The sequence below is a fragment of the Oryza sativa genome, chromosome 1 (genome assembly GCF_034140825.1).
Source record: "Oryza sativa Japonica Group chromosome 1, ASM3414082v1".
NCBI classification, from domain to species: domain Eukaryota; kingdom Viridiplantae; phylum Streptophyta; class Magnoliopsida; order Poales; family Poaceae; genus Oryza; species Oryza sativa.
Genome location: NC_089035.1, coordinates 22,858,010 through 22,923,871, shown reverse-complemented (window position 1 = coordinate 22,923,871; position 65,862 = coordinate 22,858,010). Strand labels below are relative to the sequence as shown.

Here is a 65,862-nt window from a genome sequence, read left to right as displayed (position 1 = left end):
AAATGCAATGACGAGCAAAGTACTATGCTAATCGAGCGATCGCCAAATCATCATGTTTCCCGTGTGGAACCACGTAAATAGAAGTCAATAAAAAGGACCGTGTAATGTTCACATTGAAGCCAAACCACACCCTTTTTCTCAGTTCGTTTTTGGGGTAAAGCATGCCGTGCATCCAGCTCGATCACTGGTATGGCAATTGTTGTACTGCTAGCATGATGCATTGATGCTCTCCTATTATCCAGTAGGAATCTCATCATCTCCCAAAAGAGAGAGAGAGAGAAGAAAAGGGCACAGGATCTCATCATTGTCTTGCTACCGTGAATGAGTACTGCCATGGCCTCACTGAATTTGCTGAAGATTTTCAGTATGGTCAGGTCAGCCAGTAGGGTACTGCCACTGCCATGGCATCACTGAATTTACTGATGATTTTCAGTGTTGGTCAGCCACTAGGTATCATCCCAAAGGAGCGGTCAAACCGGCAATGCTCAGTAAAACGGTCAGGCATTGAGTTTTTTTTTTTACAGCATCATCTACTGGTAGAATTCCTAGGTAGGCATGCAGTCAGGTTGACTCTAGATAATCGGGTCATCTCGAGTTCTTGGACTCCTTGGAATTGGTACAACAGGAGATGATTCAGAGATTAAGAGTCCAAAAAAAAAAAAAGAAGGATGGAATACAGCATGGATGCCGACTCCCCATATGCGATGTGTGTGTGCAACTTTTGAGCTAGCAAAGGTGAAACTTTGGACGAGGGGGGAGCAAAAGCTGTTGTTGTGGTTTGCCAAAGCAGACGACGCATGTCATGGGTCGCATTGCAAAGTCGTTTTTTCCTTCTCGGAAATTTGCTATGCATACGAATCCAACTGTCCGATTCATGTACGATTGAATTTGATTAACGGTTATAAACAGCCGCAGCGCATATAAACATGTTCTCCTTTAATTAATCTATAGTTGTCTATCTCAAGTTATATATGAGTTGTATAATTGAATCGTATGTGTAGCAGTACTCCTTTGTTCCCCTCTCTATCTTCACGAGAGCATGGATGTGTAGCAGATGGCTAGCTGCAAGCAAAATGGCTGCGCCCGGCAGGGCATTGCTGCTACTGCTGGTAGTGGTGGTGGTCCAGTTCTTGATGACAATATACCCCAGGAATATTTTTGCGACCAAAAGGAAAACTCGTCAGATAGTATGTTCACTGATCCATTCGGAACAGATGGATTTCTTGATCAATAGTGAAACATTACAAAGTTCAGAGCAAGCAGTAGAATTTCCTCAAAGGGCTCCTTTAGAAAACAAAGGGTTTCTCAAGGAATTTGGGGGTAATTCAATCCTTTGGGAAATTTTCCTATGTGATCTTTTCGATCAAAGGAATATCCATCAAAAATCCTATAAAATTTCTTTGGATTGGCTCCAAACATAGAAATTTTGAAGGAATTTTAATATGAGATCTAACCTCTTAAAAAAAGGTATTTGTGTCTATCTCTTTTTTGATTCATGTGGTTTTCCTTTGCTTTATCCAAACCGCTATTCTTGTAGCTTTCATGCATATTTTTTTTCAATCCATATGTTTTATGGCCAGGACACTGAAATTGTGTGTTTTTAAGTTATTCCTGTATTTTGGGAATCTTGTGTTCCAAAGCAGCCACAAAATTTTAAGCAGGGCTATATTATTATTATTATTATTATTATTATTATTATTATTATTATTATTATTATTATTATTATTATTATTATTATTATTATTATTATTATTATTATTATTATTATTATTATTATTATTATTATTATTATTTGAAAGTAGAATTACCTAGACACACAATTCTTGCTTACTTTTTTCAACAAATTAATTGTACTCAAGTAGCGTTTATGTTCCAGATGTACAAGAAATCCTTCCGCTTTGTTTCTGTCAGTAACAGATGAATTTGATGAGCAATGTAAAGTTTACAATAGTATTCTCTCCGTCAAATTATAGGACGTCCTTACTTTTAGAAAAATCAAATTGAATAACTTTTTGACTAATAATCATACTAAATATATTTATGCTAAGTATATGCATGTTATATCATTGTATTCATATTCTGAAATCTTTTCATATGATGCTAATTTCATATTCGTTGGAAAACATAACGTGCAATAAATTTAATGGTCAAAATATATCATTCAAAACCGTGTAAAGAGATATAAACCTCTTATAATTTAGACGGAGGAAGTAAATTGGAAAAAAAATGTCATTTTTGAAACATCATCTGTACTGTGTAAACTAAAGGGTCATGAGATGTGAGGTTAATTATGCAAGATTGGTCATGACATAATTTAGGCCCATCTCCACTAAACACCGGAGGAGGGTAGGTGGCTTTGTGGTACTACCGTACCATATATGAACGGTCCCGGATCATATGGCATGGAGAATGAATAAAGACGACACAAATGGCCTTAAATTTTGTTCATACTTGTTCGTCGACTACGGCTTGTTCTCTTCCCTCTGTTTACCTGCACAAGTATATACTATATAATTGTATGTTAATTACTGGTTGTTGAGTTACCGATAATACACCGGCAAAGTTCGTAGGAAGTAATTAATATGTAGTTACAACAAAAGAACAGGGATGATCGATAAACGGTGGGCTTGGATTTCAGTGGTTTGTTTGCATGCCACTTAGAAAAATTAACCTACTCCATCCAACAACAGATCGAGATGATAATTAAGAATTTAATTACACGCCAAAAGAATGAGATGAGTAGTGTGGTTGTAGATTTAACTCCAGCAGATACAAGCTGTGATTGATGATACGTGCAGTGAGATTGTCATCATGACGAGAACTGCCGCGCGCCGATTGGTTTGGTCAAATACGGATAATAAGTAAAAAAAATAAGTAACAATTTGTGAGTAACTTTTTATATACGCGTGCGTTCTGAGCGAGAGTAAGTCAATGCTAAAAAAAATAAACCTCGATAAAAAAAACTTTAAACAATTAAGTTTTGAAATTCAAATTTTCAACAGCGGTTGATGCTGTATGGACGAAAAGATGGGAACTTTCGCTTGTTCGTTTTCTCCTCTTGTTGTCCGCTCGCTCGCTCGTCTTTTTTCTCCGCTGATGCCTGATAGTACTGCATATGGCAGGTCTAGCAATAATACAGAGGAGTTCACTAGATAGATCAAAATTATGCACATCATTCATGTACATGATCGTTGTGAAAGATGTTTTTTTTTAATTTTTTGGTGCAAGCCACGCATTGTCACGCCAAATATTGAATGTGTCATAGTTTATTAGCGTTTGGTTGGCTGTTATAATTGTGGCAAGTCATACTTTATTGTTCTACACATAATTCCTGGCTAAACATTACCACATTTTGAGCTTTTCTTTTCTTTAAACGGTGGAATGGTTGAATAGTTAGATGATTTTGTTATCACTAATCGAGGGAAAAGTCAATAAATTAACTAACTTATTATGAAGTTGAAAAATCTATTAGTAATAGTTTTTCTCAAGAAATTCATATATAGAGAGTTTTTTTCTTAAGAAAATCATGATGCATGTTTATAATCTCGAGAAACATGTCGCATTAATCAATATTCTCCATTTCTCAAAAAAAAATGTTTTAAGCCAGACCGATAACAAATTGAGTTGTGGCTATGACCAAACATGCACACTCAATAATACGTAACTACACCTGACAGCTGGCTCTCCCAATACCATGCTCGTCCACAAAACACCACATCGAGCGTGATTGATTAGAATCCACTTCCCACTTTACTGGTACTACATTAGATAGGTTACTGTGAAGTGATCGTAGATCAACCTTTTAGATTTCTTGTGATGTTACAAACTCACCCGGTTTAAATTTTAGATCACAGATGCTTGTATTTATAACTAATTATTCTTTTAGCTGTAGGCGACGTACCCGTCGACAACGAGTCATCCGTGGTGATTTCATCAATCTCAAGATATATGTATGCCTAGTTTTTCGAATGTGTTTGTAGGGATAAGGTGTGCGTGTATGCGTTTATAAAGGTGAGTATGCATGTGCTATACGCGTCTACGTTTGTAATATGTTTTAAGAAAAGAAAGTAGATATGTCACTCTACATACAGTACTGGTGGTATTCATCTTTTGTCAATCTAGGCTGTGTTTAGTTCACACCAAAATTGGAAGTTTGGTTGAAATTGGAACAATGTGATGGAAAAGTTGGAAGTTTATGTGTGTAGAAAAGTTTTGATGTGATGGAATAGTTGGAAGTTTGAAGAAATATTTTGGAACTAAACACGGCGCTAATCAAGTTATCAAGCCAAGTATTAATTGTCACCCATCCTACGGTGTACTCCCACATAACCTAGGATTTCGCGGGCTCCCTGCATTTTCCTCCACGTACGTCTCAGCAGGGAAATCGATCGTCACGTAGCAAGGTACACAAAATGCCAATGCTCTAGCTACTCTACCTCACAAGGTGACAACACTGTTGCAATAATGTTCTTGAGCAATACTATTATTGGAGAGAAAAAGAGAGAGAAGGTGTTTTGTAAGTTTGAGACCAATTTCCTCGACATGTTGGAGTGCATCGCTGTCAATTAATTTCAACGTGGAAATAAGTGACACTGGGATTTTTTTAACAAAAGTTATTATCTAAAAATATAAATGTTGAAAAAAATGTGACCTCCTTCCATTGTTGGATGGAGCATAGCTTATATAAAGAGTAAATACACGCGAACGAAACAAAATGAAAAATAATTACTTGATAAAATAAATTATACTTCTATTTCTTGCCATCCCAAAATTAAGCTATTGATGGTTGACGTACGAAAACAGCGAAAAAACATTTAAAATAATGTCAAAATCAAGTTCTGAAATTTAAAATTAATTAGTTACAGTTTATAAACTGAATATGAAACATGTAGATCAGCAATAAATAGTAAATAAGCTCGAGATTAATTATATTAGGACCGAAATACAACGTTTCCCACTTCATTGTGTCACGATTAGCGAGTGGGCTACTACACAAATGAATTTTATTAGCGTCAATTATGCCAATTAAGTACGGAGATGGCAATTTGTTTTGACTCTTGGGCAGAGATGCACAGTAGACCAACGTGTGCCTAACAAACAGGTCAGAGGTTTGAAACTCTACACACAATCTCACGTGCAAATATTCTCCTAAATCACAATAATGCTGTTCAGACAAACAAAAATTAGGCAGTTTGTGGCATCAAGTTTCCGATCGAATCTCCGTTGACAAAATGCAAGTATACTGAACTCTACTTTCGTGGCTTTAAGCAACTTTCATTGGAAGTTGCAGTTATCAATTGGCAACTCAAATCTCTCTCTCTCCCTCTCTAAAACGAAGGTTCTGAGGGATCAGGCTATCGATGCCTCATTCGAATAGAGGAATTTTACAAGAATTTAAATAAAACAATCAAATTCCTATAAAAAAAAACTACCCCCTTAGCCCTAAAATATTGTAGAGAAATTACAAACTCTAGTATTATTTTGAGACGAAAGGGAGTATGTAAAACTATCATGTTCAAAAGTAGCCCTAAATTGTGATTGTTTCTGTGTCAAAAGATGATTTTGAAGACCATCCACTGGAAATCTTTAGCAGTTTGCACAATTTTATTATATATATAATTATTCTTCTTTGCATTTTAATTCATCTAAAAGTAGAATAGTCTATTCGTACCAATTTTCTAACATAGTGGAATCAAAGTCAGGCCAGCTTGTTAAATATAATAGCAAATAATATAGAATTGCTAATCTTCTACCGACAGAAAATCCATTCCCAAAGATTACACATTTTGGATCACTGGATGTACTACGGCGACCTTTTCGGCAAGCTAGCGAGGCTAGGTGGGGACACGCTAGGGCAATATCGTCATATGTATTTAGGGTTTCTGTATGAACCTTAAAGCAATCTAATAGTGTCTAGAAAATGTAAAAAAATTTAGGGTGTTTTTTTTGTTGAATGTGTAATAGATAGCTCCTATAAATACTAACATAGTAGTGGAATTAAGCAGAGCGGTAGTATAGAAGTACTACTGAACGTGAAATCGACATTCTGGATTATATAGTTAAGTTAAAGTACACTGTGCCACTCAGCTTAAAAACGAGTGTGATTTACTTGAAGTTAGAAACTAGAACAGTAATTATTCAACTAGAATTACTGTTATAAATCATAATTCCACTTCAGCTAGCTAGTTTCTCACCGACAAGAGATGCCAAACAGGTAGCCTCAATGGTATTACTAATTTACCTAGATAACCAAACGCCAATCGTAAAGGAACTCTTCCCTAAGTATGCAGTACGAACCTTTATTTTGTCTCTAAATGAGATTGATCCCTTCTATCACCGTCGCAGTAGCACGTAGGTAATCTGTCTCGCCAAATTAACAAAACTGACAAACTGTCAACTGAAACTACCAGGGCAGATCATGAGATCAATCCAATCCTCTGAGAGCTATAGTTAATTAATTAAGTAACCATGCCATTCCACGTGATCCCGTCTTCTACTTTGGTAATTAATCAATCAATCCAGGGGCTAGGCAGGCAATTAAGAAGAGAAAAAGCTGGAGAAGCAAGCAAAGTGGAAGCATATGGCTTAGAGCATCTGGTTCCCGGACATAGACTAGAGAGGCTTAATTTAATTTGTTACTGTCCAAAGCAACTTAACGCCAGGTGAGCAACAGCTATCTCAATGTGAGATCACTTCCAACCTGGCTTAATTGTTGTGCTGCTGATCAGGTCCAGACGGAAACTTACCCTAAGTGATAAAAACGTACTCACTGATCAGTCCAACATAACTTCATATTTCACCTTGTTATTTATCCCAAAATAAACATTATCATTTTAAGTACTCATTCTGTTACCATACGACGGAGTTTGCGAAAGTAGAGATAAATACGTTGAAACTAAATAAATGAGAAATAATAATACTAGGATTTGATAAAATAAATGGTATTTTAGTTTTTTTAGTTTTATATCGATATAAGTGAAATATATAAAAAATAAAGTTATTTTAGAACGGAAGGAGCGAGTACGGAGACCATCTGATCGGGGGCATGGACCTAGCTCGCTCTACGGCCAGGTAGTACCGGCCAAATCACAAGTGACTATTTTATCTATGTGGCATTATGGCACCTTAAATTTTTGAAACAATAAACTGATCCTTTAAAGATGTACTAGTACTAGTACATATAGTAATTGACGCAAGACGAAAATAAATGCTAAACCCAGAGTCATTATGTTACATCAGAACAAAACTTTGGTTCTTTCTAAAATTTGCTCAGCTAGACAATAACACGAACAATATACATCGATTTCAACTAACCATTAATAATTTTTAAATGATTAAGGTATGATCAATATACTAAATCTTAATGATTATGTTTAGGATGCAACATATCCTTTTAAGGATTTTATTTTTTATTTTAAAAAAAGAGCAATCGTAGTTTAAATATAAATAGTATCTGTCAGGGTTATGGATACCACATACCTAATAGTAGTTGCCTAAATCTCGGCAGGACCCACCACATACCATGTCCTATACGGAAACAACCTGCGGATATAGGAGAAGTTCCGGATAAGGAAAGACAACCAGAGTTCTACATAGAAACGACAAGGACTACTCGGATTGTATCCATATTGGTTTCTCTAGTTCTACTTGGACAAGGGGACACTTATGAGTATAAATACAAGGCCCCCTAGGAGGAGAGGGGACAACATAGACGAAACAACAGAAGACACAACATACAAGCCAACATACGCCAAGACAAGACGCCGGATATCGACTTCAGAGATAGGCACGGCTAGTCCCCTACGGTATCTCCGGATACCGATAGGAGAGACATTGCGCTGTCTCTAATCTCGCCGGGCACGGATTCGAGGAGGAAGACTACCCTGTTGTCGATTACGAGTCAGACCTTCAGACCACCATGTCGACAACAGTTAGATAGGCTACCCCAAATATTGTACTGGTGTGATTATGATGAATAAGAGCAACAACCGGCTTCGGCCAACATGATGTAGCGTTATTACCTGACAACTCAGGGGCCCGAACCTGTATAAAAATCCTCGTCCCCATCTCTTTTACCTCAGTCTCGCACATATCCTAGTACCAATGATCCCCATACTATTCAAATACTGGAATCGCGACATCAAACGTCGACAGTATCTGATACACCCTGATCAGTCCGTATATATTAGCATTCTTTTTTTCTTGAGAAGATATATTAGCATTCCTGGTATCTAAATTTTGTACATAAAAGTATTTATGGAGTAGTTTGAACCACCCATTATTAAATTAGGCAAAATTTACACATGACACTGCACATATTATTTTATGATTTCATGTTATTTGCGAGAGAATTTTTATAAAATGACAACTTGCCCCTAGAACCAAACTTATTTCCCACGGGGTAGCTTGTTTGACCCTATGCGAGTGTGGGCCGAAGAAGGCGACGATACTAACAAGATGGAGAAGTTGATGCGTGGTGTTCACTGGTGATGGGTGATCCCCAACCATGGGCAGAGTTGATGATGACTCAGTCGGGCTTCTTGCTGAAAGGATTTGGTCCTCACTCCTTGTCCAACTACCCAGACTCTGGCAGCGAGAAAGGCAGTGAAGGACATAGTGAGGCATAGTGAGGCTGTCGAACACCTTCTTAAGGAGGTCAACCTTCTCCGATAGGACGTTTACCGTCGACTCGGTGCCCTCCGATAGGCCATGGACCACCGGCAACGGCAGTGAGAAGATGCGGATGTAGGCGGACTTTGAGAACATCACAAAGTGGAGACGAGGAGTAGCAGATCCAGCGTCATTACTAGTGCTACCGCCAGTGGGTAACGACAAAAGGGGGGGGCGCTTTGCTACCACCACTGCTGCTTCAGCTCTGTGCGCCGCCTGATGACCCTCCACCACAAGCGGAGGGCCGAGTAGCTCCGCGGATACAACCCGTTGAGGAGGAAAATAGGGAGAAGAATATTAGGGTAAAATGGTTATTTGACGTGGTTTTTCTCTTCCCAACTAAGTGAATATTGTATTTTACTGTTCACGATGTCATGTGGCAAATTACTATTTTTTTTAATGTCCTTATATAAATTCAAGTGTCTGCTAGCAAAAACCATATATTTTTTATTGTTCTGTAGTAGGGGTGTAAGTGGGTCAGCCGCGAACCCACTTATAGGTCCAAATAAACGGGTTCGCGGGTTATTTTAGCCTATAAATGGGTTTCGTGGGTTAGCCGCTTACACCCCTATTCTGTAGCCAATTTTCACAAGTAATAATAATCGGTGGAAATTGCAGGGAAGCGTTTTGGCATGTAGTGAGCCCCCTTGAACAACCGGTGCACTATCATGTCACATTATGTTGCTGGTGTGCCTCGAAGTTATATTATATGGATGAAGTATTTTCCAGTTGTATCGATCGATCGTAATAAATCCTGGTACTATACTACTACAGTTATTTGGGAACAGATCAAAGGCCAAGTCGTGATTAGCGCGAGGGGGCGTACGTGTACGTGTGTGCTACCCCTCTTGCCGTACGTACGTCGTCTCCGCGCATACGTTGGCCGTCCAGCCGGCCGCAGCATTGTGACATTCCTAGGTAAGTGGAGTACGTGCACGTACGTGGTACAGCGTCGTCAGGTGCGAAACGAGAGAGGCAGGACGAGTATGTTTAGGCTCCTATCGGATAGCCTAAACAGTCAAAGAATAAATCAAAATTTAAATTTTTAAACTTAATTTTGAGATATTTTTAATGTAGTTTCTTTTTCAGCATTGTCTTTTAAGTCACTAAGAACACACATATAAAAGTTTTATGTACAAATTTATTTTTATTCCCTAATAAGTCAGGGAAAAAGCCAAACTAGGAAGTCCTTAGTACCTGGTACGAATTTTATTATACAATCTATTTTACAGTATTTAAAGACATACCATGAGGTACCACTTTTTCTATTGTAAATTTGATACCTCTTGGTACCTAGGTATTACGAGGTACCAAATTTTACACTAAACTTTTTGTACCTCATGGTATCTCCTCAAGAACCGTAAAATTGCTCTTATTATACCAGAATATGTCTTATTTAATTCTATTTCATATTTTAATATCCTAAGATCAAAGGAATAGTAAATAGTTAAATCGGTGAATATGAAATATTCTTTTTCCGATTATTAGTTTTAAGGGCAGTCCCAACCCATAACATTAGACATGGTTTCCATAAACTCCACATCATCGAGAGACTAGTACTAGACACTAATCTTCCAATGCAAACACTACTATTCCATACTTCAATTTAATGCTACTTATCTCACATGATGTCTTGGATGTTGTGTAGTGCAAGACATGGTTTCCTCCTCTTTCCTCATTTATTCATTTACCACATTATTTTTTTTCTAGGTGGCAACTTATTTAATGCTATGAACACCATCCTAATCATTGGGTTATGAATGCCCTAATAAGCTAATGTAAAAAGCACATTGTAAGATTACATCGAACGCTTTTTTTTATATAATTAAAACCTTCATTCTAAAATACTACTCTTTACTGTATATAGTATGATTTAACTCATCCCAGCAACGAAGGAAGTACTGAACTACTCCCTACGTCTCATAATATAACAACTTAGAATTGAACGAATCAGGGACGGAGCTAGTATATGTTAGGGGGTGCCCAGGAACCCGGTCAAAAATTTTTTTAAGCTATACATCATCTATTTTCACTATGTATGCACCACCTCAATACAAAGTTAGGCATCCGTATCAGTTTAAACTCGATCTAAAGCCTCGATACAAACTTAGGCACCCGTATCAGCTTAAACTCGATCTATAGAGTAAATTAAGTAGGTGGTACCACCTCTGTTATAAAATATTATGTTCAGATTATTATATTATTATATGATGGGACGGAGAGAGAGAGAGAGAGCAGTGTCGTTGAGTCGAGGGTGCCCTACTGTATGAGTATGACTGACATCGTGCATTATCGTTCGTGCGTATCTCTACGGTTTATGCACCGTATCGGCCGGTTTGGCAGTCGCAGGTAGTACTACACCACTAGTACCATCATCGCACCCCACACCAACTGACACGTGGGCCCCACCCCCCGACCGCCTCTCTCGGGTGCCATCCACGTTATTACTCCTCCCCCCACTACTACTACACTCTGACGCATCCACTCTCTCCTCGAACGCCTCACCCCGCCCACGCCTGCACGCTCTTGTCTCCCTCCAATGGCGGCATCTCGCCTCGTCGCGGCCGCGGCCATTGTCGTCGTCGTCCTCGTCCTGGCCGGCGCGGGCGCGGCGGGCGCGGCGGGCGCGGGGGAGGTGCGGGCGCTGCTGGACCTGGCGGCGGGGCTGGACCCCACGGGGAGGCTGCTGCCGTCGTGGGCGCCGGGGAGGGACCCGTGCGGGCGCGAAGGTGGCGGCGGGTTCGAGGGCGTGGCGTGCGACGGCGCCACGGGGGCCGTCGCCAACGTCTCGCTGCAGGGGAAAGGGCTCGCCGGGACGCTCCCGCCCGCCGTCGCCGGGCTCACGGCGCTCACGGGGCTGTACCTCCACTACAACCGCCTCACCGGCGCGCTCCCCCGCGAGCTCGCCGCCCTCTCCCGCCTCACCGACCTCTACCTCAACGTCAACAACTTCTCCGGGCCCATCCCGCCCGAGATCGCCGCCATGCCCTCCCTGCAAGGTCAGTTTACCCTCTCCTCTTCTTCTCCTTCCTGCCATGCCGGCCAATGCCAACATGGGTGCGTTCTTTGGCTGCGCTATCTCTTTCTTGGAAGCTTCTTCCTCGCGTCGCCGCCTCGCCATGTGCGGAGTCCAGGATCGGGCGGATTGTTGCATCGGTTGGACAGATTAGACTTCTTCGTTTTTGTTTATTTTGGTCTTCTTGGCGTTTGTCCACTCCAAAATGGTTACCTACCAAAATATGGGATTTTCTTGGCAGGATTTTGTCGCGCCAATAATACATCGACGCAGCCCCAGCTCGCCTCTTCCCGATTGCAACGTTTTCTTGGCCGATACCTATCATTTGCGTTCGGATTTGGCGCTTGAGCTTTGCTTCACTCACTCGCCGCATTCTGTGTCTGTTTGTCCCTCTTCCGGGACACTGTTCTTGCGCCGCCATGACCGTCCTGTGTAGCTGTGATACCTTAGAACAGCTGCTACTTCAATGGAGCACTGAATAATTAGTATAGTAGTAGTTGCAGCTGAATAATTTGTGAGACTGAGACATGAATCAATGCTGATGGTGGTGGTGGTGTGCAGTGGTGCAGCTCTGCTACAACCAGCTCACCGGGGGAGTCCCCACGCAGCTGGGGCTCTTGAAGAGGCTCACCGTGCTGGAGCTGCAGTCCAACCACCTCAGCGGCGCCATCCCGGCGAGCCTCGGCGACCTGCCCCAGCTGGTGCGCCTGGACTTGAGCTTCAACAACCTCTTCGGCTCCATCCCGGTCAGGCTGGCCCTGCTGCCCCGCCTCCTCGCCCTCGACGTCAGGAACAACACCCTCACCGGCAGCGTGCCCTCCGGTAATCCATCAACTAACTCGAGCGCGATTGGTGTCAGCTTCAGCTCTGGCTAGCTAATTGGGGGTTTGATTGATTGATTTGTGTGTTGCTTCACCAAGAACTGGCGAAGCTGCAGGGTGGATTCCAGTATGCAAACAACACCGATCTGTGCGGCACCGGCCTGCCCGCGCTGCGGCCGTGCACTCCGGCCGACCTCATCAGCCCCGACATGCCCCAGCCGTTCAGCGCCGGCATATCGCCGCAGATCACACCGGGGTCCTCCTCCGATGGCCATGGCCATTGCACTGGAACTCACTGCCCGCCATCGACGAAGGCGCTCGCGGCTGTCGTTGTCGTGGCCGTAATTCTTCTCGCGGTGACCGGGGCTGGCATGTTCGCGTTATCGTGGTACCGGTGGCGCAAGCAACGGGTTGTTGCAGGCTCGCCGGCGGCTGTTGGTGGCCGGTGTAGTACAGACGCTGCTGGTAAGGACTCGTTTCGCAAGAGCGCCTCATCCACGCTTGTGAGCCTCGAGTACTCGAATGGTTGGGATCCATTGGCCGATGGGAGGGGCGGCATTGGGTTCTCCCAAGAGGTGGCTCAGAGCTTCAGGTTCAACATGGAGGATGTGGAGTCGGCGACGCAGTACTTCTCGGAGCTGAACATTTTGGGGAAGAACGGCAACTTCGCGGCCACGTACAGGGGCACATTGCGAGATGGGACATCCGTCGTCGTCAAGCGGCTAGGCAAGACCTGCTGCAAGCAAGAGGAGGCCGAGTTCCTCAAGGGGCTGAAGCTGCTCGCAGAGCTGCAGCACGAGAACATTGTTGGCCTGAGGGGATTCTGCTGCTCCAGAGCGAGGGGCGAGTGCTTCCTCGTCTACGACTTCGTGCCGAACGGGAGCTTGTCGCAGTTCTTGGACATCGACGCCGACGATGTCGCTCGCAGCAATGGCCGCGTTCTTGAATGGTCCACGAGGATTTCCATCATCAGGGGCATTGCTAAAGGTATAGTGGAGCTGTATCCCCTGTCTCTGTCTAATTATCAGTTATCACTGCTGTAGTGGATGGTGCTAATGACCAACTCCTTTTGCATTCACACTGTCCATAAAAGAGAAATGCACGAAATGATGCTTCTAGGTTCTTGGTGCTAGCTAGTTGTCACTTTGTCTAAAAACAACATGGTATGTGTGCAACATTATGGTTCATCTTGCAACATTTTCCTAGTGTGTACTACATGTGATGCATGCCCCTGCAAGAAAAGTCCAATTTATTGATGCTTGTACTGTGTCTGTGCTGGTTACCTGGTTCTTCACGTGTTTTGCCGAAACCTGTGATGTGCACCACTGGTTACATTTTCTCTGAGCTGTCTATGCTCTGAAAGGGTTCTGCCTGCTGTAGATAGTGCCATGTCTAAATTTGTGGAAACTTGACAATTTTATCTCAGATTCTGTCGCAATTGTAATTTTTTCGTCACGGAAATTTTAACAACTTGCAATAAACTGATGGTCAATAATGTTTTTTTGTGCAATAAACTGATGGTCAAATTTCTTTTTTCAGGAATCGAGTATTTGCACAGCACTAGAGCAAACAAGCCCCCTCTTGTTCACCAGAACATATCGGCAGACAAAGTTCTGGTGGACTACACCTACAGGCCTCTAATATCTGGTTCTGGCCTGCACAAGCTCCTTGTCGATGACCTGGTTTTCTCGACCCTCAAAGCGAGCGCTGCCATGGGATACCTCGCCCCAGAGTACACTACCACCGGCCGGTTCTCGGAGAAGAGTGATGTTTATGCATTTGGGGTAATCGTATTTCAGATACTGACCGGTAAAAGCAAGATTATGCAGCTGCCCCTTGAGTCCAGCAACGACGAGGATCTCATCGACGGTAACCTAAGAGGATGTTACTCGGCAGCTGAAGCAGCTAAGCTGGCGAAGATCGCATCAGCCTGCACCAGTGAAAATCCAGATCATAGACCTACAATGGAAGAGTTGATCCAAGAACTGTGCACCTTCTGATCATGGGCCTCATCCACCTGTAACTGTTCCCACGAGTCACATGCCTTGACAGTGCCATGAGAATTTGTAACCTACCTACCTAGGATCACTAATCACTGATCTTAGAAGCACATCCGATCGAGGTGCCAACGAATTAATGACCTACCTAGGATCCTGAACATCTTGTATCATGCTAATGTTGTATTGGTATTACTGCATCGATTAGGTTGGATGTTTCTCCTCCATGTTAGGTGAATGCAGCCATTTGTAGCTTCAGCTCTTGTGACTCCTCCCAAGGTGTGTACCATCAGTACTGTGTAGCAGCTTTGGATGGGATCCTGTGATGGTTCCATCCATGGAGGAAGAGCCAAGAGCCCCTGGAGTGCATGTGAGGTAGTACTAGTAGTGTAGATTGTTGTGTTGTTTTGTTTGTTTGCTCATCAGCTCATGCTTTGGTACAGCACTAGAGCCTTGTGATCCACACATGTGTACAGGCTGATGAAATCTCACTCAGGCCACCAGAAAAGTACAAGGTGGTCCTGGGCTTTTTTTGTGCTAGCTGCTAAGATTATGAGTTGTGTATGTGCTAGCAGTGAAGAACTGCATCTCCAGAAGAGTGAAAACCCAAGGTGAGACTGTACATTGTTATATGTGTGCGTGTGATCTGATTGCGCTTCTTTTCCTGTAAAACTAGCATCGGTTGTTTGGAAACTGGCCTGTATTGGGAGTTTAGAAGTGAAAATCCTAGGAAATATATGACCTCAGGTAGTCAATGATAGTCAATGATTTGAAACGTTCAGTGGATATTTGTGGACTGTAAAAGATGGTACAATAAATCTTAATTAGCCATTGGTTCTTCATCCCCCTTGTCCCCCTAATGCTAGTAATGTATATGCTGCATTTTTCTGTTTTTATCCAGGTGAATTTTCTGTTTTTAATGCGAGAGTGGAGGACGGACAACTCCACTTTAAAGTAGTAAAGGAAAAAAACATTCAAACACCTTTTTTGCACACAAATACTGAATCCCAAACTTAATCACGCATGCAATAAATTAAGAGCTACTACCTCCATGTTTTAATGTAGGCAAAATTTGCTACAGGACACTTAAAAAACGTGTAACTAGCTGTGAGACACTAAAAAACGAGACACGGCTGATGGACACTATAAAAATTATGTAATTGGCTATAGGACACCGGAGACAATATTTTATAATATCTGGATCAAAAGAGGCAAGAATTTTTTTGAAATGGCAAGATTGCCCCTGGCTCCATCTTCCTCCACCTGAAATCACACACACACAAAAAAATAGCAGGGAGCAGCCGCCGGCGAGGTTGTCGACGGCAAGGGAGGGAGCGCGAGGCCGGCGGCGTGGAGCGCGAGCAGGAGGCGGCCACTGTCGTCGCCGTGGTTTGAGCCGCCGTCGCCGCAGTCCAAAGCGTCGATGCCTTGCCGTGCCGTTCCTCCTCCGCCGCCCAACCATACCACGGCCACCACGTGTGAGCGCCGCCGCCATCGACCAATCCATGGACAGAGCTCCACTTTTCTCCACACAAAACTCTCTCTCTCTCTCTCTCTCTCTCTTCTCATGCCGTGTCAAGCCAGCCGCCGGTCGATCTCCTTCCTCGGAGCCCCGCCGGCCATAACCTCTCACCATTAGCCTCGCCTCGCCGAGGAGAACCCATTTCATCCATTTCCCCTTTCACTTTGCCACCACTTTGAACCATCCCCCAACCTCTCCCTCCTCCCGGTTCACGGCCTTGTACTCGCCGTTCTGGTCATTTCCCTCACTCCCTCAACCTACTACCACCCTCCCTTGTTGCGCCGCACTCGGGAACATACTCCGCCGCCGGCATCGTCGTCTCCCAGCCACCAGAGCACCGGCGCCATTCTCTACCTCCTCTCGGTTCCCTGGAAAGAGGCAGAGAAGAAGATGACGGGAGGAAGAAGAAGAGAAAGAAAAATAAAAAGGAGTAGAGAAGGATTGAGAAAAACAAAAAGAAAAAAAATCGAAGGGTAGAACCGTACTTACACAATTGTTTCTCTCTCCAATTTCTTCGGATATAATAAAATAATCCCGCGGGTGTCCAGCAGCTAATTACTAGTTTTTCGTGGTGTCCTATAGCAAATACACGTTTTTGTGGTGTCCCACAGCTAATTACACGTTTTTTGAGTGTCCTGTAGCAAATTTTGCCTTTAATGTATGACGCCGTTGACTTTTTGTCCAACGTTTGACCATTCGTCTTATTCAAAAAATTTATGCAACTATAATTTACTTTATTGTGACTTGATTCGTCATGAAATGTTCTTTAAGCATGATATAAATATTTTCATATTTGCACAAGAATTTTGAATAAAATGAATGGTTAAACATTGGTCGAAAAGTCAATGGCGTCATACATTAAAATACAGATGGAGTACAACATTGGCAGCTTTGGCACTTTTTTTGGACCCGCATAGGTTTGTATTCACTCCCTCCACAAAAGTTATACATATTACTTTTCTCATCAAGATAAAAAAGAAATTAATTCATCTTGCATGTAACAAAGATCAACAAGTGTATGCACGCATACAACTAATGAGTATTAAGATGGCTCATCTGGTTCTGAATCAACATTTAATTTATCTCTCCGTTTAAATCTTGCATGTATAGAGATTACAAATAGGAACAATTTATTTGGAAAAACTCAAATATGAAATAGTATGTCTACTCTTGTGGATGGAGGGAGTAACGTGTAAAACCGTGCTTAAATAAGAGAATACAAACATTTTGATCTCAGAAAACCCGTTATGTAGATTTAAATTCTTTTTTTTTAAAAAAACACAATGGCTTTTAGCATTTACTAGCATTACCCATGCATTGCAATGGGGTTATAATGAAAGAAAAATATCTTTAACCCATTATCACAATCATTTTCTACCTGTATCATCTCTTAATTTTCTTAATTTCTTTATATAGTTGTATGGGCCCTCTGATCCTACAATGTTCTTTTTTCATCCCACGAAAAGCAAAGAGTTAGTGGTAGGGAGGTTGACATGTGAGCCCTCTGGTCTTACAATGTCATTTTTCCTTTTCACATAAAACATGGAGTTAGTAGTGGAGGTGACTTTTTAGAGGAAATATATGTTCATGGGCTGTAGGGGGTGGTCTCAATTTTGGTCCAGAATGACCTCTCTATCCAAATTCAACCCAAATACACTATATAGGCAAGGCCTATTAGACTATTTGTGTTGTATGTTTGTAATTTTTAAACTGAAATGCTAGTTTTTGTGAAGTATTTAAGAAAATTATGTAGATGTACATTGAGTTTTTTTGGTGTTTTAAAATTTTGGAGCGTGAAGTAGGACCACCCCAAAAATTCTGGAGCTGCCACTGGATATGTTGATGCTTTTATACCAAAATTTAAATACGATCAAAATAAACAAGCCGATAACATTTACAAAAACATGAAATATAATTGGCACATTATATTTTAAATTTGTAGTAAAGTATGTAAGATCATTTTACTAAGGATCATCTATTCGTCAAGTGGCAATTTTTTTTCTTATCCCTCAATCATTTTTCTTCGGTCACCTTCTATCTTGGAACTATTTTGATGTTGACACTTGCCAACAAAAGACAAAATAAAGCTAAAATGAAGCATAAAACACATCTAAGCTAATCAATATAACACAAATCAAACAAAACTAAAAATTGCAACTTTTGAGTTGTGAAAGTATAAATGGTGTGCAAGACGAGTGTGGTGCTGTATGTATATATATATATATGTATATATATATATATATATATGTATATATATATATATATGTATATATATATATATATATATATATATATGTGGTGGTGTGTGTACGTATGCATCTACTCTGTAATTGAAAAATAGAGAAAAAACCAAATAAATAAATAGCAAGACTATTTTACTAATTACTAGTATTTACTACACTTACCTTCTTCTTATTATTATCGGTGCTACTCTGAATGCAAAATTAAAAAAAAAACATTTGTTTCCTTGTGAGCAAAATATTCATTAAACTAGAGAACTTGTGGCAACTACGACTGTTCATGGTTACACGACTTAACCCAACAGAATCTAAATCATAGCTCCATGATTCCATGAATAATTATGCTATCACTCGGAAAATAGGAATTCAGTAATTTGCCACTAGCATCCCTCCTTTTGAGCGTGTGTTAAAAGGGTGTATTCGTGGGTGTGTGGTATGCGTGTTTGCGTCTCTGAATAAAAAACAAAATATTACTTAAACTTGCCTGGTTGGAATAGGGGTTTTGGGCCAGTTTAGACGTAAAATACAGGCCTGAAAGTTAAGACTGTGAATGGGCATGGGCTGTGACCACTAAAAATTGGAATAAGTTCACTTTAGGTCCCTCTATTTGTCGTCCAGTCTGATTTTCGTCCCTCAACCGCAAAACCGGGTACGACCCGTCCCCCAACTTACGAAAACCGGACAAACGAGATCCCTCGACGGTTTTGATAGTGGTTTTGGCTGACGTGGCACCTACGTGGCTGATTTGACTCAGTCTTCATCCGACGTGGCACTGACATAGCGCTTACGTGACAATTTGATATAGAAAAGTAATAAAAAACCCAAGTGATATAAAACCCGTAGGACCCACATGTCAGTTTCTCACCAAGTAATAAAAAATGGTGGGACCCACGTGGACTCCACATGTCTCCTTTCTTCCTCCTCTCTCCCTCCGTATTCTTCTCTTCATCTCTATCCCCTTTCATCTCTCTTCTCTCTCCAGCGCCACCACGACCGACTCCGCCGCCGCTCCCGCCATCGCCACATCCCTTGCTGCCGCTGCCACTACCAACTCCGCCTCCACCACCATCCTCGCTGCCGCTGCTGCTACCAACTCCGCCGCGGCTGCCTCGACGCCGAGGAGCTTCGGGCGGCACGCCGGTGCTGCACGGCCTGCCTACGGAGATGACGACGGGGGAGATGGAGGCCGCCATTGTCGCCCCCCTCGACCTCCGCCCGCGGCTCCTCTCCTCCCGCGGCCGGCGCCCGCGAGTTCCGTGGCTTGCCGTTGATGACGAACTCGCCGCGGCCGGTGTACTCGACGTGGCCGAGTGGCCCCTTGACGTCGATGTAGGCGCCCACGGGGAGCACAAGTCCAGGTACTGCGTCATGAGCTAACACGGAGTTGTTTAGCTTACCATGCATGGGCTGTCTTCGCATGCACAGCTTCCCTTCGATGCTGGCGCAGACGAAGATGTGCTTGCCGGCGGGGAGGCCGATCACCTGGTCGGAGGACGCGGCAGCGCGAAGCGGAAGAGGCGGCCGGACATCGCGGGAGAGCTCCTCCTTGCGCCGGTGGTGATGAGCTCGCCGATGCGGTAGGTGTGGTGGAGCGCCTTGGCCTTGTCGGAGTGGATGGCGTCCAACTCCTCGGTGCTGTCGGCGCCGGCGTTGATGAGGATGCTGTCGGCGCCGCTGCAGCGACGTGCCGCCGTCGAGCCGACTCGATCCGCGCGCAGAACTGGAGGACGAAGAGTATAGAGATAAGAGTGGAGAAAGAGGATGACATGTGGGGCTCACGTGGGTCTTACAATTTTTTTTATTATTTTGTGTGTGAAATTGATATGTGGGTCCCACGGGTTTTATTGTTTTTCCGGATCAAATACCACGTAAGCGCCACGTCATATGAAGACTGAGTAAAATTAGCCACGTAGGCGCCACATCAACCAAAACCATTATCAAAACCGCCGATAGACCTCGTTTGCCTGGTTTTCGTAAGTTGGGGGAGGGTCATATCCGATATCCGGTTTTGTGGTTCAGGACGAAAATTAGACTGGGCAACAAATAGAGGGATCTAAAGTAAAATTATTCCCTAAAAATTTACCCTTGAGTTAGGTCCATCCTACGGAAGAAAAGAGCGTTTGGGCCCATTCTGCCAGGGAAAGGCCACCCATTATTTCGGGGCAATAAGTTCACTTTAGGTCCCTCAATTTGTCACGGTTTAAATTTGGTCCCTAAACCGCAATACCACATATAACATGTCCCTGAACTTTCACAAATCACAACACAAGTCATGCTATTAAAAGGAGGATCTCAAGTCATTTAACAACACAAAACAAAATGGGGGTACAACTCACTTTCATACATTAGGCTACACTTTAGAAGTGTTCAGAAAATAGTTAGAGAGTGAGGGGAAGTTTCCAAGGAGTGCCGGAGTTATCGACGCTCTCTTCTAACTCAGTGGATGCTTATTTAATAAAGTAAGTATTTGAGATTTCCTTTTGGTATTTAAATTTACATGCTTAAGTAAGATATATTCTCATCGTTGCGTGTTCGTCGCTAACTTATATGCTCTAGTCCTAAGACTCTAGATAAAGAAGGAAGCTCTTGCGTGACGCTAAAATAGTAATCAATAACTTAGACGTGATGTCTAGGTTATGGTTACCTTTGTTTGTAATGTGCTCCATGGAAAATGTGGTAGGCGGCAGGGGATGAAACAACCATATGCGTCACTCGTATTCACTACAAGAATCTATTTAATCTATGACGAAAAATATACGTCATGGATCACTAAAAATTCGTCAGTTGTCCGTGACGATTCTTCTTATCGTCATCTATTGAGCGTCACAGATTAAATCTGCCGACGTTTTCTCTAAAATCGTCACGGATCAGCATAATCTATGACGTTTTTTAACCGTCATAAAACGCTTTTGAGCTTATGTAGTCCAGCCCAGGCCTAACCTTTGTGACGAAATTAAACGTCACAGATGGTTGACACGTGACGGCCAACATGGCAGGTGACGTGGTCGTTGACACGTGTGTGATGATGTGGCACTGATGACGTGGAAGCTAATGTGATGATGTGGCACTGATGACGTGGCAGCTAATGTCAGCATTTTTTATACGGCCCATTTTTTAATTAATGGCCCATTATTTCTTTGATGGCCCATTAATTTTATTAGAATTAGCCCATTTCAGAACTAGGCCCATTTTGTCAACCAACTACAAGTCAAAGCCCACTAAACAGGCCAATTAAATTTGAGCCCACCAAATTCAATCCAATTTCTCATACATATCAGATTAAAACCTAATAACATATACCATCTCAGATTCAACTAATAATAGATACAACCAGAATACAACAGAATTCAAACAATAGTTCATATCAGATTCAACCTAATTACAGGAGGCGGCCCAAAGCATGGCTTCCTGAGAAACACACACACAATCAATCAATCAATCCAAGCCGAGAAAGTAAGCGCGCAGGTCGGGATCACGCTTGTTCTGGATCAAGACGACGACGACCAGAAGGAATCAGATACCCTGGAAAACATGACAAGAAAAACTCAGTAGTGTTCAGTATAAGATAAAGACAGTTAACAAACATTTTGAAACAGATATGAGCCAACGCCTCAGTGATCGAAGGATGTGGGAGAAAAACTTAACTTTGTTATTTTCACGTCCATAAATCATTTCATCATCCGATAAAGCGATTTGTAACATTGTTCACAAAATGTACATATCTCTTATATAGTTTATAGACTATAAAAGAGATATGTTAATTTTGTGAACAATGTTACTATCCATTTACCGAATGAAGAAATGACTAAAATAAAAGTTATAGATATTTATGAGTTATATAACTTTGATGTTGATGACTTTTTCAGTTAAAATCATTTAGTACTTGAAAATGTTGTTTGAAGGTGTCATAATTTGAAATTCAAATTCAAACTATTTAAACAAAGTCATATAGAAAAATGACCAAGATAAAAGTTGTAGATATTGATGAGTTATACAACTTTGTTGTTGATGATATTTTCAGTTGAAATCATTTAGTATTTAAAAATGTTATTTGGAGTTGTCATAATTTGAAATTCAAATTTTATATAGGCCAATTAAACTTAGATGGAGAAATAACCAAAATAAAATAGGTTGATCTCAATAAGTTATACAACTTTGTTTTTGACAACTTTTTCACATAAGTTCATTTGTTATGATAAAATTTGATTCGAAGGTTTAATATTTCGAAATTAATTGTAAGGAGGGAGCGAAAATGAACTTCTCGGCAAGGGAGGAGCAAAAGGCCTGTTACGGGCCAGCCCTTTCCTCATCCCTTGCCGAGAAGTCTATTTTGCCTCCCTCCTTTCAATTAATTTCGAAATATTAAACATTCGAATCGAATTTTATTATACTAAATGAACTTATGTTGAAAAGTTGTCAAAAACAAAAACAAAGTTGTATAACATATTGAGATATACAAATTTTATTTTGGTTATTTCTCCATCTAAGTTTAATTGGTCTATATAAAATTTGAATTTCAAATTATGACAACTTCAAACAATATTTTGAAATACTAAACGATTTCAAATAAAAAAGTCATCAACAACAAAATTGTATAAATCATCAATATCTACAACTTTTATTTTGGTCATTTTTCTATATGTTTCTGTTTAAATAATTTAAATTTGAATATCAAATTATGACAAGTTCAAACAACAATTTCAAATACTAAATGATTTCAACTGAAAAAGTCATAAACAAAAAAGTTGTATAAATCACCAATATCTACAACTTTTGTTTTGGTCAATATGCTATATGGCTCTGTTTCAATAATTTGAATTTGAATTTCAAATTATAACAAATTCAAACAACATTTTCAAATACTAAATGATTTCAACTGAAAAAGTCATCAACAACAAAGTTATATAAATCATCAATATCTACAACTTTTGTTTTGGTCATTTTGCTATATGACTCTGTTTCAATTATTTGAATTTGAATTCCAAATTATGATAATTTCAAACAATATTTTCAAATAATAAATGATTTCAACTGAAAAAGTCATCAACAACAAAGTTGTATAAATCATCAATATCTACAACTTTTGTTTTGGTCATTTTGGTATATGACTCTGTTTCAATAATTTGAATTTGAATTTCAAATTATGTCAACTGCAAACAATATTTTCAAATACTAAATGATTTCAATTGAAAAAGTCATCAACATCAAAGTTGTATAACTCATCAATATCTAGAACTTTTATTTTGGTCATTTCTTCATCCGATAAAGTGATAGTAACATTATTCATAAAATTTATATATCTCTTATATGGTTTTGAAGTATTTAAATTGTGACGAAATTGCTATAACGTCACGGGTTTTGGGCCGGTTTATGACGAAATCGATAAACTGTCACGGTATTATGGGCCTTGTATCCATAGTTGCATATCCGTGACGATCTCTGAAAACATCACGAAAATTTCGTCAAATTTCGTCACAGATTAAATAGATTCTTGTAGTGATTCCTCCATGTTCGAGTACATCATAGAGAGTTACAAACCGGACTCAACGTGGCATACAAGGGAAAGCTAGTGCCCAAAGCAACTGATAGAGTTTTACCTTAACTTAAGTTTTGTTAATTAACACATAGAAATCCTCTCTAGCTTAAGCCTACCATTTGTTGTTATTCTTGGTTGAATTTTGTTCTTAGATTATACTCATACATTCCCTGTGATTCGATATCATTAGAATACTCTAAGATGAAGTGCTACAGCGGTATCCGTGCGCTTGCGAATTTATCTATGGCCTTAACAAATACCAACACCAAGTTTTGCTAACCCATCTTGCCATCTTCGATTGCATCATAGTGAAACCTCATTGTACACCTTCATCATCATCATCAGGCTAATCTCCTCCTTAGACACTCAATAAACATATTAGTCCCTTAATAGTTTATCATCAATTAGCAGATGCCGCTGTTGATATGCGGCCTCTGGTCTAGAAATCCTAGTTGTCATCCCCACCGCCGCTGCTAGCAGTTGAAGTCATCATTGCCATCGAGGTCATTGTCCCAAGTCTTCTCTGCTAGATCCGGTTGACGGCTAGCCGTTGCGAGGCTACCTGGGTGGAGGAGCCAAGGTGCATGGCGGTCGCCCCCATCACCGCTACTAGAAGTTAGGGTCGTCATCCCAGGACCACTAGATTCGACCATCTTGAGGCCATCTGGGTGGAGGAGCCGAGGTGCGTTGTAGCCGTGCCTGTCGCCGACGCTCCCACCGCTAGTCTCTTTTTAATCTGTTTGTAAAATAAAGGAGGTGTCCACGAAATAAAGGGAATGCCTCAATGTTTTCTATGTTAGGCACATTCGTTTGAGAGGTGTGAGTGCGACCATAGTTTTCGTCGTAATCTAGATTAACCCTCGAGCGCATGCATTTGTCCTGATTTATAAATTGTGTGGTGCATATAATTATAAATGTCTAAATATATGTTTGAAAATATATAGATAATTGTGATGTATAATTTAAAAACAGACCTACCACACACGCGCTACACAACTCAACTAAAATACAAATTAACATGTATACATGGATGTACCGAACACAAAACAAAAATTACCATGATAAAATACATACTAAGTATCTAATTATTAATTGATATATTAATTAGTATAATATAAATTAGCTAGAGAGTTAGGGTCATTTGACCCAGAAGGACTGTGTAGCATGGGCTGGCCGCATGCGCAAAGCAAATGGCGATCTTTGCAGACCATTTCCTACATGCGGGCCGGCCGACCGCATGCGAAGATCGTGTTCGCCCGCATGCAAAAAAAAAAACCCATTCTGTCGTATTGTAGGCACGCTATTGGATGTAATTCATTAAACTTATACACATACATTATCTGTTGTCTGTGCAGTATATGCATGGAACAATTTAATTAATGAAGATGGCGTGGATCCTCTTGGAGTAGTTCTGCTTCCAGCATTATTTTCAATACAATTATTTATTCTTTATTTTCAATACAATTAATGCAGACCAATACAAATTAACGCCACAACGCTCTGAATAGTCAACATTAGTAGCCTGCTACGGCTGTCCGGAGAGTTTCACTGATCATCGCAGGCACCACGGCGGCAGAACTGGCATACTGCAAAACAATACCAACACAGCTAGCATCAATGAATAATGAAAGCTCCATTTTATACACAGCTAGCATCATTAACGATTGTCTTTTTTAAATCCATAAAATCAACATAAACTAATTAAATTTTGTCGTGATCATTATTTAAAACCTAAGTTCTAAGCATAAGAAAACAGCGTAGCCAAATTTGTTACAATAAAGTTTCCACGATATTGCGCTAGTGAAACTATGGGTATATGAACGTAGGTATATATATGTATGGTTGGTTTATTTTAACCTTACAAAATTCTAGCAAAGTCAAAATTGGTCCTTAGCAAAGTTTGGTAGACCAGGTAAAAAAACATATATATTTGGCTTATACTCTTAATTGCCAAACTTTGGTGTTGTTTTGAGAGTAAAAGATTCTAACATTACTAAAAATTAGTAAAATTATAATAGTTAGAGTATGTTTGGTTTACCGCTAAAATAAGCCCTTTATCTTTTGAATTTGTACAGAAGAATCTAGCTATCAAGGTTCTATATTTTTCTTGCGAAAAAAAGAATAGTTATATTTACCGACTTTGAAAAACTTAGAACCTAAAATGATGTCCTCTACTCTCTCCAACCCAAAATATGCTAAACTTCTAGTGTTATAAAAATTTAAGGTTGCTTCTTCAACTACCTCTTCATCTAAACCATCCCCATTTAAATAACCTATTTTCTTAATTAATATGCACAACTTCATAAATATTTTTATAGTATAGCTAACTACTCTGTCTGTACCAAAATATAAGACAACCAATTTTTCATAGGCGTGCATGCATGTATACAATAGCTAGTACATCTTTCTCATCTAAATTTTATTTGTTTTAAATCCTTTACCATCAAGCCCCCCAATCACATTACGTGCATGCATCAAGTTGATCCAATGGAGAAGGTAATTCAATTCTTTCTTTGTATTTGCGTTACTTGTACTTTTGAATGGCGAGAGTACAATATATTTGCCATAATTATTTTTTTCCTCCTCTCACTTATGTGCTTGATCTTTCTATATACCTCGGAGCATGTATAAAACTAGCTCTTACATTAGAGTCAACATTTCTCTTTTTCTTTTTTTTTTCTCGCTCTCTTCCATGTGTGCTCAGTTTTTTATAAATTTTATGGATATGGCATACTAGCTATACTACTTAAGAAACATGAGCATTAATAATATAACATACGGAGTTTCTATTGAGTGAGAGAGACAAACCTTAGCTCGTATCTTCAGTCCGAGAAGACCATCCGGTGCCGACGCCTGCACCGAGACAACATCAAGACGGAGGCTCTTGATGGCGTCGAACACCCTTGTCATCATCAGCTCCTTCCACCGACACTGCACCTCGAGGTGCAGCTCATCCTTGTCCATGACGATCACACGCACGTCGCTTGGGGTGCCCTCCTGGGACTCGGAGAGCACCCAGTGGTGGTGCTCTTTAACAGCTCCAGCACCGCCGCCGCCGCCGCCACCACCGATGATCGTCTCTGAGCATGGCTTCCTCTTGGCCGGCCTAGACACCTTCTTCCCGGACTCGAGCTCTTGCACCCTCCTCTCCAGCTCCTTGAGGTAGGCTATCGTCTCTGAAAGGATGGATGCTTTGTCCACCTGAAATTAAATAAGTAACAGTTATGTCAGTACATAGTAATGAGTATATAAAAGTAACTTGAATTTCATCATGAAATATCAATGACAAGTTGGTCTACTACTTATAAATTATTAAGCAGTAAGCTAGGTAGCTACCTTGTCGATGGACGGGACCAGTGATTTGAGAATGAGGAACATCTCATTCAGCTTCTCCCGGCGCCTTCTCTCGGACATGACATGGTTCTTGATGCTGCAGCTACCAGCGGCACGATTCATCCATGCGCCGCCGCCGCCCACGACTTTCTTCAGCAACCTCTGCGCCGCCTCCCCGCCGGCCACCGCCTCCTTGTCCAGCTCCGTTCTCTTCCAAGGCACAAAGCACGAGGCGGGAGAGACAATGGCGTGGTCCAGGAGCTCGATCCAGCTGCTGCTGCTGTCGTTATCCCAGTTCCTGATCAGGCTGTAGATCACATCGTCGTCGATCTCCATGGCGGTGGCTGCTTGTTGTTGCCCGAGGTCGTCGCCTAGCTGATGTTCTTCTTTTTGATCTCCTCCTGCTGGTAGTATCGCATCGCTGTGGGCGAGGAAGAGGTCGTCGATGACCACGGTGTTGGCGTCTCCAGTTTCTTTCGTCGGCGGCGATGATGGGGAAGAAGGGGTACCGGAGCTAATTGGCTCGTCTGAGCATGCCGGAAGCTGAAGCTCCCAGAAAGCCGTGGTGATTCGGTTTACCACGTTTGGTTCCTCCGAAACCTTTGGAAATATGGGATATTACCACACCATCTTGTGAATAATAATTACAATTAAATCTAGGATTAAGAGCTTTAATTAATTTCTTCCTGTCTGGTTGCTAGCTAGTATTTGTCAATTGACTCACTTATTCTTATTGATCAATCACTTAATTTTTTCAAGACTAGAAATCACTATATCCAATAACTTGTATTTATGTTGGTTTTTTGTTTTCTACGAGGCAAATATTACTACCTAAACAATAAAAAATATGTATGCTTATCAATTATATAATAAAAATCCATTAAACTTCATATAAATACTATCAAACTATCAAGTGGCACCTTATAAACGCTCTCAAGTCATCAAGTGACACCCAAATCTAACTTTCTATTTTTATTTAGGTCAGTGGATCCATTGTTTTGGATGGTTAGATCTATTTTGTAAAAGAATAAAATCACATCCGGAACCAACAACGTAAAAAAAAACAATATATAGCAATCATACTAACGAATAAACGTACGTCCTGTACGTGCTTCCTTCTTTTCCTTCCTATGTTATTTTCTATTTCATGAGAAATTAAAATCAAAATTTTTTACAAGTAAAAAAAATCATAAATAGACCAACTACTAGTCCCGGCAGCTCTCCCTACGTGGTGCAATTAAATTAGATAAAGTAATAGAAAATCTTAAAAATATATAGCAACTGATCATCGATTTCTATATAAATTGATGGATACATTTAGGTTGTTGGATTTTTTTAATAAAAAAATCCCAAACCTCTCCCTCCCTCCCACACCCGTGTCATGTCAAAATCTATTAAATATTTTACAAACGCCTCTAAGCTGCTATATGACATTCTTAAATTAAAGAAAATCTTAGAAATTTTAGAAAAATGATTATTTTATACTAAAAATCGTTAAACATCCTATAAATACTTCTAAGTCGCCAAGTGACATCTTACAAATGCTTCTAGGTCACTAAGTGGTACTCTAATCCGATCATCGATTTTCATTTAAATCGGTAGATACATTATTTTATTTCAGAAGGTTAATTAGATCTTTTTTTTAATAAAAACACACATGCAGAACTGTCGCGTCCCAAAACGACCCTAAAATATATCCTTTAAATTATGCCTAGAATAATTAAAATCCTTGTGAAAGCCTCCAAAAATTAAAATGTGCAAAGTTAAAAGTCAATTAAGGCTTGGAGGATTTTTGTATATTTCCTAAAAGTCTAAAATGTGTAAATGAATTTTAGTGGAATTTTCAGAGCACAAATAATAATTATTAAGAAATAAACAAACTTAAAAAGATTTTATAAAAAGAAAAAACCCTAAAACCCCTCCTTCCCTCTAATGGGCCGGCTCGGCCCATCTCCCCCCTCTCTCCTCTCTCCCCCGCGGCCCATCCGGCCTCCTCCCCGCGCGCGCCGTTGACGGGCGGGCCCGCCCGCCACCCTCGCTGACGGGTGGGGCCCACCCGTCATCCCCTTCCTCCCGCCGCTCCCGCCGCCTCGCCCGCGCCTAGCGCCGCCGCCGCCGCGAATCCCGCCGCTTCCCGTCGTCCCCGCGTGAAATTAATTGGGGGGAATCACTCCCCGTGATCCCCTCTCCCTTTCCCCCCATTTTTCCCTCTCTCTTGCATTCAAACGGTCATATTTGCTCCCGCAAATCTCGCCGGCGCCATTGATGGCGGCGGGACCTCCCGCACCTATTCCTTCCCCACCGGCCGCCCTCTCCCCCTTCCAACCCCATTTAAACCCTCCCCGCACCTCCTTCACCCGTATCCACCCTTTGCCGCGCCTTCTCCTCGCTGGAATCGAGCTCGCGCCGTCGCCCTCTCTCTCCTCCATCACCGACGACCTTCGGCCGGCCCTATCCGCTCGCCGGGACCGCCTCCCGCCCCGGCGTCGCCTCCTCCGGCTTCGCCGCACAGCCGTCGACCCCGTCCACCCCCTCGTCGAGCTCGCCGATCGCCGGAGCGCCGCCGTCCAAGTCCACCCGAGCCGCGCCGCCGCCTTCCACCCCTCCGGCCGCCTTTTTCGTCGTCGCCGTCGACCTAGGGTGAGCCGTGGACCGCCGCCTCGTTTCTTCCTTTCCCTCCCCTCTCTCGGCCGCCGCTCCGCCGTGCCTATGGCCGCCGCCGGTGACCATAGGGGCGCGGGCGCGCCGCCTCCCGCCGGCCGCGCCGACGTGGCCGCCTTCGGGCGCGCCGAGTGGCTGCCGCGTGGGGCCCGGCCGTCAGCCGCCCGCGCCCTCGGGTGCGGCTGACGCGTGGGGCCCACGGCGCCGGCCGGTGTGAGCCCGGGTGCACCCGGTCCACCGTGGACCGTGAGGCTGCCGCGTGGGCCCCACTCCCGTGGACCCAGTCCGCGCGCCCCCTCCCCCCGGCTGACGCAATAAACCCTTTTTAAATTAAAATTTAAATGAAGAAATTCGTAAATATTCATTTAAAGAGCATATAAACTTCAAATGGCCATAACTTGGCTATTTGAACTCGGAATTGGACCGTTCAAGTCTCTAATTTTTCCTTAAGAAGTCAAAAACCCATTTTTTTGCTTTGTTCCTGCTTGTTATGTGGAGTTTATTAGAGTAAAATCCCTTTTCTTTTCCGTTGGTCGTGTAGACGCTGCAGCTTCGGAAGATCTGCTCTTCGTGGAGGTTGAAGCCGACGTTTGGGAAAGCGAGCAAGACAAGTCACATCATCTTTGAACATATTGGATCCCACTTTGTGAAATTATTTTGATTTAAAATTATTGCATTATCGCTTTATTTAAATTTTCGCGTTATCACTGTTTTATTTAGCCATGCCTATTTACCTTTGTTATGACCTTATTATTGCTATTTTTATTATTACCTTGTTCACCCTAGAATAAACAAAACCCCAACTAGTGGGCACTCTACTCATGGTTCCACTAGTATGAATTTAGGTAGATGCTTCGCTGATTAATAAGACAACATTAGGTGGTTTTATAACTTTAGACTTTGGGAATATTCATATCACTTGGACATTATGGAATGGTTGGATTATTGTGGAATTGGATGCACACCTCCCCCTCTATTCAAAACCCTCAAAATGGTTTTAGGCTGGGCTCGGGGTGCATGGTTTTGATAGTAGCACCTCGGCCACATAAGGACCGTTCTTCGGGCCTCTGTTGCAAGGCACTACCGTACTTCCACATGTCTAGTGGGTAAGGCTTAGTTTGTGGCTCAGTCTGGTTATAAACAAAAGTACACGGATGGAGATGGACGAAGTCGGGGGTCGATGGACATCTCTAGGACAAATGAAGGCTACACGAGCTGTGGCCCGGTAGTCGAGATGTCATGGCACAGTGCTGGTGTCCTGCTGCTAGGGGCTCAGTCCTGCCTACCTATCCTGGAGGTTCCGGCCGTAGGTGGGGTTGGGTCGGTACTCTTGTCTATGGCTAGGATGGGTTGGAAATTATGTCATGTCTTCCGTCCATATGCTGTGGTGGTATGTGGCACGTGGTTGCACGTGAGGAAGACGTGTCTTGTGGGTAAAGATGTACACCTCTGATCAAAGTAAAACCTATTCGAATAGCCGCGCCCTCGGTTATGGACAAGCCTAGCAATGTACCCAAGTTAGAGTTTTTAATTCTTAAAACCTGCTTAACAACTAAAATGTGGAATGGTTGGCCTGGGTTGGCTTGGGACGAGCTGGGACCCAGGGTCGGGTTGCCAGTTCGGTCTGAATCATCGTAGGCCTTGGGTTAAGGCAGGTTCGTGTGGGTTCACGGTCATGTTTAGTTATATTAAATAGTTCTAGGATCGTGTTTTAAATTTATTAGCTTTGAGCAACTAAGTGTCTTTTAAATGCTGTGTACTGCAAAACCTAACCCCTATACTATAACACCATTGTACTCCTTTGCATTTATGTTGCACTTGTGGGTGTGTCTTGTTGAGTACGGTGGTTGTACTCAGTCTTGCTCAATTTTTCCCAAACCCAGAAGAGGAGCTCCTGGATGATGAAGGCTTTGGTGTTTAGCTCGTGCCTGCCGTCAAGCGCCTGTGGTCCTCGCCCTAGTCTTTCGATGTTTGCCGTTGTCTTTCTGTGTGTTGGGCCTTCGTTGCCCATGTAATAATTAACTATTTACGCTTCCGCTTGATTAAACTCTGAATTGTATCAACTTTTGGTGTACCTTGCCTCCTGGGACAAGGAATAATACACGGACGTAAGGAACGCCCTTTGGTTTATTTCCGGTCGTGACAAGTTGGTATCAGAGCCTCCTTGACCCTAGGACGAGCCTCTGATCCCAAGCCTTAGCAATATTTTCGAAATAAAAATCCTTTTCTTATTTGTGAAAATCCTCTAGTCTCTCTGTGTCTTGCTGCTTCATTTATTGTCAAAAGCTGATCTTTAAAATGTTTTTCTCTTTTGTCCTTGCTTGTAGATGGCCGGCAGCGTCAACCGTCATGGCCTGGACCTGTGTGGCTTTGTGTTGGAGCTGCGGGGCATGTGCATTGTCCTGGGATACCCGCATGGAGTGGACTACCAGGGCAAGAAGCTCCCAGAGCAGGATGGTGACGATGCAGAGCCCCACGCTGCTTGGGAGGTCACTGCAGTGATCCTCACTGGCTCTCCCGAGAGGACTTCGTTGGCAGTCACCGCGGGTGGAGATTCCTTCTCCGCCGCATGCCAGAACGCCGCACTCCTTGCCATCGGCACTCTTCACCAGCGCTACCCGGACGAGTTGCAGCACTCGCCCTACCGCTACCACCCTCGTCGCGGAGGAGCCCGCGACTACGCCACCTTTTGGGATGCTAGCTCGGAGGATGACGCTACCATCATGCACCTGGCGTGCATGGTGGAGGCGTACGACGCGGCCCGTATCGACTTCCATCATATGGTGCGCCGTGGGTTGGTCGAGAACAACATGAAGATCCTGGAGCTGCGTCAAGAGAATCTGCAGCTGAAGAAGGACCTTGACGCGGTGGAGGCGCAGCTGTTTCAGCTCAAGATCGCCCAGGGAGAAGTCTGCCATCCCAAGCGCCGCCGCGTCTGCCGCAGCCTGAAGATCACCGCCCGCAAGAGCACCTTCAGGCCTGAGCTTGTTCGTCAGTCCTTGGCGTGGACCTGCTTCGTGGAGACCCCTTGCGCCGAGCCCGCGCCCGTGGTTCCTCAGGAGGAGGAAGCCTCTGGCGTTGGCAGCACGGAGGATGTGCTGCTGCTCACCTTCCGCCCTGGCCCGTCGCAGAAGTAGACGAGCAGTTAGTAGGCTCGCGCGTGTGTTCTTCTCGTTTGTCTTCCTGCTGGAGTCGTGTGGGGCATGGTTATACCGGTGTGTGGTATAATTGTGTCGGAGCCTGTCTTTATTTTATTGGCTTAAGCAACCTGAACTTTAATGAACCAATTTAATAACAGTAATAAATTCAATAATTTTGGTAGTCGTGGGTGGTTAGTTTTAATAGTCAGTTCTCTCTGTTTGCTGGTTCTGTTTGGGATTTTCAGATGGTGACAACCAGGAGAAGTGCTGTTGCCGGCGATGGCAACCAACCCGAAGGCAGCAACCCCAACACCCAAGGCGGCCCACCTCCACCTCCTCCCCCGCCACCACCACCACCACCTGACACCAACCCCATCCTCACCCAAATTCTCGCCCAGCAGGCCAACATGATGGCTGCTTTCCTCCACCACATCCAGAATCCGCCGCAACATAATGCTCCACCTCCACCACCCCCGCAGCACTCTAAGCTCGCCGAGTTCCTCCGCATCCGCCCACCTACCTTCTCTAGCTCCAATAACCCCGTGGATGCCTTGGATTGGTTGCATGCCGTGGGGAAAAAGTTGGACACCGTGCAGTGCAACAATGAGGAGAAAATCATCTTTGCCACCCACCAGCTGCAAGGGCCCGCATCTCTATGGTGGGACCACTTCCAGGCTACGCAGCCTGAGGGACATCCTATTACCTGGGCCCGCTTCACCGCCGCTTTTCGGAGGACCCATGTGCCCGCCGGAGTCATGGCCCTTAAGAAGAGGGAATTTCGGGAGTTGAAGCAAGGCAACCGCTCTGTGATGAAGTATTTGCACGAGTTTAACAACTTGGCCCGGTACGCCCCAGAGGATGTTCGGGAAGATGAGGAAAAGCAGGAGAAGTTCCTGGTAGGAATGGACCCTGAGCTGTCTGTGCGTCTGGTCTCCGGGGATTATCCTGATTTCCAGCGTCTGGTGGACAAGAGCATCTGCTTGGAAGCCAAGCACAAGGAACTGGAGACACAAGCGCCGCTTGGCGAATTTCCGCAACCAACATGGGGCTAACCGAAGGGTCCGCTACACCAATCCCTACCCAGGGGGATCTTCCTCATAGCAGCAGCAGCAGCAGCCGCAACCTCGCTTCGCGCCCCGACCTCAATTCGTGGTGCGCGTCCCACAGCCGCAGCAACAGCAGAGCCAGCAAGGGACCCGTGCGCTTCGCCCTCCTGCACCAGCTGTGCAGCTTGGTCAAGGCCGCATGGACGCTCAAGGTCAGCAACGTCTGTGCTTCAACTGCTTCGAGCCCGGGCACTTTGCGGACAAATGCCCGAAGCCGCGACGCCAGCAAGGCCAAGCGCCTCCCTGCCCCAACAACGGTGGTAATGACGTCGCTCGGGGTCGTGTGAACCACGTGACCGCCGAGGATGTGCTGACGACTCCGGACGTCATCGTTGGTACGTTCCTCATTCATTCCATTCCTGCTACTATTTTGTTCGACTCTGGAGCTTCCTACTCGTTTATATCTGTGCCTTTCGTGGGAAGAAATCAGCTGGGGGTAGAACGGCCTAGGAACCCTCTGCTCATCACCACCCCTGGCGGGGATATGACAGCAAAGTATTATAGCCCGACAGTTCCTATAGAAATCCAGGGAATCCCTTTTCCCTTTGATTTGATTCTTCTGGACACCAATAACTTGGATGTGATCCTCGGGATGAATTGGTTGGCTCAATTCCAAGGAGTAGTGGATTGCGCAAGGCGCACTGTCATTCTGTACCAGGGGCCAAAACAACCGGTTGTTTTCTTTGCACCCCCAACTTCTGTCGGCAGTTCAGAACTTCATCAGATAGGACTGTCAGAAATCCCCATCGTCAGTGAATTCGGTGACGTGTTTCCGGAAGAACTACCCGGTATGCCGCCCAAGCGGGAGATTGAGTTCCGGATAGATCTTGCTCCAGGGACAACTCCTCTATACAAGCGGCCCTACCGTATGGCAGCAAATAAACTGGCCGAAGTCAAGAAGCAGTTGGAAGAGTTGAAGAAAAAGGGGTATATACGGCCGAGCACTTCCCCCTAGGGTGCTCCCGTGATCTTTGTGGAGAAGAAAGACAAGATAAAGAGGATGTGCGTTGACTACAGAGCTCTCAATGAAGTCACTATCAAAAACAAGTACCCTCTTCCCCGGATCAATGATCTTTTCGACCAGCTTAAAGGTGCCATTGTCTTTTCTAAAATTGATCTTCGCTCCGGATATCACCAATTGCGTATTCGTGAAGAAGATATCCCAAAGACCGCGTTCACCACACGTTATGGACTGTTTGAATTCACGGTGATGTCATTCGGTCTAACCAATGCTCCTGCCTTCTTCATGAACTTAATGAACAAAGTGTTCATGGAATACTTGGATAAGTTTGTTGTGGTCTTCATTGACGACATTCTGGTGTACTCACAATCAGAGGAAGAACATCAGTAGCATCTCCGTCTAGTGTTGGGAAAGCTGCGGGAACATCAACTGTATGCCAAGCTCAGCAAGTGTGAGTTCTGGTTGTCCGAAGTCAAGTTCTTAGGGCATGTGATATCTGCTAAAGAAGTTGCTGTAGATCCCGAAACGGTGACCGCCGTCACTGATTGGAAGCAACCCAAGACGGTCACTCAAGTCCGCAGCTTTTTGGGTTTGGCCGGGTACTACCGGAGGTTCATCGAGAACTTCTCCAAAATCGCTTGACCCATGACACAGTTGTTGAAGAAAGAAGAAAAATTTGTGTGGAGCCCGCAATGCGAGAAAGCATTCCAAACTCTCAAAGAGAAGCTGGTTTCCTCGCCAGTATTAATTCTACCGGATACTCGCAAGGACTTCCTGGTGTACTGTGACGCTTCGCGCCAAGGACTGGGTTGCGTACTAATGCAGGAAGGTCACGTGGTAGCCTATGCCTCCCGACAGCTTCGGCCTCATGAAGGCAACTACCCTACCCATGATTTGGAGTTGGCCGCTGTGGTTCATGCTCTAAAGATCTGGCGGCACTATCTCATTGGGAATCGCTGTGAAATATATACCGATCATAAGAGTTTGAAATACATCTTCACTCAGTCGGATTTGAATCTTCGGCAGAGGAGGTGGTTAGAACTCATCAAGGATTATGATGTGGGAATTCACTATCATCCTGGTAAGGCCAACGTGGTCGCCGACGCTCTAAGTCGAAAAAGCCATTGCAACACTCTTGGCGTCCGTGGCATTCCACCGGAACTTAATCAACAGTTGGAGGCCCTGAACCTAAGCATAGTTGGTCGTGGATTCTTGGCTACGCTGGAAGCCAAGCCTACCCTACTCGATCAAATCCGCGAGGCTCAGAAGAATGATCCAGACATGCATGGGATCCTCAAGAATATGAAACAGGGTAAAGCCGCTGGTTTCACAGAGGATGAACACGGAACCCTATGGAACGGAAATCGTGTATGCGTTCCAGACGAATCCCCTTCCTCCCGCCGCTCCCGCCGCCTCGCCCGCTCCTAGCGCCGCCGCCGCCGCGAATCCCGCCGCCTCCCGTCGTCCCCGCGTGAAATTAATTGGGGGGAATCACTCCCCGTGATCCCCTCTCCCTTCCCCCCCATTTTCCCTCTCTCTCTCGCATTCAAACGGCCGGATTTGCTCCCGCAAATCTCGCTGGCGCCATTGATGGCGGCCGGACATCCCGCGCCAATTCCTTCCCCGCCGGCCGCCCTCTCCCCCTTCCAACCCCATTTAAACCCTCCCCGCACCTCCTTCCCCCGTTTCCACCCTTTGCCGCGCCTTCTCCTCGCCGGAATCGAGCTCGCGCCGTTGCCCTCTCTCTCCTCCATCGCCGACAACCTTCGGCCGGCCCTATCCGCTCGCTGGGACCGCCTCCCGCCCCGGCGTCGCCTCCTCCGGCTTCGCCGCACCGCTGTCGACCCCGTCCACGCCCTCGTCGAGCTCGCCGACCGCCGGAGCGCCGCCGTCCCCGTCCACCCGAGTCGCACCGCCACCTTCCACCCCTCCGGCCGCCTTTTTCGTTGTCGCCGTCGACCTAGGGTGAGCCGTGGACCGCCGCCTCGTTTCTCCCTTTCCCTGCCCTCTCTCGGCCGCCGCTTCGCCGTGCCTATGGCCGCCGCCGGTGACCATAGGGGCGCGGGCGCGCCGCCTCCCGCCGGCCGCGCCGACGTGGCCGCCTTCGGGCGCGCCGAGTGGCTGCCGCGTGGGGCCCGGCCGTCAGCCGCCCGCGCCCTCGGGTGCGGCTGACGCGTGAGGCCCACGGCGCCGGTCGGTGTGAGCCCGGGTGGACCGTGAGGCTGCCGCGTGGGCCCCACTCCCGTGGACCCGGTCCGCGCGCCCCCTCCCCCCGGCTGACGCAATAAACCCTTTTTAAATTAAAATTTAAATGAAGAAATTCGTAAATATTCATTTAAAGAGCATATAAACTTCAAATGGCCATAACTTGGCCATTTGAACTCGGAATTGGACCGTTCAAGTCTCTAATTTTTCCTTAAGAAGTCAAGAACCCATTTTTGTGCTTTGTTCCTGCTTGTTATGTGGAGTTTATTAGAGTAAAATCCCTTTTCTTTTCCGTTGGTCGTGTAAACGCTGCAGCTTCGGAATATCCGCTCTTCGTGGAGGTTGAAGCCGACGTTTGGAAAAGCGAGCAAGGCAAGTCACATCATCTTTGAACATATTGGATCCCACTTTGTGAAATTATTTTGATTTAAAATTATTGCATTATCGCTTTATTTAAATTCCCGCGTTATCACTGTTTTATTTAGCCATGCCTATTTACCTTTGTTACGACCTTATTATTGTTGTTGTTATTATTACCTTGTTCACCCTAGAATAAACAAAACCCCAACTAGTGGGCACTCTACTCATGGTTCCACTAGTATGAATTTAGGTAGATGCTTCGCTGATTAATAAGACAACATTAGGTGGTTTTATAACTTTAGACTTTGGGAATATTCATATCACTTGGACATTATGGAATGGTTGGATTATTGTGGAATTGGATGCACACCTCCCCCTCTATTCAAAACCCTCAAAATAAGGACCGGTCACATAAGGACCGGTCTTCGGGCCACATAAGGACCGGTCTTCGGGCCTCTGTCGCAAGGCACTACTGTACTTCCACATGTCTAGTGGGTAAGGCTTAGTTTGTGGCTCAGTCTGGTTATAAACAAAAGTACACGGATGGAGATGGACGAAGTCGGGGGTCGATGGACATCTCTAAGACAAATGAACGATACACGAGCTGTGGCCCGGTAGTCGAGATGTCATGGCACAGGGCTGGTGTCCTGCTGCTAGGGGCTCAGTCCTGCCTACCTGTCCCGGAGGTTCCGGCCGTAGGTGGGGTTGGGTCGGTACTCTTGTCTATGGCTAGGATGGGTTGGAAACTATGTCATGTCTTCCGTCCATATGCCGTGGTGGTATGTGGCACGTGGTTGGACGTGAGGAAGACGTGTCTTGTGGGTAAAGATGTACACCTCTGATCAGAGTAAAACCTATTCGAATAGCCGCGCCCTCGGTTATGGGCAAGCCTAGCAATGTACCCAAGTTAGAGTTTTTAATTCTTAAAACCTGCTTAACAACTAAAATGTGGAATGGTTGGCCTGGGTTGGCTTGGGACGAGCTAGAACCCAGGGTCGGGTTGCCAGTTCGGTCTGAATCATCGTAGGCCTTGGGTTAAGGCAGGTTCGTGTGGGTTCACGGCCTTGTTTAATTATATTAAATAGTTCTAGGATCGTATTTTAAATTTAGCTTTGAGCAACTAAGTGTCTTTTAAATGCTGTTTACTGCAAAACCTAACCCTTATACTATAACACCATTGTACTCCTTTGCATTTATGTTGCACTTGTGGGTGTGTCTTATTGAGTACGGTGGTTGTACTCAGTCTTGCTCAATTTTTCCCAAACTCAGAAGATGAGCTCCTGGATGATGAAGGCTTTGGTGTTTAGCTCGTGCCTGCCGTCAAGTGCCTATGGTCGTCGCCCTAGTCTTCCGCTGTTTGCTGTTGTCTTTTTGTGTGCTGGGCCTTCGTTGCCTATGTAATAATTAACTATTTACGCTTCCGCTTGATTAAACTCTGAATTGTATCAACTTTTGGTGTACCTTGCCTCCTGGGACAAGGAATAATACACGCATGTAAGGAACGCCCTTTGGGTTATTTCCGGTCGTGACAAGAACCTCCCTGTCACGTACGTACGAACGAGCTATGTTCATGAGAAATTAAAATCAAAATTATTTACATTAAAAACATACCACAAATAGACCTCCACCTGCTATGTCTAACAGCTCTCGCTGTCACGTTAAACATCGTACGAATGCTTATAAACTGCTACGAGGTACTATTAAATTATAGAAAATAATAGAAAATCTTGAAAAAGAACAGAGCATTTGACTATCATTTGTTAGGTTTTTGTAATAAGAAAAACCCAAACTTCTTGCCCTCCCTCTCCACCCCCATGCGGCGTTAAAACCCATTAAACATCTTATAAACGCTTCTAAGTTGCTATATGACATTCTTAAATTAGAGAAAAAAAACAATACAACCATCGGATTACACATAAATCGATCGACAAATTATTTTCAATTGGTTGACAAATTATTTTATATTAGGTAACTATATCTTTTTTTTCTTTGAAAAGAACACCCGTGGCCCCAAACCTTCTTTCCCCCTCCCCCTTCTTTGCGGCATGCGGTGTTAATAGTCCATTACACATCTTATAGACACTCCTAAGATATTATGTCATTCTCTTAAATTGGACAAAATCTCTTAAGATATTACGTCATTTTCTTAAATAAGAGAAAATCCTAAAAATTCTGGCAAGAAACAAAACATTCGACCATCGGCTTCGACTTAAACATCTAACACATTATTTTAGGTTGTTATATTAATCATTTAGGAAAAAAAATCCCAGAGCTCCCTCCATCCCTACCTGTGTACAGCGTGCGCCATTCTTTTCCCACTATTTTTTATATCCTTAACAATTTAAATTGAAATTATCTATATGGGCAAAAAAAAACACAAATGGACCTCCATCTATTACTTATATCCCCTTAGGTGTCCAACGACTTTCTACCAACTTAAATAATTTCTCTTAACCATCATATGAAGAGTATGTACCAATACAAATTGACCTTGATACTTTTAAAATTATCTTTTTAGGAGATAAATAAATATTAATAAGAAATATGATCATAGCATCTCAATTACACATATGATCTATGAAGTCACTAATCATAATAGGTAGTCATCTAGCAATATAGACAATAGGGTAAAAATAAAGGTGTGGCCGGTTGAACATCATACCGACAAGCATGTGGGTTGCACCTAGGAATCTTAACAGGAAACAACCTTGAGGTAGCCTTAGCAATAAATCAAGTCAATTCCATATAGGAATTAAAGACCATGTCCATTTTTTTATTTTTGGTAAAACTTACTACAGTATATTGTAAAGTCTTGACATAGAACAATCTAGAAATGGGTATTTGTTATAAGACACTCCACTTTAGTGATGATTCACTAAACACACTATGACCATTACTTCAATATTTCTTGAGAGAAAAATTTATAACGTATGTCTTTACCCCATGCCATGTTATATGCACTTATATTTTCGTCTCAAATTGCAAAGATCAAATCATTTCAAAGATGATTCATAGAATGAAAATCTCCAAAAGAAAAAAAAATAAAAATGGACATGCAATAAATTTAAAGTTGAACAAATGTTGCTGGATTTAATATCCATTCTAAATAGAAAAAAATCAAACATTTTACAAGGATTGTTAGAAGGAAAAATATATAAAAAATAAATACAATCAATCAAAAAATTGACATTATTGGATCTTTTTAGGTTGTAAGATATCCTTCCGGGAAGTTAAAATATCCTAAATTTTCTTATAGGAACCACCTCCATTATTTCGACACAATATTTTCTCATCAATTCAAAACCGCATAATCTCAAATAATTTTATTTTAGAATTTATATGTTGCACGGGTAACTATAAGAAAATAACGAGCATTCAGAGCACACAAAATAAGTTTAATTTTAGTTTAGAATATAATACAATATTTTAATAAAAATCTACCCACACATAAATATTTATAACAAAATTTCATTCACATTATATATATAAGAAGGTGCCTGTGCATGTGTGCGGGCTACCTTTCTAGTTCTCAATTATCCTATGATCAATATATATAAGCATAACAAATGCATCTAGATTTGTTGAATTAATAAACAATAACGGAAAATAAAAGTTGTAGTTCATTAATTTGTATTAAATTTGCACTTTACTAGTCTACGAATTGTGTATGTACGTGTAGTTTACACTTTATAATGTATTATGAGTTGGTGCATTAATTTACTTTTGTGAATATACGATGACATTAACACATGGTCGTATCCCAAGAACTAGAGGTCAAAGTGCTAAACACAAAATGAGACCTTATATTTTAACTGCCAATATACAAAAAGGTAGATTTCATTTGGTTTATGTATATATTGACCAAAGTTACACAAAGACTAGGGCTATACCTATTTTTTTACTTGACGCCATAGGTACGTATTTCACAATTTGTTGCAAGAGGTCTCTAGCTACCATCACACCTCAATCTTTGCTCAATCCGCATTGTGGCTCACAACCCTCTATCTAATGTGATACTCTCTTCCTTGGGATATCTTTAAAAAGGGACCTCATAGTTTTATAGTTTATTGTCTCAATGGGTTTTAGAAGTCTCATCAAATGTCATCATTGTACTCCCGGCCTATTGCCTAGACACTGCCACCCTCTTTATCAGTCATTAGGATCTATAAAATTGAACCTTATTATCGTTTGGTTCAATTTTTTCTTTCTATAAGTCCCAACAACCGCCTCGACGCTGCTCATTCATAGCATCCCCACCGCCTATCTTCTTAATTGTCATTAGGATTTTAAAATCAAATTTAATAGTCATTGGAGTTCTTTTATAGTTTTTATTTGTCCCATCAACTGCCAGCACCATACTCATTTGTGGCTCGCCTGCTGTCCCTCCTCTCGTTATTATCATTTGCCACATTTGTGTTATGGATGGATTGTTCTTTTAATATTTTTATTTTTATTTTGAATTTTTGTTAATTATAAATTTCATTCCTATCTGGACTCTCGTTTTTCTTTTCTAATTTCAGATTTCATTTTATTTTTTGTTTTGAAATTAATTTAATCATATACTGTGCTCTCGTCTTCGAACTGCCGCCGTATTCATTGTCTTCAAGCTGCCGCCGTATTCGTTGTCTTCGAGCCGCCGTCTCTCCTCCTGCCGGATTTGGTGGAGGGGAGGGCTCCTCCACCTGCCGTCGCCTCCTCCCTACCGGCAAGCCCACTGCCCCTCCCGCTGCCTCCTATGACATCCTGGACCAATTTGGATGAGTCCCGTGTGGCCCATGAGAGATGTGTGTACATGTTTAGTACCACCTTGCTAGTTTAGCAAGGTGAGAACCAACTTATAAGGTCTCTTCCCTCCAACCATGTCACTCCCGGGTTAACCCTTTTATACGAAGCGAGGACGAAAGTGTAAGTTGGGTGGTATGTGTTAGTGTGCCTACCCGTCAGATAGGCTGGCTACGCGGTTCTGGAGGGAGGGCTGTTACAAATGGTATCAGAGAGCCGACCCTCGCGATTGTGCGTACGGGTCAATGTGCGGGTATATGGTGCATGGTGCATGAGGGCTCTGTGTGAGGCATATGGCGCCGACACTGGACATACGAATGTGTGCTAAGAGGGGCGTGTTCCTGGACATTTGCCTAAATGCCTATGTGGCAGCGATTGTGCGTACGGGTCAATGTGCGGGTATATAGTGCATGGCGCATGAGGGCTCTCTGTAAGGCATATGGCGCCGACACTGGACATACGAATGTGTGCTAAGAGGGGGCGTGTTCCTGGACATTTGCCTAAATGCCTATGTGGCAACATGGGTAAGTTTGACTGACGGTAACGTCAGGTCCTTTGAGGGGGGTGGGAGGAGGGGTGTATGTGAAATCTTGGCCCAATTATGATGAGGCCTGTGTGGCCCATGAGAGCTGTGCGTGCATGTTTAGTACCACCTTGCTAGTTTAACAAGGTAGAAACCAGCTTATAAGGCCTCTTGCCTCCAACCATTGCACTCCCAGGTTAACCATTTTATACGGAGCGAGGAAGAAAGTTTAAGTGGGGTGGTATGTATAAGTGGGCCTACCTGTCAAATGGGCTGGCTACGTAGTTCAGGAGGGAGGGCTGTTACACCTCCCCTCCCACTAGATCTGGCAAAGGGCTATTACACCTCCCCTCCCACTAGATGTGGCGAAGGGGAGGACTCCTCCCTGTGGGAGTTGGAGATGAGGAGGGTACACCTCCCCTCCCACTAGATGTGGCGAAGGGGAGGACTCCTCCCTGTGGGAGTTGGAGATGAGGAGGGAGGGCTGTTACACCTCCCCTCCCACTAGATCTGGCGAAGAGGAGGGAGGGCTGTTACACCTCCCCTCCCACTAGATGTGTAGATCACCTCCCCTCCCAACTCCCCTCCCAGATCGAGATGAGGAGGGAGGGCTGTTACACCTCCCCTCCCACTAGATCTGGCGAAGAGGAGGGAGGGCTGTTACACCTCCCCTCCCACTAGATGTGTAGATCACCTCCCCTCCCAACTCCCCTCCCACTAGATCTGGCAAAGGGCTGTTACACCTCCCCTCCCACTAGATGTGGCGAAGGGGAGGACTCCTCCCCGTGGGAGTTGGAGATGAGGAGGAGAAGAAACCAGGTCGGACCGCATCGGTTCTAGAAGGTGTCAACCGACACATTTAATGTACTAACGGTTTCACTTTTTTTCTAAAAGCCGACATGTATAGTATAGGTGCCGGTTTTTCTTTAGAACTGACACCTATAGTTATACTAGTAATATGCCCGTGCTAAATGCTACGGTGCAATTCTATTTGTCTTTAATAATTTTTAAAATTTCGTGTTAGCAAAAAAATAATTTTATATGCTAGATAAAAAAAATATTGTTTTTTATATTTGTCACACAAGGGCACACGCTAACGCAGCCCATTGAGGACATGGCATGAGGGCGTGAATATAAACCCAAATAACAGTTTGATATGATACAGATATTGAAGTAATAGTTTCACAATGTATAACAATGTAACAATTGTTGGTCATCGCGTTAACGTCTTCTTTCAAGATTTACATGGAACGATTACTAAAATTTGCCAATGGCAAAAGTACATATTTAGAAAGACACAAGTGCTAACAAATAGTCAGGTTATCAACCTAGTGCAAACTGACGCATATAGTGTGAGATGGTATGTAGAAGATGATCACACGACATTCGATATGAATGAGGATGGCATGCTATACAAAACAAGAGGACGGTGGTGAGTAATATGCCGATCAGCAATTTACTATCTTCAACAATATGTTTTTAAATTAATTTAGATCATGCGAACCTGCCTTTGCTCACCAGTCAAGAACGTATTTATACACGATATTCCTCGTGCTCTTCCCTGTGGGGTCAACTTCTTTCTTTGGCTTTGCCAAAATCCTTGTTGTTAGCCTTGACACACCCCTTGACAATGCATGACCATGTGAAAACACGGGCTCTGGAAGATAGATCCCAACATTTGGAATGGTTTGTCCTTGTGATTTGTTAATGGTCATTGCGAAACTGAGACGTATTGGAAATTGCTTCCTCTTGAGTTTGAAAGGAAGAGATATATCGTCGGAGGGAGACAAAGGGATACATGGGATAAACACCTTTTTGCTGGCATGTTGTCCACCAACAATCTCAGCATCAATTGCATTATCTTGAAAAGCTCTTACCATCAGTCTAGTTCCGTTGCACAATCCATTATTACGATCAAGGTTGCGAAGAAGAATCACGGGACAATTGATTTTTACCATTAGCTCGTATGGTGGGAGACCATTTGGAGTGTGATGGAGTTAAGGAAGTCCAAATGATAGCTATTGTGAGGATCATCATCAACAGAGTCAAAGCTGTGATAAACCTTGGCATGCCTTGAAAATCTGTCGATCATATTTGCATTTAGTTTGTCCACATAATCATTTTTAGTGGATAGAATGGCATGTGTACTCATATAAGATGCAAAGTTTGCATTATTTTTATCATGAAGCGAGGGAAACACATGATTAATCAATTCGTATACTGAATCCTCGCTATCCCTATAAGCAATCACAATTTCATCAGGCAACGTAATCATCTCTGATAGTGTTTTCAGTGGGGTGGTATGTGTAAGTGGGCCTACCCGTCAATTGGGTTGGCTACGCGGTTCAGGAGGAAGGACTGTTACACCTTCCTTCTCGCCAGATCTGGCGGAGGATAGGGCTCATCCTCCCCGCCGCCGCCGCCTCCCCTCTAGCCACCGCCGCCTCAGAGAGAGAGAGAGAGAGGGTTGGAGTTGGAGATGAGGAGAGAAGAGATTAGGGAGGAGGAGGAGAAGAGATAAGGGAGGAGGAGGAGAAGTCACTAGGCCGAACCGTCTCCCACCCGGCTCGGCTCGGTTCTAGAAGGTGTCGGTTTTCTAAAAAAAACACCTTTAATATACTAATGGTTCTGATTTTTTCTAAAAACCGGCATGTACATTATAGGTGCCGGTTTTTCTTTAGAACCTACACCTATAGTTATATGAAGGTGCTGGTTTTTTTTGTGTTTTCAGCCCGTGGAGACGGGAAAAGGCCTATAGGTGTCTGTTTTAGCACTTCCGGCACCTATAGTGCCGGCTTCTATGTGTATTTTTTAGTAGTAGCTGTATCATATGGAGGACTCTAAAGTCCAAAACTTATACCCTATCTAATATTGTGCAATCAATCCGAACCGTTAAAATCTAATCTTACTATGATATGACAGTCAATATTTTATTTTTTTTCTAGCTTCCACATTAGATTATCTTTGCAAGCCCTTGCATGTAACAAATTAAAGGCTTGCCTAGCTAGATGGTGCTGTATATATATACATATATATATAGTGCTATATTATCATATATGTATGTATGTCTCTGTAATTTAACGTTGCGCTTACCGGATCAGTGGTCCCAAGCTCAAGAACGCCAGTCATGAATGGAACGCAGACAATTGTCTGTGCGTATAACCAATCGAGATTTCATTTCATTAGCTGATGCAGATCAGAAATAATATACAGTATATATGTGACGTACGAACATCAATTTGACCTGACGAAGCATGCATGTAGAATATGTACATACCTGAATAGAAGCGTTCTGCATATATATAACAAATTATTGGTCAAAAGAGAGAGTATGCATAAGTTAGGTCGATCAACTATATGCCATGAATTAATGAGCCGGTTAATTTATTAATTAATTAATGTACGTACCTTGGCTAAGAGCTTGCGCGGGAAGGCTTTGCTATCGGCAGACTGAGCGTTGCACAGCCAGGCACATCCATTGCTTGCAAAGCTTTTACCTGGCACACTGACAGTGCATGCATACACCACGCACACCACAAGCAGATCAATAAAAACAACACTTCAGGATAGGTTGGACTTACGACTGCCAACCGTCCGGGCAGAAGCTACACATCTACTCTCTCCTTCCAAAAAAAACTCAATCTAGTATTGGATGTGATGTTTTCTAGTACAATAAATCTAGATATACTCCTGTCTAGATTCGTTATACTAGAAAACGTCCCATCCAATAATAGGTTGAGGTTTTTTTTGAGACGGAGAGAGTACACATCAATACTACATTCGTCTAAAAAAGGTGTAGTTTTACCATTCATCTTATTGAAAACATTTTCTAATTAGCATTTTTGTTATTATTAGATGAATAAAACATGAATAATATTTTATATGTGATTAATTTTTTAATTTTTTTATAAATTTTTTAAATAAGACGGACGGTCGGAATGAAAACCCACAACGGCACCGCACTTCCGGTGTTGGTTTGACAAAAGACAAACAAAATTAGGTTTCCCACCGGTCCACACTTCCGGTCACGTTACTAGAGTACGTACGTACTGCCAACAACCGATACTGATGAGTAGTATTACCCATCAGTGGTGCTCATAATTAATGTACGGACACCAATAAATAGTGCATGCTGGCAAACTGTAAGTTCATGCATCCACGTACACCACCACTAGATCAGTGAAGTACTAGGCAAGTTTAGATTTTAGTTGAAATTAAAGATGATGTGAGTAAAAAGTTATGTGTGTATGACAGGTTGATGTGATGGAAAAGGACTGAAGTTTAGATCCAAACTTTAGATCTAAACACAGCCTAATTTACAACACTTCAGTACACTGTACCCGCACAACACTTCAAGTAACAACACTGTACATATGCTTGACTAGCTACCTTGTGTATCTCTGACCTCTGCCTACTTACATGGGATCGATATAATACTAGCAATCCGTCGGTGAATGAGAATTATGTTTATCAGCTACTCCCTCCGTTCTAAAAACATACCCCGGTTTCCGTATTCAACGTTTAACCGTCCGTCTTATTTAAAAAAATTATGAAAAAAATTAAAAAGATAAGTCAAGTATAAAGTATTAATCATGTTTTATCATCTAACAACAATGAAAATACTAATTATAAAAAAATTTCATATAAGACGGACAGTCAAACGTTGGCACGGGAACCCACGGTTTGTCTTTTTTTTTAGATGGAGGAAGTAGATTTTTGTGTATGAAACGCGTATATATGCTAAAGATAGACACTACAGTTAATGAAAATAATTACCCATTGAGAATGAATGTCTAGTACAAATCAACCATGTACTGTAATTTGCTTCAAGTGTCCACTATTTTCAGTTTAGGTTACATATATATGCATGTATTTTATATACTAGATGCATGATACTCCGCACGCTGTTACTGAAATATCTGTAAAATTAACATAAGCAAATCGATGAAATGAAATTAAAAGGTATTGGGTATAGGAGCTAAAATCAAATCGACATGAACATGAATCGAATCAACCTGAACATATTTATTGAGAAAAACATGACATGTAGGAACTGAGAAATTGGTTCATTTAGCAAGTCTTACTAGTCTTTTTTCTAATAGAATTAATGTATGCATGATATATAGTAACACTAGTCCAAAATCGAAATAGAAATAACTATGGCTGCACAGAAGGAGTAAATGCAAGCGCTATAATGTATGGTACTAAAACAATCTGAACCAACTAAGCTTAATCCAATATGGCCCTTAGCAAAGGTACTTTGGAACCATCTGGAGCGCTAAACTTTGATCTAACAGATGAAATATATTGAGGTGATGGGGCACAACGAAAGAAGAGGAAAATAACTTTAATTGCACTTGCAAAGTATGAACTTTATAAATATATAGGATATATAATGTATTTAGCATGTTTGTATATTAAGGTTTAAGAATGTAATGAATTGTACGATGTAATTGCTGCACATGCATGTTGAGGTTTAGGTGTTTAGTGAGTTGATGTACTAATTATTAGCCTTTAATTAGAATGTACTAATAATTACTATTTTTGCATGTTGAGATATTTATGTGCTTAGTGGGTTAGTATAATTTGATAGAAGGTAGGAGTATAGATTTCTGATAGTATATATCATGTACGCTTTCTATTAATTGTCTCGTACATATGCAACTACCATCTGTGTCAAAATTCAGAGCACAGGGAATTTCATTGAAGCTTTAATTAATTCTAGTAGCAGTACCACCATCTGTGGCACGATTCAGAGCACAGGAAATTCATTTTAAGACATAATTGTAGTACCAGTAATTATCAAAGAAATGTACCATTGTCCAGGGCGGAAGGCGTAGGTCATGCAGACAACGTAGTACCATTCTACGTTGCCGAGATCCTCCGGCGATAGTGCAGTGACAGGCCTCCTCCTCTGTTGGTCTGCAGACTCACCAGAGAGGAGAGAGTTGTACAGCTCCCTCAGTTGCTCGCTTCTCTGTAGGAGGAGCTGCTCAGCTGTGAGCTCCGTCACTAGGTTGTTCTCTATCTTCCTTGTCTTTATCTCGCCGTTGTAGAACCCGTCATTCCATGTCAGGACTCTACATGTGGAATAATATGACCCGGTTTAGTTCTCAATTTTTTTTTTCAAAAAACATCACATCAAATCTTTAAACACATGTATGGAGCATTATATAGATAAAATTAAAAACTAATTGTACAGTTAGGGACGGGGAAATCGTGAGATGAATCTTTTGAGCCTAATTAGTCCATGATTATCTATAAGTGCTACAGTAACTCACATGTGCTAATGACAAATTAATTAGGCTTAAAAGATTCGTCTTACGGTTTCCAGGCGAGTAATGAAATTAGTTTTTTTCATTCGTGTCCGAAAACTCCTTCTAACATCCGGTCAAACGTCTGATGTGACAGCCAAAAATTTTGTAGGTCTATATAGATCGATTTATACAAACAATCACACAGAGAAAGAACTACTATATATGACACCCTACGTGTCATATAGCTAAATGGCACGTCTCACAACACCCAGCGTAAGCCCTCCCCTCGTCCTTTGGCTCCCCCACCACATCAAGATGATCACTAATTTTTTAACTCGCCAACGTAAACACAAAGCGCCACCTAATTGAATGAGAGCCACTGGAAGATGCGTAGTAAAAATTTTACTCAATCCATGTGCAGCCAGCCACGTACTGGAGTCATGCTGAAAAGTAGTAGTTTCTCCTGTTGAGTAATTTTTCCACTTATAGATTAACTGTGTAACTTTTTACTGGTGGATCTTATGATCCACTGTAAAGTCTACTCCTTGTAGTTTTTATACTCACAGAGTCAGATGATCTGCTGAGTAATTGTGATGGTTGATAATTTTCTACTTTCCATTTTTAACCGACACCATTGAAATAAATGTGTTACTAATCAGAATAAAAATGTTAGTAAATAAATTACTATGGCGGATAATTTGCAACATCAGCAAAAATTTTACTCATCTTTTCCCATATTGATAGACTGAGTAAATATATTACTTACTACGAATATACATGTGATAAAAATATTACTATGAGCACACCATGAGGGAATGAAAAACAAATATACTAGAGTGAAAATATTACTGAACATGACAAGTATTTTCGAGCCCCTAAATTGTGAGAAGTAAAAATTATTTCACTGATATAGAAAGAGGTTTGTTGCTCTGGAATTTCTAGTAAAATTTTTACTAAGATGAGAGGATACGGGATGAGGGAGGCACGTGGGGACAAGGTATCGCTCCTCGTAGGAATGGAGGCAGGAGATGTTTGGAGTACCGCTACACCGGAGAGTAATTTCTTTTACCTTTTGAAGGTGTGGGGGAGAAGGAGCCAGAAAACGGAAATATCGAGAAGGGGATGGCTAGGTGACGCGCCACTTTATTTCCTGGCACGCAACGCCTGTGTCGCGTCATGTAGCGTGACCGTATATATATTATTGGCTGTGAGACATGCATGGGACTGATATGCTAACAAGCAAATGATGAGGGGCTAAATTGGATGGCTATGGTTTTCTCGGTTAATATAGAAATTTCTATGTTTCTTATTAATGCAGGAATTAATTTATTTTATCCACCAAGGATTTGATACGAGGTCTTCTAATTAAGAAAGCTCCAATCAATATAAAGAAAAAAAATATCTCACATAGTGTTCCTTTTGTTTGCATGAATTTTGTAAGAAACAAGGAGGAGTTCAATTACTATAGGGTTTGGCACTATTCATTCTCTTGGATTCAATGATTGAGGCATAGCAAAAATAGAGGAAATTATTCCTTTGCTAAGTCCAAGGCAAATCAATAATTAATCGCCAAATTAGGAATATAGGATTTTCAAAATATATTGATAGGAAAAAACATAGTAGTATTCAAGTGCCCTGGGCACATTAAATCCTATGGATGGAAAAACAAATTAAAAACATAAGAATGTCCGTTTGAATGGAGCAAAGGAAAAACACGGTAATTAGAAGAAAGAGATAGATACAAAGATTTTTTTTTAAAATGAAAAAAGAAATTCCTAAATTCCTATAATTTGGCGAGCCATTTCCTTCGTCATGAAGGACCATAGAGGAATTCTTTCCCTAGGAATTAATATAGTATATCCTTCAATTTTTCTCCAAAATCCCTCTGTTCGAAATATGGATCGATCTCAGCCCTTATTCTTTAGGTTGTTTTGTAAGATATATTCATATGTTTTACCTAATTCCTGTGCTAGAACAGACGATCTCATATTTTTCTATGTTTTTCAATACTCATATTGTTTTCCAATCTGCGCTCCAAATGAGCCTTTATTGGATGATGATATGAGTAATTAATTGATACAAATCTGATAGATGAACTTACAAACGTATATATACGTATAATAACATGGCATAAGCAGTATGGAATATATAGTTACCATTATAGAGTCTGTGACCAGTTAATTACCCTGGACGAGTAGTTGAAATGGACCAAAAGATGGCATAGGTCCAACTGATGCTCCTCACGGCAGCAGCAAGCTGCTTCCTGAATTGCATCGTCCCTGGCTGTAGGGGTTCTTCCTGAGCTGAAGGAGCAGATGCCATCATCACCACACTTGCTATAAGCAAGCTGCTATAGCGCTAGCTAGCTATTTCTGTTGAGATTATGGGCATATAATGATTTAATTTATTCCATAAATAAATCATGACATTACAGATGAAAACTAGCATGAACGCATCATTAGATCTACACATGTAAACTACGCAGAATAACATGAACAGATCAAATATGCGCAACATATTGAACACGTACCGAGGTGACGAAAAGACCGGCTGCTTGGTCGAAACTTTTCGCAGGTGTCTACGAAGGCACGAAACACGCGAGCGAAGAGGAAGGCGAGCCGTCGCGAACGAACAGGGAGCAGTCGCGCGAAGCGCTTCCCAAAAACCTTATTGCCGCCTTCTCCCGGTGCAGGACGTCAAAGGCAGAGGTTCCGGAGACCTGCTCTCCCGATCGCTGGTGCACGCCGGCGAGCGGGATGGAGTAGTCTACGAGCGACGGCGCAGTACAGAGTAGGAGGCAAACCCTAGATTGATTTTCGCACATATTGCGTGAAGACGGCGGGTCGGTTTATATAGAGAAGGGTCGCTTGATCAGGGCGCCGCACGATCTCTACTGCGCGTAACCGAACCGGATAAGTCGCGCGTAACTTATCCGGACTCCACGCCGTTTGCACGCACCGGATTTTTCGGAACGTTTCCAAAACAAAACGAATCCGAATTTGCAGCAAAACAAAACTGCAAAAGGAGGCTGCATCTGCGCAAAGGTGAGGAGCCAATTTTTCGGACCATTCGACGCGTACGTCGTGCACGCGCGCCGCCTGCCCTGCCCTGCCCTGCCCTGCCCTGCCCTGCCAGGCCAGGCCAGGCGAGCGAGCGCGCGCGTGTGTTTCCCCTCTTCTCTCCACCACACATGCTTCAAGTGGCTAGGAGGGCATCCTCCCTTTTAAGGAGGTCCCCCTCTCCTAGAATAAGCAAGGTGGTACTAAACTCCACATGCATGCCATCCCATGAGGTGGGCTTTTGTGATTTTCCAAAGAATTAATCTTCGAGTGGGCTAAGACCCATTTATTAATTCCAACAATCCCCCACCAAATCTCAAAATCCCACTGAGATTTGCCTTTTCCAATGTACTGTTTATATACCAGCGGTTCGATGGAGACCAATTAAGGTTGAACATCCACCTAGAACTCCAAGCTACACTTACTCACAACTTGAACAATGGACTACGCCTTGAATTGCAAGTCTTGTGCAAGCAAGTTTCACTCAAAGTCTTATCTGGTACTAGACCGTCTGTAGACTACCCCTCGGGTGGAGCGTATAAGTCATACTCCTAGGTCTTTAGTAAGCTTCCTAGAAGATTCACCCAAAATCTTCATAGACTGCGACCAACAGTCAAGCTCACAAAGGTGAGTTCCTTCAAGAATGCTCTGCAGGACAACATCTTTGCTAATTAAAGCCAACAGAACTCATTAAGGCATAGCCAACCTGCCTTGCAGCTCACGAGAGTATATGCATCTTCACTTGGATAGGGTATATATATTGGTACTCTCCTCTAGTTTATTAATGGTTTGTTCTTCCCAGGATCTAATTCACGGGATCTCCGATCACATAGACTGGGTTACCACCATAGTATAACTCACATGGGTCTCAAACCCATCTCCTTCGATGCATTGTCTATCACATTTCGTGATAGTCCCTTCGTGAAGGGATCTGCCAGGTTTCTCGCTGTTTGGATGTAATCCAACGTTATAACTCCGGAGTTTCTTAATTTCCTGACAGATTTCAATCGTCTTTTCACATGTCTAGACGATTTCATATTATCCTTAGAACTATTCACTTTGACAATTACCGTTTGATTGTCACAGTTCATAAGGATAGCCGGCACCGGTTTTTCAACAACAGGCAGATCCATTAATAGATCACGCAGCCATTCTGCCTCAACAGTAGCAGTATCCAGTGCCGTTAGTTCTGCTTCCATGGTTGACCTCGTCAAAATTGTCTGTTTGCAAGACCTCCATGAAACAGCACCACCACCCAGTGTGAAAACATATCCACTAGTGGCTTTGATCTCATCCACATCAGAGATCCAGTTAGAATCACTATAACCCTCCAGTACCGCAGGATACCCAGTATAGTGAAGCCCCAATTCCACAGTACCTTTCAGATAGCGCATTACTCGCTCAAGCGCACGCCAGTGATCATCTCCCGGATTAGAAGTAAATCGGCTCAACTTGCTCACAGCAAAGGAGATATCAGGCCTAGTTGCACTAGCCAGGTACATCAACGAGCCAATGATTTGGGAGTATTCCAGTTGATTCCTAGCAATTCTCTTGTTCTTGCGAAGCAACAAGCTAGGATCATAAGGTGTTGGAGAAGGCTTACTATCAATGTAGCCAAAGCGATTCAAGATTTTCTCCACATAATGGGACTGCAAGAGAGTAATCCCATTCTCACCTCTAATTAGCTTAATGTTTAAGATAACATCAGCTACTCCCAAATCTTTCATATCAAAATTTTGAGACAAGAATGATTTAACCTCATTTATCACCTCAAGGTTTGTCCCAAATATCAGTATGTCGTCAACATACAAGCACAAAATAACTCCCTCACCCCCACCATGGCGATAGTACACACATTTATCTGCCTCATTGACTGCAAAGCCTGCAGATGTCAATGTTTTGTCAAATTTCTCATGCCATTGCTTAGGAGCTTGTTTCAGACCATACAAAGACTTCAACAATTTGCACACTTTGCCTTCTTGACCTTCAACTACAAACCCATCAGGTTGATCCATATAGATCTCCTCATCCAGCTCTCCATTAAGAAAAGCTGTCTTAACGTCCATTTGATGAACGAGAAGACCATGTGAGGCTGCTAGGGAAAGTAGCACACGAATTGTGGTCAATCTAGCAACAGGTGAGTAAGTGTCAAAGAAATCTTCGCCTTCTTTCTGAGTATAGCCCTTAGCAACAAGCCGAGCCTTGTACTTTTCAATAGTACCGTCAGGCCTAAGCTTCTTCTTGAACACCCACTTGCACCCCACAGGTTTACACCCATAGGGTCGCTCTGTCACCTCCCAAGTCCCGTTAGCGATAATGGAATCCATTTCACTACGGACAGCCTCCTTCCAGTAGTCTGCATCAGGAGATGCATATGCTTCTGAAATTGACTTAGGAGTGTCATCCACGAGGTACACAGTGAAATCATCACCAAAAGACTTAGCCGTCCTTTGTCTCTTACTCCTTCGAGGAGCTTCACTGACATCCTCCTCAGAGACAAGTTCATGTGTATGTTCAGTTTGTTCTGGTGGTGTGATTGAACTGGGAATTATTTCAGAGGGTTGGTTCGAACCACTATGTGTATCCTTCATTGGAAAAAAGCTCTCAAAGAAGGTAGCATCACGAGACTCCATAATTGTACCAACATGCATGTCCGGTACCTCGGATTTAACTATTAAAAATCTATAGGCAATGCTATGATGAGCATATCCCAGAAAAACACAGTCCACAGTCTTAGGTCCAAGTTTGCGCTTCTTCGTTATTGGTACATTGACTTTCGCCAAGCACCCCCATGTGCGCAAATAAGAAAGTGATGGTTTTCTACCAATCCATATCTCATATGGTGTTTTGTCCTTATTTCTGTTAGGAACTCTGTTTAACACATGATTTGAGGTCAACAATGCCTCCCCCCACCATGCCTTAGGCAGTCCCGCGGTGTCCAACATGGCATTCACCAAGTCAGTCAGTGTGCGGTTCTTCCTTTCAGCAATCCCATTAGACTCGGGAGAATAGGGAGGCGTCCTCTCATGTATGATGCCATGTTCCTCACAGAATAAGTCAAACTCGTTCGAGAAAAACTCTCCACCACGATCAGACCTAAGCCTTTTTATCTTTCTGTCAAGTTGATTTTCAACTTCTGCCTTATAAATTTTAAAATAGTCTAGAGCCTCGTCTTTCGTTTTCAACAAGTACACATAGCAAAATCTAGTAGCATCATCGATCAATGTCATGAAATATCGTTTTCCACCCTTCGTCAACACCCCATTCATTTCACAAAGATCTGAATGTAGGAGTTCTAGTGGTGCCAAGTTTCTCTCCTCGGCAGCCTTGTGAGGCTTGCGAGGTTGCTTCGATTGCACACAACTATGGCACTTAGAACCTTTGACAATGGAAAACTTAGGAATTAAACACATGCTGGAAAGCCGAGACATCAAGCCAAAATTAATATGACATAAACGTGAATGCCAAACATTAGCCTCATCATCCACACTGCCACAAATATGGTTCACAGACTTATTGCAGAAATCAGAAAGGGAAAAACGGAACAGGCCTCCGCACTCATAACCTTTACCAATAAAATATCCATGTTTAGACACGACTACTTTATTAGACTCAAAAACCAACTTAAATCCGTCTCTAGTCAGACGGGAGCCACTAACAAGATTCCTGTCGATAGAAGGGACATGCTGTACGTTCTTCAGCTGCACGATCTTTCCCGAAGTAAACTTCAGATCTACCGTGCCAACACCATGAACAGAAGCATGTGACCCATTCCCCATTAGGACGGTGGAACCCCGTGCGACCTGATAAGAAGAAAACAATGAGATGTCAGCACAAACATGTACATTGGCCCCAGTATCAACCCACCAATTAGTAGATTGATTAACTGAAAAAACAGTAGGTAAATTACCATACCCGCTTCCATCTCCAGTGTTGCCAATGGTCACATTAGCAGACTTAGAAGTCTGCCCTGCAGGTGCCTTCATCCCCTTGCGTTGTGGACACTTCCTAGCCAGATGACCAACTTGGCCACACACAAAGCAAGTCCTCTCATCCTGATTAGGATTGTTGTTGTTCTTCTTCTGCTTCTTGAAGTTGGTGGTCTGCTGAGCTTTGTATTTCCCCTTGCTCTTGTTCTGGGCCTTGTGCACAACATTGGCACTGGACTGCCCACCATCGCCCTTAGACGCGGCATCTTTTTCCCGAGCTTTCTCCTCAACATCAAGAGACGCAATCAACCCCTCAACGGAGTATTCCTGTCTCTTGTGTTTGAGTGCAGTACCGAAACTCCTCCAAGATGGAGGAAGTTTTGCAATAATGCACCCGGCCACAAATTTGTCGGGTAAGACACACTTAAGGAGTTCGAGTTCCTTAGCCATGGTTTGTATCTCATGAGCCTGTTCGACTACAGAACGGTTGTCAGCCATTTTGTAGTCATGAAACTGCTCCATGATATACAGATCATTGCTAGCATCAGTAGCACCGAATTTAGTATTCAGTGCATCCCACAACTCCTTAGCGTCGGTCATATGCATATACACCTCGACCAGACGATCGCCAAGAACGCTAAGAATGCATCCCACAAAGAGAGTAGTGGCTTCCTCGAATTGCTTCTGCTGTTCAGCAGTAAGAACTCCTTCAGGTTTGCCAGTACTCACCCAGAAGCATTTCATAGCTGTCAGCCACAGAGTGACCCTGATCTGCCATCTCTTAAAATGCACACCGGTGAATTTATCCGGCCTCAGTGCATCGGCAAAACCAGCCATAGTAAAATCACAGTGCCTATAATAAGGTTTTTGGATTGTTGAGATTATGGGCATATAATGATTTAAATTTATTCCATAAATAAATCATGACATTACAGATGAAAACTAGCATGAACGCATCATTAGATCTACACATGTAAACTACGCAGAATAACATGAACAGATCAAATATGCGCAACATATTGAACACGTACCGAGGTGACGAAAAGACCGGCTGCTTGGTCGAAACTTTTCGCAGGTGTCTACGAAGGCACGAAACACGCGAGCGAAGAGGAAGGCGAGCCGTCGCGAACGAACAGGGAGCAGTCGCGCGAAGCGCTTCCCAAAAACCTTATTGCCGCCTTCTCCCGGTGCAGGACGTCAAAGGCAGAGGTTCCGGAGACCTGCTCTCCCGATCGCTGGTGCACGCCGGCGAGCGGGATGGAGTAGTCTACGAGCGACGGCGCAGTACAGAGTAGGAGGCAAACCCTAGATTGATTTTCGCACATATTGCGTGAAGACGGCGGGTCGGTTTATATAGAGAAGGGTCGCTTGATCAGGGCGCCCGCACGATCTCTACTGCGCGTAACCGAACCGGATAAGTCGCGCGTAACTTATCCGGACTCCACGCCGTTTGCACGCACCGGATTTTTCGGAACGTTTCCAAAACAAAACGAATCCGAATTTGCAGCAAAACAAAACTGCAAAAGGAGGCTGCATCTGCGCAAGGGTGAGGAGCCAATTTTTCGGACCATTCGACGCGTACGTCGTGCACGCGCGCCGCCTGCCCTGCCAGGCGAGGCGAGGCGAGCGAGCGCGCGCGTGTGTTTCCCCTCTTCTCTCCACCACACATGCTTCAAGTGGCTAGGAGGGCATCCTCCCTTTTAAGGAGGTCCCCCTCTCCTAGAATAAGCAAGGTGGTACTAAACTCCACATGCATGCCATCCCATGAGGTGGGCTTTTGTGATTTTCCAAAGAATTAATCTTCGAGTGGGCTAAGACCCATTTATTAATTCCAACAATTTCCTGCATATACATATATGCGCATTCAGCAGATCTAATTAATTCTCAAGGAACGATTAATTAAGTTAATCAGGCATGAATTCTTTGTACCATACATATATATGTGATCAAGGAATGATACAGAGATGTGGGGATTATGTGCATGCTAGCTAGAAGTACTTTTAGTTTTTCTCTACATATGTGAGTACTATTGCACGCGTCATGAAATAATAGTTCTGGCCGGCAGTATAAACATCTGATCTACTAACTACAAGAGGAATGAAACTGCTGGCCAGTATATTCTCTCTTGATTCATTGATGAAGAAGAAGAATAAAACACCCAGAAAGTAGAGGAATGAACAAAATAAAGCAAGAATACACACCTACCTGGAAATTAAGACATATATATATATAGCTGATATAGAGGGAGAAGAATAAAACTCCAAAACACAGATAGATCAAAAGGAGCCAGAAAACTCAGCTGAAATGCAGCCGGCCATCCGTCCATCTGAGTACTTATATATAGTTGAAGACTCGCATCACGTCTCTCTCCATCTCAAAATAAGTTCATTTTCTATCCTACACATATACCAACACAACACGACAAAGACTAAAATTAATTACTCCTATTTTACCGAATCTCAATATAACTATTTATCACTTTGACCACTTTCCCAAAATAAAGCAATGATATATATGGACACACCTGGAAATTTACATATAGCTGATATAGATAGATCCCTTTGAAATCACAGATATATATAGGCAGAAGAACCAAACTGCAAAACACAGATAGATCTCAAGGAGCCAGAAAACTTATGAGATGCAGCCGGCCGGGCATCTGTCCGTCCGAGTACATATATAATTGAAGATTCTCATCTCCCTTCGTCCTAAAATAAGGATCTCTTTTAATCACAGGAATGAAAAAAAAAATAGAGGAATAGGAAAAACACAAATTGTGATAGGAATGCAATTGCAAAACAAGCATATATACAAATGATTATTTGATTGGACAGTAGAAAAAAACGCACGAATCAGATGAGAGAGATAGACTCAAATAAAAAATTCCAAGAGGTTGGAGCTCTTGCTAAATTTTCACCGAAATCTCTAAAGGATGGTTCATTCCATGAATTTCAAAGGATAAAATAGAATTGAATCATTTGTTTCAAAGATCTTCATAGGAAATTTTCCTATATAATTGAAATACTTCCAAAATTCTTATGTGTATTTTACAAATCAAAGGACTTCTAAGTTCACTTCTTATCCATCTCATACATACCAATACAACAATAAAAAGACTGGAATACTTCTACTTTAGTAAATCCCTCAATGCAATTATTTCTCAGTTTGTCTACTCTCAATTAAGGGTGGAAACGAGCCTGGCTCGTGGAAACTCGCAAAATGCCAGGCTCGGCTTGGCTCGGCTCGGCTCATGGTCAGGCTCGAGCTGGCTCGTGAGCTTTGCAATAGCAGCAGTTGTGTTGCCAGCAACAGTTGTGTTGCTTTGCAATGACTTGGTTATTCAGATAATAACTCTCAAGTCCCTACAAAGATAATTAGGTATATTGTATGCAGCCAGCATATAACAAATTGATGGGCTTTTTTGGTTTTGGGCCAGAAGTCTTTCTATACAAACCAAGCCTACTAAGCTCGTGAGCTGCTCGCGAGTTGGCTCGGGCTCGGCTTGGTTCACAAACGAGCTAAAACCCAGGCTCAGCTTGGCTCATTTAGGATTCGAGCCGAGCCGAGGCAGGCAAGCCCGAGCCGAGCTTGAGCCGAGTTCACGAGCCCGAGCTATTTGCCCAGCCCCACTCTCAATACATTTATGCTAATGATTACTCAAAATAAATCTATTTTGGAACAAACCAAGAAGACTCTAAAAATTAATTTATTATGGGAATAGTACGTAGCTGCCTACTATCGGCATCTGCGAGTACAGTACTGTTCTACAACCTGTCGCTACGACTAATTAATTATATAGAAGCTATATATGTTCCAAAGATACAGGGACACACACTAGTAATCCAAGAAGAAATATTCGCTTGCTTCCGACCTCCATATTATTATTTATGTCTTTTAGTTACATGCTTGTTATTACCTTTTTATATATTCATATGCTTATAAAAATATTAAACTTAACTGGTATATGGAAGTGTGTTTTTCAAGACAAATTAATTTGTAAGAGAAGAGAGTATCACTACTACACGAACCTTTATTGGTACCGGTTGGAAACTAGCTATAGGGGCCAGTTTTCCCGTAGGCACCAATTTGTTGGCACCTTTTCCCAATTATATAGGCGTCAGATTTAGAACCGGCACCTATGAGGTATGAGGTGTATGAGGTGTACAGTTTTAAAAAAACTATCCGGCTCGGCTCCATTTGAGCCGATGGTTGGAAGCCATCAAGAATAAATTGAGAACTCCAACAAAAGACTTCATGTTCACATTAGGGAATCAACAAGTTCACATTAGGAGTCAACAACTTCACTTCATGGATCAAACAATCAAACATTCGTCAACAAGTTAACATCACAGAATGAAACATTAACAATAATGGAGCAGTCTAAAGATGTGCCATTGCTTGCCGGGATGGGTCGTCGCTTGCCGTCTACAAGCTAGGGGCTACCAGATCTCCATGCCACTGAATTGGTGGAGGCTGGATCTGGCCGCCCCCCGAGCCACCTGCCTTCGCCGAGATCGGGGTCACCTAGGACTGGCCGCCAGCTCCTCTCCCTCGTCACTAGAGCGCGTCGGAGAGGAAGAGTGAGCGGCGCCGGATGGAGAGGGAGCGTGTGGTACCCAGAGGGAGAGGAGCTAGAGAGGGAGAGGAAGAGGGTGAGACGCCGGAGAGGGAGAGAGTAGCGTTGGAGAGGGAGAGGGTGCATCGCCGATAAGGGAGAGAGCAGAGATGGAGAGGCGCCGCTGGAGAGGGAGAGGAGCGGCACTGGATCTGGAGAGCACACGAGAGAGAGAGAGAGAAGGGGGGGCGATGGAGAGGAGCGCAAGGAGATCAGAGAGGCGAAGACTAATCTGGCGTGGGTGAATTCTAGAGAAATCGAGTGGATAAGTCCCCACTGGGTTGGCTCGGCTCAGATTTGTTGGTGGCACGGCTTAGTTTCTTTGGGTGTTTAAAGGTGCCGGCTCTATATTTTTTCATCCCACAAGAGGTAGAAAAATGTCACTAGGCACCTATAAGCCTGTCCTATTATGGTTTGTTAGTCGTGTATACTCCCTCTAATTCCAAATGTTGTTTGTTTTAGAGGTGTACACCTTGTTAAAATGATCTTGCTGCCTGCTTATAGTTATTATACTTGAAATGGTACCTTATTAATACATAAGGGTGGTACTTCCACCATTCCAAAATTAGTAGATCAACCCTAAGATTTGGAGGGAGTACATGCATATGGAACCTCAATCGAGAATAAATATTGCCCCATTCCTTTTTGCTACTTGACGTTTGGACACTGACATAGCGTCCCATGCACCATGGGTTATAATTATTTTCACAATATATTTATAAAAAAATATTAAACAAAATGTGAAAATATTTTTCAGCATGAATCAATCAATATCACATTATAAAAATTAATATTTTTGTGCATATTAATGATTTAAAATCAAGGTTGCATGCGTCCAAATCATGTATAGTTACTATTAGGACCCAAAGTTACACTGCTACAGGTTTGAGTTTTCTATGCGACCAAAATCGATTTTCGCAAACGGGTGGGGTGATTCGCATGCACCCAAGTGTCTGCGAAAATTAGATTTTTGCATGCGATTAGTGCGACCTGTGAAAATAGGGAGGAAAGAGTGGAGGAGAAAGATGGGTATTTTCGCATGCGGGTTTCTCCCAATGTGAAAATAGGTTTATTTTCGCATAGGGCCTGTTAAGGGACTCTTCTGTAAAAAATAATTTTCACATGCGCGAATCTTGAATTGTGCTTGGGAAATTGATTTTTACAAACGAAAGCAGTTATGGTTTGTCTGTAATAAAGATGGTCTCGTCCTTAAAAATTCAGTTCTCTGGGGTTAAGTAATTGTAATAGCAGTATAGCATTAGTAAGATCTGAATATGAGAGCATCTTGTCACGACCGGAAATACCCCAACGGGCGTTCCTTATGTGCGTGTATTATTCCTTGTCCCAGGAGGCAAGGTACACCAAAAGTTGATACAATTCAGAGTTTAACAAGCGGAAGCGTAAATAGTTAATTATTACATGGGCAGCGACGGCCCAGCACACTCAAAGACAACGAAAAACAGCGGAAGACTAAGGCGACGACCACAGGCGCTTGACGGCAGGCACGAGCTAGACACCAAAGCCTTCATCATCCAGGGGCTCCTCTTCTGGGTTTGGGAAAAATTGAGCAAGACTGAGTACAACCACAGTACTCAACAAGACACACCCACAAGTGCAGCATAAATGCAAAGGAGTACAATGGAGTTATAGTATAGGGGTTAGGTTTTGCAATAAACAGCATTTAAAAGACTCTTAATTGCTCAAAGCTAAGTTTAAAACACGATCCTAGGACTATTTAATATTATTAAACAAGGCCGTGAACCCACACGAACCTGCCTTAACCCAAGGCCTACGATGATTTAGACCGAACTGGCAACCCGACCCTGGGTCCCAGCTCGTCCCAAGCCAACCCAGGCCAACCATTCCACATTTTAGTTGTTAAGCAGGTTTTAAGACTTTAAAACACTAACTTGGGTACATTGCTAGGCTTGCCCATAACCGAGGGCGCGGCTATTCGAATAGGTTTTACTCTGATCAGAGGTGTACATTTTTACCCACAAGACACGTCTTCCTCACGTGCAACCACGTGCCACATACCACCACGGCATATGGACGGAAGACATGACATAGTTTCCAACCCATCCTAGCCATAGACAAGAGTACCGACCCAACCCCACCTACGGCCGGAACCTCCGGGACAGGTAGGCAGGACTGAGCCCCTAGCAGCAGGACACCGGCCCTGTGCCACGATATCTCGACTACCGGGCCGCAGCTCGTGTAGCCTTCATTTGTCCTAGAGATGTCCATCGACCCCCGACTTCGTCCATCTCCATCCGTGTACTTTTGTTTATTACCAGACTGAGCCACAAACTAAGCCTTACCCACTAGACATATGGAAGTACGGTAGTGCTTTGCAACAGAGGCCCGAAGACCGGTCCTTATGTGGCCGAGGTGCTACTATCAAAACCATGCACCCCAAGCCCAGCCTAAAACCATTTTGAGAGTTTTGAATAGAGGGGGAGGTGTGCATCCAGTTCCACAATAAATCAACCATTCCATAATGTACAAGTGATATGAATATTCCCAAAGTCTAGAGTTATAAAACCACCTAATGTTGCCAAATTAATCAGCGAAGCATCTACCTAACTTCATACTAGTGGAACCATGAATAGAGTGCCCACTAGTTGGGGTTTTGTTTATTCTAGGGTGAACAAGGTAATAATAACAATAACAACAATAATAAGGTCATAACAAAGGTAAATAGGCATGGCTAAATAAAACAGTGATAACGCGGGAATTTAAATAAAGCGATAATGCAATAATTTAAATCAAAGTAATTTCACAAAGTGGGATCCAATATGTTCAAAGAATGATGTGACTTGCCTTGCTCGCTTTCCCAAACGTCGGCTTCAACCTCCACGAAGAGCGGATCTTCCGAAGCTGCAGTGTCTACACGACCAACGGAAAAGAAAAGGGCTTTTACTCTAATAAACTCCATATAACAAGCAGGAACAAAGCACAAAAATGGGTTCTTGACTTCTTAAGGAAAAATTAGAGACTTGAACGGTCCAATTCCGAGTTCAAATGGTCAAGTTATGGCCATTTGAAGTTTATATGCTCTTTAAATGAATATTTACGAATTTCTTAATTTAAATTTTAATTTAAAAATGGATTTATTGCGTCAGCCGGGAGAGAGGGCGCGGACCGGGTCCACGGGAGTGGGACCCACGCGGCAGTCTCACGGTCCACGGTGGACCGGGTGCACCTGGCTCACACCGACCGGCGCCGTGGGCCCCACGCGTCAGCCGCACCCAAGGGCGCGGGCGGCTGACGGCCGGGCCCCACGCGGCAGCCGCTAGGCGCGCCCGGAGGCGGCCACGTCAGCAAGGCCGGCGGGAGGCGGCGCGCCCGCGCCCCTATGGTCGCCGGTGGCGGCCATAGGCACGGCGGAGCGGTGGCCGAGAAAGGGGAGGGAAAGGGGGAAATGAAGCGGTGGTCCACGGCTCACCCCGAGGCAACGGCGGCGACGGAGGAGGCGGCCGGAACGGAGGAAGGCGGTGGCGCGGCTCGGGTCGACGGGGTCGGCGGCGCTCCGGCGGTCGGCGAGCGAAACGGAGGGGTGGACGAGGTCGGCGAGGATGCGGCGAAGCCGAAGGAGGCGGCGCCGAGGTGGGAGGTGGTCCGGGGCGACGACGGCGGCGGACCGGAGCTCGGCGGCGACGGCGGAGAGAGAGAGCGACTGTGCGAGCTCGAATCTGGCGAGGAGGAAGGGCGGCGAGAGGCAGAAACGGACGGGAAAAGCGCGGGGAGGGTTTATATAGGATTGGAAGGGGGAGAGGGCGGCCGGTGGGGAAGGAATAGGCGCGGGAGGTCCGGCCGCCATCAATGGCGCCGGCGAGATTTGCGGGGGCAAATCTGCCCGTTTGAACGTGAGAGAGAGAGAGGGAAAAATGGGGGGAAAGAGGGAGGGGATCCCGGGGAATAATCCCCCCCCACTTTAATGCACGCGGGGACAGCGGGATGCGGCGGAATCGGCGGCGGCGGCGGCGCTTGGCGTGGGCGGGGCGTCGGGAGCGGCGGGAGGAAGGGGATGACGGGTGGGCCCCACCCGTCAGCGAGGGAGGCGGGCGGGCCTGCCCGTCAGCGGCGCGCGCGCGGGGAGGAGGCCGAGTGGGCCACGGGGGAGAGGAGAGAGGGGGAGGGAGATGGGCCGAATTCGGCCCATTAGAGAGAAGGAGGGATTTTAGGGTTTTTCTTTTTATAAAATCATTTTAACTTTGTTTATTTCTTAATAATTATTATTTGTGCTCTGAAAATTCCACTAAAATTAATTTACACATTTTAGGCTTTTAGGAAATATACAAAAATCTTCCAAGCCCTATTTGACTTTTAACTTTGCACATTTTAATTTTTGAAGGCTTTCACAAGTATTTTAATTATTCTAGGCATAATTTAGAGGATGTATTTTAAGGTCGATTTGGGACGCGACACATCTGCAGCATATGCGGGCTGTAATGTCTCCACGTCGCGGCTTCAGTGCCGTGCTAGAGGGAAGGGTAGAGAGACAAGGTGCAGCCGACGATAAATTTGCCGCTCGCTGCAGCACGACTGCATGAGGTAGTGAAGAAAGAGAAGAAAGCGTGACGGGGATTGGTTTATGCCTAAACAGCCATACGTGGAGGACGTACTACGTAGTAATTGGTGGGATCCACGTCAATAAAAGAATATACTGTACATCAATTGTTACTGCTAAAGATAGTAAGGACCACTAGGGATGGCAAAGGGTCGGGTCAGGCACGGGTAGAGCAAAACCATGCCCGACCCCATGCCCGTTGTCGCCCGCCGATCGAAACCCTACCCACTAGGCTTAGCGGGCAAAAACTCTGTGCCCGTACCCATTTCCGATGTGTCCGGCGGGTATCCAATGGATCTCACATGAATAATAACTCGAAAGATATATAATTTAACAAAGAGAAATAAAATCAACAATTTACCAAATTATCAGTTATCAACAATAATTTGAATTACATCACAACTTATTATTAGTTAGTATCACAAATGAACCAAGAGAAAGGGGTATAAGAATTAAGAGATAAGCCGAAATTAGCTAATACATGAATTATATTTGAAAATATACTTTTTTTTTAATAATTTACATTTATATACCTGGGCGGTAAAGTTTGGCACAA

General features: G+C 43.3%; 2 protein-coding genes across 2 annotated transcripts; one reads left to right on the top strand and one right to left on the bottom strand.

Annotated features, from left to right (window-relative positions):
• Positions 1–11,144: 11,144 nt before the first annotated feature.
• Positions 11,145–15,044, top strand: LOC4323851 (LRR receptor kinase BAK1). Its single transcript, XM_015770887.3, has 4 exons — positions 11,145–11,669; positions 12,248–12,508; positions 12,607–13,494; positions 14,047–15,044. Exons 1-4 carry the CDS (start codon positions 11,210–11,212, stop codon positions 14,505–14,507), a joined length of 2,070 nt encoding a protein of 689 aa, XP_015626373.1. The 5' UTR covers positions 11,145–11,209; the 3' UTR covers positions 14,508–15,044.
• Positions 15,045–25,091: 10,047 nt separating this feature from the next.
• LOC4323850 (anthocyanin regulatory R-S protein) lies at positions 25,092–51,455 on the bottom strand. The gene is made up of 8 exons (XM_026022560.2): positions 51,316–51,455; positions 48,690–48,953; positions 46,282–46,378; positions 46,151–46,165; positions 45,967–46,023; positions 27,139–27,735; positions 26,611–27,003; positions 25,092–25,388 (listed from the first exon to the last, which is right to left on the bottom strand). Exons 1-8 carry the CDS (start codon positions 51,453–51,455, stop codon positions 25,317–25,319), a joined length of 1,635 nt encoding a protein of 544 aa, XP_025878345.1. The 3' UTR covers positions 25,092–25,316.
• Between the last annotated feature and the right edge of the window lie 14,407 nt (positions 51,456–65,862).

Bases quoted from the DNA above. Each gene is read 5' to 3' on its own strand.
- LOC4323851 (XM_015770887.3), top strand. From the start codon at position 11,210: ATGGCGGCATCTCGCCTCGTCGCGGCCGCGGCCATTGTCGTCGTCGTC. The intron at 11,670-12,247 runs GTCAGTTTACCC...GGTGGTGTGCAG, and splicing joins CGCCATGCCCTCCCTGCAAG to TGGTGCAGCTCTGCTACAAC. The intron at 13,495-14,046 runs GTATAGTGGAGC...TTCTTTTTTCAG, and splicing joins CATCAGGGGCATTGCTAAAG to GAATCGAGTATTTGCACAGC.
- LOC4323850 (XM_026022560.2), bottom strand. From the start codon at position 51,455: ATGATGGCATCTGCTCCTTCAGCTCAGGAAGAACCCCTACAGCCAGGG. The intron at 27,736-45,966 runs GTAAGCGCAACG...ATATTTCCAAAG, and splicing joins AGCTTGGGACCACTGATCCG to GTTTCGGAGGAACCAAACGT. The intron at 25,389-26,610 runs GTTTGTCTCTCT...ATTGTTTTGCAG, and splicing joins GACTGAAGATACGAGCTAAG to TATGCCAGTTCTGCCGCCGT.